A 72,089-nucleotide genomic window follows, 5' to 3' on the forward strand; every position below is an offset into this window, starting at 1 on the left:
AACCAAACCCAACTCACCACTCTCCACAACTATAGCCACAATATGCTTCAATTTTTCAAACATTTTTCTTAACTAAATGAGTGGGAAAAAAAAAAGAAAGAAAAAAAAAAGGGAATAAGTCAACTTCTTTTTTGCTCGAAATATATGTTAGAATTTTATGTGGACTAATATAATCTCAAACGTTATTTCATAATCACAACAGTTAATTGTAGTGCCTAATACTGTCAATAATCATAATGACATGGTTAACACTTGTTAATTACATTAGAAGTATATGGTGGCACACTAATAACTATAAGTTGACTTATTAAGCTTTAGTTTAGAGATATTAATGGTAGATATGTAGAACATAATATAGGGTGAGTGGTATTAGGAAAATAGAGAAGGGGGTTGCTCTCCATTGGCTTTCTATAGAAACTATTGCACTTAATCTTGTGTGTGTTTTTGTGTGATTTTTGCAGATTGTGAAGGTGTGGAAATGGCTCATGAAGGGATGAACAATATGAGAGGTATGTACTTATTGTTATTTAATTAATGCCCTAAATAAAGTGTGTTCTTAGATTGATTGTGAGCATCTATTGATTGTGTATAATCTGTTTTGTGCATTGATGATGCTTATATTGTGTTTACAAACTAACAATTGGTATCAAGATCTAGGTCTTTTGATTTTAGGGCTTAATTTTGACATAAACCCTTTTATCTTTCAAATCTAATTTTTGCACTATAATTTCGAAAATTATTGTTGGTTTATGTAGAAAAACAGTGTATTAATTGTTAATGGGATTAGACCATTTTTTGACAAAATTTTGGGGAAGTTTTTCATGTTATTTGGTTGGGTATACCGAAAGTTTTTCAAAGTTTTCATGGCAAAAAAAAATGGATATGAGTTTTTCGGCTTTTAGTGTTTATTGACCCAAATGGAGGCCGGAAGTTGATAGAGGAGGAGACGTGGATGAAAACCCCTCAAAACGGTGGCGGAAATGGTGGTCGGAGGCCGTTGGGTCACCAACCGAGTCGTGTAGACTCGAAATCGCGACCCGTGTAGCCCAGATGAAGCTCAGGGACGACAGGAGAAACGACGCGTCGTTTTTGGCTTCTGTCAGGCAAAAACGACATGTTGTTTAAGAGGGAAGGATGCTGTCATTTTTGGCAAACGACATGTCGTTTTTCAAAAATGACATGTCATACGGGCACAGATAAAAAATTAAAATAATTCAGACCTATTTTTAGGCGCGTGGGAGGTCCATTTTGGACCAATTTTTCACTATCTCGCTTCTTTTTTAATACCCTACCATTTGTATATGTTTATGCACAAGATTAATTCATGATTTCATCTCATATTTGTGTTTGTATTTAATCTTTTTGTGACATAAACATGATTATTTGTTGACAATAGTGAATGCTTATTTTCTTGCCCGTAAGATTAAGCATGCTAAACTATTTGGTGATGATGAACATTTAAATATTTATTTATTTATATTTTGTATTTTTCCTCCAATAGTATATTAAGATCCATATGAGTAATTAATTATCCTACCGATAGTAATTGCTTGGTAAGGATGCTTAATGTGGTAAAGAAAATCTAATGAATTTTATTAACCATAATTTTTTCTATCCTTGATTAGTGCTCAAAAATGCAAATTCATTAGTTTAAAAGTGTAAAATAAATTAAGTTTTAATTAATATTTTCATGAATTTATTGTAATATTTGTTTTAATTGAAAATATTAATTTTTAATTTAATTTATGTTTAATTTTCAGGATATAATTTGCATTTGGACAATAACAAAAAGATAGAAGAAAGAAATAGTTAAAATTGACAAAAAGAGAAGAGAAAATGGTATTCTTGAGATTAAAGCCCAACTGAAGGAGAAGCCCAAGTCCAATTTCCTCCCCAGCCCACTGAAGCCGAGCCGAGCCTGCGAGCCGCCTGACGCTGCCAGCCAACCTCCTCGCGCCACGCGTCCAACAACTTCTGCCTCTTCCAGCCGTCCCCCACGCCCACTCTGATGCCTCCTTTCAGCAAGCCCAACAGGCCCAAGCATCTCCAAAGCCAGCGTAGCCTCTTTCTGCTCCTTCACTCCACGCTTCATCTGAAGCCCAACAGCTTCACTCCAAGGTCCAATTGGCCCAGCAGCTTCACTCCATGCCATTCCCAGCAGCAAACGCAGCAAGCCCAGAGGACCCAACTCTCCCAGCCAGCCGCCTACGTGGCACTTCCCCATTGGCTGTGAATGGGTCAAAACCCCCTTGTGTCACCAGCCACTTTCAACCCATGTTTTGTGGGTATTGGGCTTTGCGAAAATTGTCATTTTGAGCTTTAAAGCTCATGTTTTTGTGGTATTTTAGAAAAGGGAAAAATGACCATACACCAAAATAGCTCGGTTAATATTAATAATAAGATTTGATTTTTTAAAATCATATTTTATTATTAATATTTCAGATTTATTTTGTAAACCCCATTTTATTGTTTTATTTATTTTTAGTCATTTTCTCCCATATAAATAGGGACTCATCCTTCACACTTAGCAAGAAATTTTTAGAGTAAAGAAACTATAGCAAAATTTCTACTCACTTTCTTCTTAGAATTTTGTGAGAATCATGAGCATAATGGCCTAATCTTCCTAGGAAGGTTAGGGATGATTCCATATGCTAGTGATGTTATTTTGCTACTTTGATTTACTATGTTCTTAATGTAATATATTTGAGTTATTTATGTTCTTTCATCTCCATCTCTATTTCGTTATCTTTATTTACTTATGCTAATAGTATATAGGATTAGTCATGCTCTTTCTATGTGCTTCTAATTAGTAAAAGTAATATTGATACATAATCTTATGTCTAATCTTCTATTGCATTATTGCCCTTGGGTATTTTGTCATTTTTAGATTTTTCATAAAATTAACATTGTGATTTTAAAGTAAAAGAACTTTATAACTCAAATGGACTTTTGTTAGAAAAGAATATGAACTTTGATTTTCCAAGTAAATGTTGGGATGTAAACTATTTACATGTGTATTTTTTGTAAATCAAGTAACCAAGTAACTAAACAAGCATATGGATGATTCTTGAAACATTTCCATTTCTCAAACTCTTGATTACATCTTACCTTTATTTCACTTATCTCATTTCATCATTTCATCAAAAAGACAACACCAAAATCTCAAATCTCTTTTCATTTCCATCTTTTTATGTATTTCTTGTTACTAATTTTTGTGTTATTTTCTACTAATCTTTTGAGTTTAGGTTACCTCCTTGTGGATCGACCACCCAATTATACTACAACCACCGCTTAGTGGTTGTCACGATTTGGGTGTTAAACAATCCTCTAGATAGTAAATTCATGTATCTGTTTATAATGTTTAATAGATTGTTCTTACATGTGATTGAATTCTATCTTTTTTTTATTTAAGAACTCTAGCATACATAATGATCATTTGTTATTTTACGATCATTTGTCTATGAGAAAAAAGCACAAATGACATGATTTGTGTAAGGTGATATTGAGAGTTCTAGACCTAGTATTGGTTTAGGATTATGTTCAAGTGGAATTCTGTAGCTTTGGTTTTAGGAAAAATGCAGAAGGAACCCAAGGATTTCTGGGTTCACGAGGGCATGTCGCGACCCAGTTCATGGGCGGCGGCCCGCGTGACCCAAAAGGCCCTGAGGGGCTTGCTGTTTTGTGGGTGCACCACAGCCCGCTTACCCCTGGAGCTTGAGGCTAGCACCTCTACCTTGGGGGCGCGCCGTGTCACAGGCCGGCTATTTGGGTACTCCAAGTAGATGGAATGTGCGACACTTGCAGACACTTCAAGCTAGCAAGTCAGCCTACAACACACACCTGCAGGCAAACAAACTCAGGGGTTAGCCACATACGCATCTCGGACATGCAACAGGCAATAACGAAGTATGAGCAAGCACAAAGCAAGTCATTCCTTGGAACGTCCACACAACACAAAGCACACAACAAGGCAAGTGGCACGCAATGACCCAACGAAGATAACAAACAAATAACACATAGGCAATAAGGGAGCATACAATGGCAAGTATGGCTAAACATCGTTTTATTAATATATAGCCTTGATAGGGCAATGGAGTACACAACTTTGGCCCCTATCTGCTGGTGACCATGGTGCTTCTCTAAGTCACCAGGTCACCCCACCCCTAAGGAGCCTTCTAGGGATACAAGGTCTTCCCAGGAACATATATGATTTTTGTCTGGGAGACATATGCATAATTACAAAATTGCCACTACCCTACCCCATGAGGTTGCTTGGTGCAAGACATGACTAATGATCAAGCACCAAGGCATGCTCTTACAAAATGGCCCCATGTGGGTGTGCCAAAGGGGCAGCACGCCACACGCCGTGACCCTTAGGGCCAGGTCGCAGCCTACCTAGGCAACCTTAACCAAAATAGGTCTTCGGGCTCAAGGACTTAAACCTAAGCGCTCGGGACGAATTCTACTACCTGATTTAGTAGAATTCGAGGTCCCAGAGGCTAGTATTTTATTCCCAAAGCATTTAATTGAATTAGATTTTAATAGTTATCCGTTGTCGCTTGTGACTAGGGTTACCGTTAAGGCTCGGGATTGAGGATCGTGCTTAGGACCGCTCCACATTCTCCGCTCAGGACTCGAGGTAAGAAAATTTCACCTGAGTTATGATTGGGGCTAAGATCCCCTATAAATGAATATATATGAGATCATAAATGTGCTGTGATTGGAAATATCTGGATAAGCAAATTAGTACGTGCCACTTTCGATTGTGTACTTCGCAACTTATATGTATCCTATGTTTGATGTGAAAGTCCGGCCTAAGGAAGTCGAAGCTGATGTTATGCGTACTGAACGAAGCTTGGCCTAAGCGAGTCGGGGTCAACTAAATAACTAAAGGGCTCGGCCTAAGGGCACCGAAATCTAACCAATTGTATTCATATTGAATTGTATGTTCGGATGAATTTGTTTATTGTTGCCTAATTTATTGCTTGTATTTTGCTATTAATTGAACTGGTTGATCAAAAGTTTGCTATGTACACTCTATTGTTATCTATGCTTGTTGAATTTGGTTTTCTTGCTGAGTCTTGGCTCATGGGTGCTACGTGGTGCAGGTGATGGACCCAAAACGGGTATGTTTTAAAATTTAAACTCGCAAGCGCACGAATCGTATTTATAGAATAGTTTTCGTGTAAGCACGAGGTCGAACCCAAAGGAGTTGACTTAAATCAAAAGAGAAAACTATTTTTACCAAAGTGAAATAAATTTCTAACCTAGTTCCAAAGATTAATGTGTTTTGTTTTAAAATAAAGAAAGAAAATACTAAAAATAAATAAACTAAAAAGATTTGTTTTTAATAGTTATTTATAAAATTATTAAGATTTTAGAATCCACAAAATATAAATAATAATATTTATTAATATGTTGACTTCCCAATTTTTAGTGATAATTGAAATTAATCTAATTACCTTTTCCAAAACATTATTTTTACATTTTCCTTCATTTCAATAGTATAACTTCAAATCATTAGTTGTGAATCAATTTAATGAAACTACAAAAAAATCAAATAATGTTATTTCTAAAGCAAAATATAGTATTTTTGTTATAAGCATTGGATGTGAACAATTTAATGACACATCTTAATCAAAGAATACTATGTTTTTGCACAATTAAGAACCAAGTAAAATATGTTCTAACAATCTAAAATACATGATATTATAGATGAAAGAAATATTTAGAAGAAGAAAAATCATAAACTTTATTGCTCATTTTGGGAGGTCAACATAAAATAAACACTATATAGTTATATCTTGGTTCATCCTCCACCTTAATAATTTTAAGTGGATTAGAAACCCATAACTATCAAAAACAAAATAAAAATTACAACATAAATAGGAAAATTTGGAGGAGGAACCTCCAAATTATTCCTCTAAAAATACATAAAAACTAATCTAAGAAAAGAAAAAGATGGAGAGAATAGAGAGATGGAAGAAGTGGTGTAAGAGAAGGTGTGCTTGAAATAGTGAAATGAGACTCCTATTTATAGATAAATTCTTTGGTAAATGATAACACTCCTATTGGTCTAAAAAAAAAGCACATGGATTCATGCTCAAAATTGTCATCTTTTCCTATAGTTACAAATCCAATGGTGGAGAAAGAAGCACATGGATTGATGACATGGCATTGTCAAGAATTGGATTGGGCCTTTCATTTTGGGCTTGCTTTCTTCATTTCTTTATACCAACATTTTATCAACATTTCATTTGCCCCAACAAATACACCTACATAAAGAAATTAAACACACATAAATTAGTAACAACATAATTAAACAAAATAAATACAAAAAATACATAAAATCAAAATAAAACTAATAAATTCAAAATTACTTAAAAAATTGATAAATTAATTTAAAACTCAAGAACTAAGCAACAATTGGCTTATAAAATGTGGTAAAATAACTCTATTTTGTAGAGTTATCACACCCCCAAACTTAATGTTTTGCTAGTCCTCAAGCAAAAGAAAAATTAAAAACACCTTTTTTTTTTTTTTAATTGGAGACATCAAATGTTTTCCTCAAAAATTGCATAATGAAAGTAGCTCAATGAAAATTATGAAGAGACATTAAGCTCATGTAATTAATCCAATAGTCAATCTTGCTTTCAACAACTAATTTTCAATATGGAAACACAAAACTATTTACCAAGTAATCATGTGGAATTTTGGAAAAATTTATGCAAAGATAAAATAATTAAATCTCAAGGAATGATGAATTAATTTTTTTTTTTCGTACCAAAGTCCCATAGGTTCGTTTTTCTTATCTCTCTCCACTAATGTAAAACAACACAAAATCAAGGATCAATAGGACTTTATAGGCTTGTAATGTGCGGGTAAAGAAGAAGGTGAGAAAAATGATATTGAATTTTAGCTTAGATCACTTTTTCCTAACACATGAGTATTTCCGAACTTTTTACTAGACATCACAATATTTCAAGTATACGCCATAACATTTCCATAGTAATTCTTTCCACCCATTTGGAATCTTCAATTTTTTTTTTTTTTTTTTTTAGCTTGCCACAATATTTTTGTTTTTTTTTTGTTTTTTGTTTTTTTAAGATGTGGCTTTCCGAATTTCTTTCCTATTTTCACTTTGGTAACAAATCAAGATGCATAGCTTTATGATATTTTCTCATGTGTAAAGAATGAAATTCATGAAGAAGTTTTAGATTTCACATATGGGTAAAACAATATAACAAGACTCGTGTTTGGCTCAAATGGGGTAAACTAGGGAATAATGTGTGTAACGGTGATTAAGTCAAAAGGCTCAAACGTTCCAAAGATAGCCTAAATCATTTCCCTAATGATGTGCTTTTCTAGGATTTCGCCTCAAGAGATAATTAATCGAATTCTAGGACTTGTGAGATTTACAAAATTTTATGCTTATATAAATTAATCTAAATTACACAAAAATTATTAGAAAGATAGAAAGTGTTCTTTTATGAAAAATCTATATTTAAGCAAGACTAACCCAAAGATTAAAAATAGAGCTTAAGAAATATTCACATTTTTCTAAGAACTAAATTCAAATTCAATTTATCATCTAAAAATGAAAAATCACCAAATTTTTTTTTTTGAACATTTTATAAAAAAATAAAAAAAACACACAACACTACCCCCAAACTTAAACAAAACATTGTCCTCAATGAGCAATAAATTTGAAAAAGTTAAGAAAACTCCCTTGAATGTATGCTTCCATGATTTGGCTCCTTCGTTTTTGGGCTAGAAGTTTCCTTCAAACTTATTTGAACTTGAAAAACATGAAACAAACACACAACAAACGTGAAATACAAAAGGAAATACAAAATGGAACTTGAAACTTATGGGTTGCCTCCCACAAAGCGCTTTAGTTTATAGTCTTTAGCCCGACTATTTATTTATTTATTTTTTTTTTTATCCTACACCCAATCGATGGTGTAGAATTTCATTTGTAGGGTGAACTATAATGTTGATGCAAATGCCATAAATGAGAATTGAAAGCATCACACCTACAAAGTAATTAGAGACATGCAATTTTGGTGGCATTTCAATGAAGTAAGAAAATTGCACATCTTTTTTATCCTCCTTTTCAAATTGAGTATGTATGAAAATTTGCTCAATTATTGGCTCTTGAGGTACAATTGTATTTTTTTCATTTTCCTCGTGAGCCCCATCAATCAATTCATCAAACTCATTTGTTTCAATTAGCAATTGGATGCTTATTACAGGTTCTTTGAAAACTTCGTTCATTTTTTCACTCTCGGTTTGCACTAATGGATCGGGAATGGGTTGACTAGGAAGAACTTGTATTTCCGTCTCTATCAAAACAGTTGCAAGATGACCTATTTGTTTCTCGATGTTGGAAATGGATCGAGACTGATTTTGTAAAATTTGTTGGGTTGACTGCATGAACTGTTGTAGGGTATCCTCTAGAGATGGATTGATTTCTTGTTGAGGAGGATATGACAGATCGGGTTGGGAATAACCTAGATTAGGCATGTTGAATTGATGCACATGGTTCATTGGAGACAAGTTTTGACTCCATGTAAAATTTGGATTATAGGTGGGATCAAATGAGATTTCTGAGGAATTCCCATAAGCATGCACATCATTGGTTTCATTATAATCAAAGTGCGATGATGCATAATAGTTGTACTCAGGCTTCCAACTAAAATCAATGGGATTTTCCAAGGGATGACTACAATTCTCATGGTGATGAGAGTGAAATGCATTATTTATCTCCCTATGGTCATCTTGAGTTTGCCTAGCTTGTAAGACATCTAGTGTTCTAGACAAATTTTCTATTTGAGCGTTGATGTCTTCTCTTTCCCTAGGATGATATGCATTGTTAAAATTCCTAGTACTATTCCAAGGGCATCCATTTTGGCTCATGTAACCTATGCTACCAATAGGAAACATGGCAATAACTCAATGACAATTTTTTTGTGAAAATCTCAAGAAACCTTTTCTGATATGGAAGGTCAATTGAAATTGCAACCATAGAGCATAATTAGAATTTCAAGAGATTTAATTTTTTTTTTTTTTTGCAAATTAAAATTACAAGAAATAAACACAATTAAATAACAAAACAAAATTAGCAAACATAAATGAAAAATAAAATTAAATGACAAAGACAAGAAACATTTTCTGATGTGGAAGATCAGTCGAAACCGCAACCACAGAGCATACTTAGATTTTTTTTTTTTGACAATAAAAAATAAAATAACTAGTAGAAGAATTTTACTCACCTTGACACAAATTGTTTCTCTTCTTTGCAACTCCCCGGCAACGGCGCCAAAAACTTGATGGACCCAAAACGGGTATGTTTTAAAATTTAAACTCGCAAGCGCACGAATCGTATTTATAGAATAGTTTTCGTGTAAGCACGAGGTCGAACCCAAAGGAGTTGACTTAAATCAAAAGAGAAAACTATTTTTACCAAAGTGAAATAAATTTCTAACCTAGTTCCAAAGATTAATGTGTTTTGTTTTAAAATAAAGAAAGAAAATACTAAAAATAAATAAACTAAAAAGATTTGTTTTTAATAGTTATTTATAAAATTATTAAGATTTTAGAATCCACAAAATATAAATAATAATATTTATTAATATGTTGACTTCCCAATTTTTAGTGATAATTGAAATTAATCTAATTACCTTTTCCAAAACATTATTTTTACATTTTCCTTCATTTCAATAGTATAACTTCAAATCATTAGTTGTGAATCAATTTAATGAAACTACAAAAAAATCAAATAATGTTATTTCTAAAGCAAAATATAGTATTTTTGTTATAAGCATTGGATGTGAACAATTTAATGACACATCTTAATCAAAGAATACTATGTTTTTGCACAATTAAGAACCAAGTAAAATATGTTCTAACAATCTAAAATACATGATATTATAGATGAAAGAAATATTTAGAAGAAGAAAAATCATAAACTTTATTGCTCATTTTGGGAGGTCAACATAAAATAAACACTATATAGTTATATCTTGGTTCATCCTCCACCTTAATAATTTTAAGTGGATTAGAAACCCATAACTATCAAAAACAAAATAAAAATTACAACATAAATAGGAAAATTTGGAGGAGGAACCTCCAAATTATTCCTCTAAAAATACATAAAAACTAATCTAAGAAAAGAAAAAGATGGAGAGAATAGAGAGATGGAAGAAGTGGTGTAAGAGAAGGTGTGCTTGAAATAGTGAAATGAGACTCCTATTTATAGATAAATTCTTTGGTAAATGATAACACTCCTATTGGTCTAAAAAAAAAGCACATGGATTCATGCTCAAAATTGTCATCTTTTCCTATAGTTACAAATCCAATGGTGGAGAAAGAAGCACATGGATTGATGACATGGCATTGTCAAGAATTGGATTGGGCCTTTCATTTTGGGCTTGCTTTCTTCATTTCTTTATACCAACATTTTATCAACATTTCATTTGCCCCAACAAATACACCTACATAAAGAAATTAAACACACATAAATTAGTAACAACATAATTAAACAAAATAAATACAAAAAATACATAAAATCAAAATAAAACTAATAAATTCAAAATTACTTAAAAAATTGATAAATTAATTTAAAACTCAAGAACTAAGCAACAATTGGCTTATAAAATGTGGTAAAATAACTCTATTTTGTAGAGTTATCAGCAGGTTAATGCAAGGGAAAGCTGGACCAGCCATGAGTTGGAGAGCTTTGGGGGCGGTGTGTACATCGGAGCTACTCGACTGCCACGGCCGAGGGATTTACAGGGACTAGAGCCAAAAATTATATTTTTCCATTTAGGTTGCCTGCAGTTGTACTAAATTTTGAGGGTGGTAACCGCCATGTAAACATTATTTTTGGGATGTATCAAAGTCTTATTTTCATGAAAGTTAACCATTTTACGGTCAAAATCTTTTAACCCTAACCTATTAGTTGACTTTAAAAACACGTTTATGTTTAAACAACTTGAATAGCAGGTCTTGCACTATTTTAAACACACAGTGTAACGGTCTTGGTTACCCATGACGTTACATTCAATATGCATGCTTGTTCCCCTGGGAAGGCACCAATAGTGAAGGGTGACAAGTTCTCAAAGGCTCAATGTCGACAAAATGATAAAGAGAGAGATGAAATGAAATTCATTCCTTATGTGTCACTGGTTGGTAGCTTGATGTATGCTCAAGTATGCACACACCCTGATATTGCTTTTGTTGTTAGCGTGTTTGGTAGATACTTGAGTGATCCTAGACTTAGCCGTTAGAAAGCGGCTAAGAAAGTCATGAGGTATCTTCAGGGCACTAAGAATCATATGTTGACTTACCAGCGAGTTGACACTCTTAAAATAGTTGGGTTCAGTGACGCCGATTATGCAGGATGCGTGGATGATAAAAAGTCCACTTCAGGCTACATTTATATGATGGCTGGAGGAGCTATTTCATGGAAAAGTGTCAAGCAGACACTCACAGTTTCCTCTACGATGGAGGCAGAGTATATGACATGTTATGAGGCTACTTGTCAAGCAATATGGCTGCAGAATTTCATTTCAGCATTGAGTGTGGTAGACTTTATTTCGAGCTAATGAAATTGTATTGTGACAGCTCCGCATCATTAGCTTTCTCTAAGAACACTAGGAGTACTTCTCGCTCAAAACATATTAATATAAAGTACTATTTTGTTAAAGAGAAAGTCACTGAGTCCCTCATTCTATTGAGTACACGCCTACCACTAGCATGTTAGCAGATCCACTAACGAAAGGCTTACCTATATGTGTGTTTTTAGAGCACGTTGCCCAAATGAGATTGTCAGGAGCCTAGCTTGTTGAGCTCAATGAGAGTTTTGTTATTTATGTATTGAACATGCTAGTATTTTGTATGGATTGCTTATAGCTTGTGTTTTGTTCTGAACATGCATTATGATATTTGAAGTTACTTCTCATTGTTGTTATTATATATATATGTGTTTATATGTATATATCATTGTTTATCGAAGTGACAGGTACAAAAGGAGACGAATGTGCATAGTCTCAATTTGTTGTACCTCATGCATGTTTGTGTTTGATAATTAATGGTTGTTATTATATTTAAATGTTATCAAGGCCAAGTCATATGTAATATATGTATCCCATCAATATGACGTTATGTATGATTTATTTGACTGTTTTATGAGATACACAACATTATGGTGATTTGATTATATTGTCCAAGTGGGAGAATGTTATAATTTTATGTGGACTAATATAATCTCAAACGTTATTCCATAATAACAACCGTTAATTTTAGTGCCTAATATTGTCGATAACCATAATGGGATGGTTAACACTTGTTAATTATATTAGAGGCATATGGTGGCACCCCAATAACTATAAGCTGGCCCATTAAGCTTTAGTTCACCACTACTATGTTCACTAGGCTCGTTAGGCCTAAGAGCCTAATAATATCCCTTAGGATATTAATGGTGGATATGTAGAATATAATATAGGGTCAGTGATATTTAGAAAATAGAGAAGGGGGTTGCTCTCCATTGGCTTTCTATAGAAACTATTACACTTGATCTTGTGTGTGTTTTTGTAACGCCCTGGATAACCAAGACTGTTACAGTGTGTGTTTATAAGTGTGCAAGACTTGCTAATCAAGTCGTTTAGTTAAAAAATGTGACCCTAGAACCATAATCAAGTTAGGGTTAAAAGATTTTGGTCATAAATAGATAAATTTTCATTTAAATAAACATTCGGTACATCGGATCCCAAAAACAGGGTTTAAATGACAATTTACAAAATTTCAAATGTCACGTACAATCACAAGCCAATCTAATGGTAAAATATGCATTTTTAGGTTTTCTTATCCCTGTACTATCCCTCGGCCGTGGCGGATGAGCAACTGACTATGTACATCCCGCCCCCAGAGCTCTCCAACTCAGGATTGGTCCACCTTACCCTTGCCTTTACCTACACCACGTAGCACCCGTGAGCCAAGGCCCAGCAAGAAAACCATAAAGCATAGCATAAACAATACAGACAATAAAATGATCCATAAACATAGTTAACCAATTATTCAGCATGTCATAACGGTCATCTAATCAGAGAGGACAATCAATTTATTTAGAAGTCATTCATCCAGTATTTAACAAGCTATAAGCAACAGATTAGCAATCGTAAACATATCAAAACTCATCATACAATACTCAGGGTCGACGCCCTTAGACCGCACCCTCTATTTAACCCACTGACTCCGGCTCGCTTAGGCCGAGCTTAGTGATTCTTTAGCTAACCTCAGCTCTAAGTGGCCGAGCTGCGTCCTGTGCGCAAATATCAGTTACGACACTCTTAGGCCGTTTATTTCATGCTCACATGGTATATCATAATCATACAACATTTGTAGTCAAATATAGGGAACCTTAGTCCCAACATAGCCACACAAACAGGTGCAATTTTCTTACCTCAGATCCGGGTGCTTTGCTTAATAAGAATGACCCTCGAGCATGATCCCGTTCCGAGCCCTAGCGTACACCTAGTCACAATCCATAAATGGTACTTCCATGAGTTTAAATTCCAAAGAACAATCCCGGGACCAATCTCGCGCTCTCGGGACCTCTAATTCCACCAAACGAGGTGGTGAAATCGTCCCCCGAGCCCCTGAGCAAAAACCCAAAAAAGTACCCAAAAATAAAGTTTTGAAAGCTGAGTAGCGCTACAGTGCTACCTATTGGGCGCTATAGCGCTAGAGTCAGAGACTCTAGCCCCCAAAATCACAGCCTAGCGCTCCCAACCTAGCGCTACAATGCTGATACTAGAGTTTCGAAATTCTAGGTTTTCTCTTCGAATTTCCCCGAGCCAAAGCTCCAAAAATCCATCCCTTAAAACCTCTAAACCCAAAATTAACCACAGAAATACACTCTACTCATTAAAGGCAACAAAACCTAACCAAGTTTTTCCCAAAAACTCCATCAAATCCCCAAAACCCATACTCAAGCTCTCAAAATTCAACCTAAACTACTCAGCAAAACACAGAGCTTAAAGCAAGGTTCTTACCTCAAATTGCGGCCCAACTTCCCAGCAGAAACCTCACACCAACTCAGCTACAAATCACCACTTGAATACTCATAACTCTACTTAACAAACCCAATAAAATTTCAAAGTTGAAAACCACAATCCTTACCTCAATTATGACTGAGTTCCTCCCTGTTTTCCAGCTCCAACTCTAGCTTGATTCTTCTCCAATTCCTTCAAAGATCACCAGCCCCGGAGACTAGCCTAGGCCCCTTTTGATTCTTAGCTTCAAATTCCCTCAAGGGAGAGTGAGATAGAGAGGAGAACGTGAGAGATGAGAGGGGGTGAGCTAAGAGAGTTTTGTTTTTCTTTCTTTCCTTGAATAATTCTACTATTTTCTGTTATATTCTAAAAAAAGTCTAATTATATCCTCTAATAGCCAAAAGACCCATTTGCCCCTCCAAATACTAATTAAACCTTTAATTACTCTAAGGGTAAAGTGGTCATCCTCCCCAATTCCCGCTAATTTCTCAAATGTTCCCATTATTTATCAGATAATCCTGTCATCCAATTAATTTTCAATTACTTAACCAATGTCTAATAATCCTCGATTTATTTTCTAAATTCCCAAAAAAATACCCCTAGGCTCCCCTAAGCCGGGTATAAATCCCCACAGTGACTAATTCGCCAATCCACTCACTAGGACCGTCTCGAGTCAAATAATCCAAACATATCCACATAATAATGGTCTCACACTTATATCACATATATTCACATATATATTCAAATATACTCATAACAGGTCAAAATTACAAAAATGCCATTCTAATAAGAAACGGGTCCACATGCATATTTAATACTCATTACACATGCATTTCACGTATCCATATAATCATATAATCATACATGCCACATAATCATGCATTTAATAATTAAATCACACATAAACCAATTATGTCCTCCCGACACGCTAATCAAGACCCTTAAGCCTTATTAGTGATTTTGGATCGTTACAGTTTTTGTGTGATTTTTGCAGATTGTGAAGGTGGGAAATGGCTCATGAAGGGATGAACAATGTAACGCCCTACTACCTTAGAGCCATTACTAAGTGAGTTTAAAATGTGCAATTAACTCACTAAACGAGGTTCTAGAACAAAAGTGTGACTAAACTAAAACCAAAGTCATAATCTTTAAAAATAATCTCATTTCATTGAAAATTATAAAATTTTAACGTTTGGGATCCCAAAATACCGTTTAGAAATATTTACAACTCAAAATACAATCACAGTCGACTAAACTACAAAATCCAGTTTTATACATTCATCTCCCAAAAATGCCCCTGACCGTGGCAGTCAGGCTGACCAAACATGTACACGCCACTTAATGCTCGCCATAATAATGATTGGGTGACTCTCTCCTTGCCCTTACCTGCACCACAGAGCACCCGTGAGCCGAAGCCTAGCAAGAAAACTCATAAACAGATAACATATGCAAGTCAAGTACTTAATAATCAAACAGACCATCAATAGGCTAAACACATACGGCCATGTCGTCCCAGATGCTTTACCATGCTCTGGATATGTGGTCTTTACCGTGAGGATATCTCGGGTATCCAAAAGGGTCTCACCCTGGCAACTCGCACTCCGCGTGCTAAACGCTGCTCTCGGCCCTGGCCCCTTGCCGCACTCGGCCTTACACTCCACGTGCCTATCGCCGTTCCCGACCCTTTGCTGTTCCCGGCCCCTTGGCCGCTCAATCAATTTAACTCATATAGCATAACGCGATAAACACTCAAACATATAACATTGCAATCAAGGGCTACGCCCGACATATAATCAACTAGGGCCGTGCCCTGCAACAAACACTATGGGGCCTTGCCCTGCTCTATAGGTGCAACAATTTTCTTACTTGTATCCCGACCTTTCTATGCACCGAAATCACGAGCACGGTCCTCTATCCCGAGCTTCTCCGGAAACCTAGTCACAACACATATAAAACACTCTTTAATACTAACCAACCCAAAACCATTTCCCGGGACCAATCCCGTACTCTTAGGACCTTCAATTTCCCAAAACAAAGTAGCGAAAACATCCCCCGAGCCCCCTGGGCAAAAACCCTAAAATAGAAATTTCCCCCTGCCCAAAATGGCCTAGTGCCGCGGCGCCCAGAATGAACCGCCCCCTGCTGCAGCCTAGCGCTGCAGCGCAAAAGAACAGGGTCGCGGCGCCCCTTCGCGAACCCAGAAATCTGGGTTTTCCCCGAGCCAAAACACTCCCAATTCAACCCCAATGCATACCTAAACCCCAAAATCAATCCAAAACCTCAAATAAACCATCTAACAACCTATAAACACCAACAACAAGCATAAACACATAATCACTCCCATAATTCACACTTTGGTTTCAAATTTCAGAAGTTTAAACCAGTAAGCCAGAAACTTAAACCAAAGCTATTAAAACTTAAACCATGCTTCAAATTTCTTAAACCACAACAGAAACAAACCTCAAAATTGCATAGAATCCTTACCTCAAGTGGAGAATTTAACCTTAAGCTTCCTTAATTCCAGCTTCGAGCTAAACCCTCTGGTTTCTCAAACTGAATTCTCAAACAAACCAGCCACAAACCATCTTTCAATTTCCAACCTAAATTCTATAAGAACTTGCAAAAACACAGAAATTTCAGAGATGAAACTTACCTCTGACCAATCCTGATTTCTGTATGGCTTCAATTGCCTTAAACCACCTTGATTCTTCTCCTAAATCTCAAAATTCCCAACTCCCTTCCTTTCTTCCTTTATGCCCTTAGTTCTCCTTTACTTTCAGCAAAAACTGAATTGCCTAAGTGAAAAAAACGTGAATGATCTTTCCCTCAGCTGAAGTTATCTAAATCCCTGCCAAAAGACCATTTTGCCCTTCCATCTAATTCCCCTTCTAACTAAACCTCAATGACATCCTAGACATTTCACATTCCTTACAAATCTACCATTTTCTTCACCTAAAATAGTTATACCTAATGGTTACAAATGGTCACTCAAGTTACTAAAATACCATTAACCATTAATTCTCAAACTCAATTGATAAGATTCCCAAAATACCCCTAGGCTCCTCCTGAGCCGAGTATTTAATCTCGTTGTGACTTTCTAGCTAAACGGTTTCCTCGGACCGTCTCGGAACGTGCATCACAAATATATTAACATTATATCACATAAACCACATATATTACATTTCTGCCCTCAACGAGCTAAAATTACAAATTCGCCCCCAACAATCAAACGGGACCCACATGCATATTTATTCCACCTAAACATGCATTCTAACCACATATTCATTAAATTCACATAGATTAACACAGTATAACAATTATTGCCCTACAGACACACTAATCAAGGCTCCAAGCCTTATTAGCAAATTTGGGTCGCTACAAACAATATGGGAGGTATGTACTTATTATTTTCTAATTAATGCCCTAAATAAAATGTGTTATTGGATTGATTGTGAGCATCTATTGATTGTGTATAATCAACTTTGTGCATTGATGATGCTCATATTGTGTTTACAAACTAACATTATGGCTTTGTCTTCTTACTTCTTTACTAAAAAAAATATATATATTGGGCATGTTTGAACTAATGATGGAAATTAATAATTTTATGGACAAAATAGTGTTCTCCGAACTATGATCTTAATAGAGTTTTGTTGCCAAAACTATAAAAGCCATTAAAAATGTGCCCTTATTGTATTACAATTATTTTTAAAAATAGTTTGTTGATATAGTACTGATGTGACACTAATGTTGTTCGATTTGAGAGCTTAGGCAGAAAGTACATTCATAAATAAATAGTGATATAATGATAAATTATGAGAATATATATGTATGTATTCTTAGAGCTAATATTTGTATGTTTAACATTAATAAATTCAATTTCAGCTAGTTTCAGTTAATTAAATAAATCCTCATATTACAACTATGCACGCAGTCTATGATCGCATTAGCAAACTCTTCAAAAAAAATGAACAAAATGCAATAGCAGGGACCACATTTTCAATAGTCTCAATACTTTGGGGGAGATTTTTATCATGGAAAAAAGTTTGGGGGCAAAACCCAATAAATGCTATGGTTTGGGAAAAAAATGCTATTTGTCTTAATTTTATTATGTCCTTTTGTCATGTATATCGCTAGCATACTAGAAAGATAATCCAACTATTAAATTAGTTCACTGAGCATATATTTTTTTCTATTATTTTCAACGCTATTATATATATATATATTTTAAAAAAATAAAATAAAATTTGACCTTCGAACATATGAAATTTGTTAAAAATATGTTGGCCAGGCATATTTGTGTCAACATTAATACCTTGAATTATGATGTTGCTTGATCAAGATTCACATATAAAATGGTATTTGATGTCATGCTTGATATAAGTCCATTAAAAGGATAATGTTTCTCTTTCATTAATTGCTTTTGTTTATTCCCTCTTGATGATAACAATAGAGAAAAACCAATCTTGGTTTACTCACTCGGACCTGGTGACAAATCAGTGAACTAGTCAAATCTCTCATACTCAAAAAACGACAATTTATTTTCTCCATAACGTCAATTCCATAAAAACTATTATTGCATTGCACAATACCAAACCCTTAAAAAAAACAAGAGATAGATTGTTTATTGAAGCAGCCTGCTTGCTGACACAATCAGATTGGCCAAACTAAATATAATTTCTAATTAGGAAAACCCCACATATAATATTGTTACCAACTATGAGTCTCAATTTTCCTTTTTATCAGTTTCATCAAGCAATGTATTTTGGCATGTATCATATTGTCTTCATAGAAACATTTTATACTCTACTCTACTCTATGCTTAACATAATTATTACAAATGGCATAAAACCCTTCAAAACTTGAGATTTTGAGGTTCAAAGGAGATCTCATCAAAAACTTGGTCAAGCTAAAGCTAATGCATACCTTGAAAGCATTGCATAACGTACGTACACTAACACTATCTTCAGTGCATTATTAATTATGTCAACACTGTTTAATGTAGCTAGTTTTATTTATTATCTTGAAACCGAAACCCACTTCATCAAAAGTCAACTTTGGCATTGAGAAAAAAATAAAATAAAATAAAATATTGTTTCTTTGTGAAATTTTCTACGTGATATTAATTCAGTTTAGCCTTAAGCCTAAGCAGTAAGCATATGGCCACTCTTATTAATAGCCTTTTCAACTCATTAGCAAAACTGCATAGGATAGAGCCCTGTTTAGTAGTGAGTTATTCCTCTGCTTAAGCCCTCTTTTTCTTTTTTCTTTTCTTCCGAGTTCATCAATCTTGGGGTTATATTAGATCATGATAGTTCAAAAAATCATGATGTTACTCCTTGTTTTTTCTATTTTATTACAGGGATTTTCTTGTGATTGTCGAAGTTTATTATTAAGTACTGAAGATTATGAAAGAGAAGAAAAGACTGGAAATAATAAGGAGCAACACTCTTTTATGGTGTCAGCAATTGTTGGGAGCAGAAAGACTAAGATGAACCCTCTTCATGTTCATGCTGTCTCACACCGAGAAGTGCCTACTGGGTCAAACCCTCTTCACAATTAGTTTGTTTTATATATTATTTTAGGAATTATTATAATAAACTTCTCGATTATTCTGTATCTTCTTTTTTGCTTTATGGAAAATATACTTAAATATGTATATATATAGATATTTTCTTTTCAAGTGTGTACCGAACGAAGAATTAAAGAGGTTTCTGATACATATGTAGTTTACAGTTTTCAGACACAGCAAAGTCAATTTTAGTATTTAGTAGCTGTACTTTTGAATGTTTTTCAAGAAAGAAAGAAACATGATTCGTGATCATCAATCTGTACAAGTTTTAGTAAGTCAACATTATTAATGTACTAAGATAGATTTGAATTAAGTATAATCCATTTTTATACATATACATGTATATTTTTTGGAGGCTGCATAGAGCAAATTAACGATTACTTTAGTCAAGTTAGTAGTATGGCTTTAATTTTGGGAAAAAAAAGCAAAACTAACGTTAACATTTCTTATTTTATTGAATTTAGATTACAGATAATCTAAATCTGTGTTGTTTGAAAAAACAGAATTAAAAAAAGTAAAGTAGTAATCTTTTACAATATATTATATTATATTTATAAAAAAAATACTAAGGTTGGTGACAGGTGCTTCACTTGAGGAAGACATGTGCCTCACAACTCGATAGTAATCTTTTAAAAGGTATAGAAGAGAGATGGTGCTCACTGCTCACTGCCCATATCTATACTTAAAGTGAAAGGTATTTAGAATTTTAAAATTAAAGATTAATACTAATTAAATGAATGTTAGCATGTATTTTGCATGCTAATTTATATGATAAATTCAATAATTCATTTTGTAAATCCATGATAGATTTAAAAATCAAACGTGTCATAACTCTTTACATTTTTTTTAATTGCCAAATTTTAATGAGTTCAAAAGCAGACCAAACATTATCCTTCCGAATGTCAGTGGTTTTAAAATTAATTTAATAGTAAATTTGGAGGGTTTTATCAAAAAAAAAAAAAATTAGAGGGAGAAGCCACGTGAGTAATAGATGTGAAAGTAAGAGGGTACTTTGGGAATAAATTTTCTAGTGCAGACAACAGTACGAGCGTATCCAAAGATAATACCAACCAGCCAGAGTCCAGACCAGTAGTTCTGTCACGCCATACTCCGGTTTCGTCACGTCACACCCTTTTTGCCACGTGGTGGCTGGCATTGGCTGTATGGTATTACCTTGTGGTGCACCCGCTGCTACCACAGTGGAATCAACGTCACGACTCACGAGAAAGATAATTTTCCTCTTAAATAATAGAAAACCGAATCTTCACTCAATTTGCTCTGCATTAATCCTCAAATTTATAATTAAATCATTTATGCTACCAAAATTTAATTTGTCTGTGTAAAAAATTAAAGCTGCAAAAACTTTTCCAATTTATTTTATGAACAATTAAATAATATAATAATAAATAGTTTTTTTTTAGGAAACAAGTGGCATCTGAGTTTGAAATAAAATGCACAAAGAAAGGAGTTTTGACACGATACGAACAACACACGCAGCGAGTGGGACAACACGTGGGTCTCAGGAGACTTTTTTGTCCTAACACTAACACATAATCCCTTTTGACTCACAAGAAGAAGAAGAACCAAAGACATTTCTGCAATTTTGGCCGGAAAACTCAGCTATGGCGGAGTCAAAATCTGACTGCCTCCCGCCGGGTTGGACAGTTAAGGTAAAAGTCAGAGATAATGGAAGAAAAGACAAGGTAAACATGTCCAGTCTTTTACCCTTTTTTTTGTTTTTGTTTTTTTAACTACGCTGAATTTTTACTTTTACTGTTTCCTTTTCAAAAATGTCTTTGGGATCTTTAGCTTATAAGTTTAGTTATGGAAGTTAGAACTTCTTGTTTTTGATTCTGAGCTCTCTTTCTCTCTGTTTTTAAATATTTTTTTTTTTATTGTAATTGCAAAAAAGATATGGGGGTGCTTTGGGTTTGAAGTAGTTAGTTTGTATTGACTGAATGGTTTAATTTTTGTAGTTCCTCTTAGGTATTTAAGTGCATGCATTTGCATGGAGGTTAATATTAACATTAATGAAGTTTTGAGTTGTGTTAGATTAAGTAGGGTTGAGTTGAGTCTGCATGCAACTTAAATATTTGATTTCCATTCCATTGATACTAATCTATTATAACTAATAAAAAGATCTATTAGGACTGTGAGGGATCCAAAAGGAAGAAGTAAAAAACTACTTAGTTCGTATATTTATGAACAAGCATATGCTTATTGCAGTATTACTTTGCTCCCTCAAATGGACCTACAATTAATTCTAGGGTAGAGGTATTACGCTATCTGGGCACTCCACTAAACAACCATCACCAACCAAAAAAGAAGAATAAAGCAACTTCCCAGCAAGCTGAAAAAGTTGTATGTTGACTTAAACTTTTCTCTGTTTTTTTTTTTCTTTCTGTTTTGTTTAGATGATAGTTGAATCCGAGTTCGAGTGGTTGGATGTGGGAGTGTGTGACGTGTGAGTAATGTGAGATTCCTATTATGGTGTTCTTGTATAGTTTTCCCCTCCCATAAAGAGGAACGATGATTAAATTTTGTATTTTTTTCAGTACTGGAGTTAGATTACAATTCATAGTGTTCGTAAAGTTTAGGTTGTAGTAGCAAAGGGATTACCACCTGGGTGGATCAAAGAGATCCGGGTCATATAAAGTGTTAATTATACAATTAGAAATGACCTGCTATCTATCCTTTGGTGTTTAATTTTATTTCAATGCCTGAGTGCACCTATCATTTTTTCACGGATTTTCTTGGTTAAGACTGTTATTTCTGCTCATTTTGTTTTTAATTGCTTATTAATTTGAGTATTTGCGTGCTCTTAAAATGTCATTTGATTTTTTTCAGCACTACACTGATCCTGTTAGCAAAAATGTTTTCCGCTCCATGAAGGCTGTAATTCGGCATGTTGAAACTGAGGAACTAGAAATGGTTGCACATAACACAAAAGGCAGTACAGAAAAAGAGTTGGAAGACAATAAAACCTTTGTAAGTGTTCATTCTTGGCTTGCCTGCTTATAAGGTTTAAGTCATTAATAATTTTCCAGTTCACAATTTGAAAATTTGAAGCTAAAAAGTTTAGGCTGCTTTTGATTGAAATTAGGAATTTACTTATAAAATATAATAGCTGAACAATCATAAGTAGGTTACAACTTACAAGTACAAAACCTGCCCTTTAGCAGCACCAGAATATCCGGTCACTTTGATTACCCTGCCTATGGATATTTTTATCAAGATTTCTCTTTAGTGAATTTGGCTAAGTGAGCATGTATCAGAAATTTGCTCAAAATAATACAAGAAGGTAGTTCAAACTAAAGTTATGAACTTATGCTCGCGTTTGCACTAGATATGACAAATTGTTTCCTTGATCTGTTCCACCTCCTTTACAATTATTTGGTCACTTCTGCTTGGTTCCATTGTTAAGAAACATGAGTATGTGATTTTGATCAGCTGCTGTGATCTTCACCAAGGTTTCTTCTGGACTCTCTCAAACTGGTGTTAATTAGGTCAGAAGTGATTACTCACTATGATATGAACCCAGGTGATATTTCTCACCATCTGTTGGAGAAAATAAAATGAACAAAATGGATCGTAGCCATAAGACTCATATGTAGTCTAAATTAATAACCATTTAGAACTGCTACAAAGTGTTCATTATATATGTTCTTTGAATCTTTGCGATTATGTTGTATCTATTGTCCCTTCTGTCCATAGGCTTGACAGGATCAGACAGATTATATAGATTCTGAATTATGTAAAACTCTGAAGTCTCTGTAACTCCGTTGTTACTGTATAACAAAGTTGACTTAAATTTAAAGTAAAAGCGAAATTTCATTCTAAATTCTGACTGTTTCAAATTTATCAACCTCTCATCTGCTTTTGCACAAAAGTAGACAAGTAAAATTAAAACTGAAACATAAACTTACACATGTTTTCCATACTAAAACATAATTTTGTAATAGATCACATGGTTCCTCCTGTAATTTATATAAATTGCTCCCGAGTAGTAGTTATAAGTTTTACAGTTTGATTATGATTGTTTTCCTTTGTACCATGCATGCAGTCTCAGGTGAAATATTTTTAATGTCTTCTTTTATTTCTTTAAGTCAACCAGTGTGATCAAGAAACAGCAATCAGCAGTCAGCAGAGCAAGGAGACATATTAATTTTAGTCAGAGCTTGGACATGAATGATATAGAGCAGGAAGAACAACAACACTTTTCAACTCAACTCTTGGCCCCCTCTGAGCATGCTTCTGAGAAATGTACGGTTCTTACTTATCTCTCAAAAGCATCGCTCATCGTAGCCCTTGCCTCTTGTTTTTCAGTTCTCATTTTTGTTTTCTCAAATTATCTTGGAAATGAGATTTTTTCCTCTTTCTTTTTTACTTTCACTTTGTATCTGCAGTACGATGTTCCTGTAAATGAGTTTATGAGAACATTTTCTAGCCAAAAACCATAGTAATGGGATCCCCTGAAAATAAGCAGAGACACCTTTCCTTTATTGTCAGGGAATCAGAAGATGCAGTTTCCAAATTACAATAATGTTCAATCTGACAGTTCATTATTCTTTTCCCTGCCCGCATACATATTGGTTTAGGTCTCATGTTCTATATGAAATAAAAAATTGCTGCAGGTCAGACGGGCATAGCATTGAGCAACTCAGATCCGCAAGAAGCCCAAGTGTCAGAGCCAAAAGGAGGAGAAGGTGATTCTCCTAAAAGCACATTTGTTTTACTTCCTGCAGATAATGCAGTCATGCCAGCTAAGAAATTTCTTGAAGTTCAGTTGGTAAGCCCTGAAAGTGCAAAGGCCGAACCTGGTCTATGCAAATCCAAGAAAAAGAAAGTACCTGAGTTGCCACGACGTGCTTCAAAAAGACTAGCTGGACTTGAAGTTGACCCAGTGCCAGAACTGAAGCCAAGAACTCGAGCACGTCGAGTTGTCGTTGAACAGTCATGTGATGAAGTAGCTGGTACAGATAAAGGTTCTTCCCATGGTAATGGGGTTACTGATGCTTCCAAAACTGCAGAATCGGAAGAGCCGGTTGGAAATGTGAAAGCAATTACTAACTGCGAGAAGAATCGAGGGTTTCATGTTCTTTCCTTGGTGAGTCAAAATCCTCCATGTGAGCAGCAGAGAAATGTTGAAACTAGTGATACAAAACTAGGAGTCTCTCTCGAGTTGCCTTTTAATGAATTATTGACAGATCCATGCATTGCATTTGCAATAAAAACTCTTACCGGAATAAACTTTGGCTGTTCCGAGAGCTCAGAAGTTCTGCCTGGGTCCATAAGTAGTAGTGAGCATTCTTCGGCCAACTTGGCCTCAGAAATCTTTAAAGTAGAAATAGATAATAAGGTTGGCAGAAAAGAAGAATGCTCTCAGGATTTCCCTTCTGGAAACATGTCCAGTCTTGAAGAACTTTCAGAACCTGAAACTAGGGCTGATGAGAAGTTAGTATCTCCTATTGATCTGCCTTGTGAGTCTTGGCAAGATCCATGCATTGAATTTGCGATAAAAACTCTGACTAATGACATTCCAGTGGACTATGATCCGAATATCCAACAGTACTTTCAGCAGCAACTAAGTTCAGCAAGACCAGGAGGAAGTGATCACGACACCAGCTTGACTAGTGTTTCAATAGATACATTTCGCCAAACTGAATATTCTTGTCAGCAATTTCACAATGTTGTCGAGAAACCTGGGCTCGCACTCATGCACAACAGACAAAGTTCCTGCCGATCTGCTCGAAACCAGAGCGGAAAGGAAAGACAATGATATGTGACATAAACATAAGGCAATTCTCCTGAACTGACTTGAAAAATTTGTAAAAAAGATAGAACTACAAGTAGTACTACTGAGTTTGTTAGTTTTAACTTTCCCAGTTTTTGTCAGTTTTTTCTGTTGTAACCATGTAGATCTCTGATCTGAACTGGTTACGTCTTGACACGCTTCTAGGCAGTGTATAAGTTTAACTGTAGGCTTTAGTATCCTTGGTGTAAACTGTAAACTAAGCTTAGTTTATTTTGCAAGTATGTTTTGATGATTTTTGTTTGTTTTTTTTTCTTCTGCACATACAAAGACATAAACGTATACGTCGTTTGATGGAAGTTATGAAATGACATATATATCGTTTAAAACTCCTAGACACAAAGTGACCCTAGTAGGGTAAAATGGTAAATGAACACATAAAAAGGGCGGGAAAATACGAGTCCATAACTATAGTCATTATAAATAAGGGTAAGGGTTTCACATTTTGTAGAGAAAAATGGAGATAAAGATAAAGTGCAGTTGCGGAGGAGAGAAGTGTGAAGAGTGGGCAATCGTAGAAGTGCAAGGCCATGTTGAAGTTCAACCTCATTTCCAACTTCCCATCCATAACCTCCCAATCGGCCAACTGTGCCGCCCTTGTTCTCAGGTCAGTATTATTATTATTATTATTATTAGCTATTTCTTGAATTAAACTATCGATTTGTATATATATATATTTAGGAAGTGTATACATTTACTGTTGGGTACCATGAATTGACGGGAACTAAAGTGGCGTTGAAGAAGCCATTGTTGGTGCTCAAGAAAGTGAAGCAATCGTCGGGTAATGTAGCTTTGGAGGTGATTGGACTCATTCGCCAACGGATTTTGTTCAAGACCAGACCTAAAGCCCTCATTTCCAGTAAGTTCCGTTTTGCCTTCATTATTTCACCAAATTCAAATTTAGGCCCATTCCCTTTATGGCTACTAAACAATTATTTTATCTCAGAACCACAACCAACTATGAAGGAAAGAGCCAGGGCTGCAGAGGCTAAGCTGCCAAACTAAATAGCTTCAAGGAAAATACATCAAAGTAGAATCATTTCTAGAACTGGTGTTGGTCTCAAGAACAACAATAGAACTACAGACCCAAAAGAGTCTTGTCCTATTTTAAAAGCTTTGTTGCTTTTTTTTCTTCTTTCTAATCTTCTTTTTCTGGGTCACTATAAAAACATGATCTTTTGTGAGTGGTGTGATGATATGAACATGAACATCCCATCTGATTATGAATATCTTTCTGATTTTGTGTATTGTTGCTATATTTTAAGCAAAAAGGGTTTCGGGCTCAGATACCATGTGTAATAAGAAGTAACTATGAATTTCACCATAGAGTAAAACGTAGTTCCATGATGAGAATGTAAACAAAAATTGACCGTGCTTTAATCAGAAACAAATCAAATTAAGACCATGATTTATTTACACTCAAGTTACAGAGCTGCATATGGGTATACTGTTGTTTTAGGCAGAAGCAGGGCCTGTTGCACCTGTACGAGCTCTCAACATTTCGGTTCTCTTGCTCCTTGCCATGGCCTCCACCAACCATTCTACACCTTCTTTAATCCCCAGCCTGCAATCAATGTTTATAATGTGAGTAGATTTCATCTTGTACAATTCAAATGTTAAGAACACGAGAAACTAGATCCGAGTCTCGGTGAGACTTGGATAAAGATGATCTTCATTCAAAAATCATTAGTATATGTCACATTGAGAAAGATTAAGTGTTGATGAATTTTTGATTACCCGTCGTATGATGAAACAGCCTCAAACATGTAAACCCTTTCATCCAACTTCTTTAGGTCTAAATACCGAGCAAGTTCCTCAGAGGATACAGATTCAGCAAGATCCTGCATTTTGAATGATTTGCCATAAAGTAACTGTTTTAACATGAAACAAAACATTTCATACACATCTAAATGATTAAAATAACAAGTACAAAAACGGTAGCAAATTCTCTGTTCCTTAAATATTTTACATGTTACATCCTCAAAATGCTAAAAATTATGATGCAGTTGCAGTTGAAGCTCAAAATGCCAAAACTTATGATAAATTTGCAGTTAAAGCTTCAAATGTCAAAAGGTGGCATCAATTGGACTCACCTGCTTGTTTGCCAAAATTAACAAAGGAGCTCCTTGCAAATCCTCATGCCGCAACACTTTTTCTGTTTTAACAATTTAAATGGTATTTATCAGTATCTTATTCTAATATGTAAAACTTTTATCCGTGCACTTCTATAGAAAGAAAGCAGAGACAGTAAACCAACTCCATAATTGATAAAACCTAGCAATTGATAAAACCTACCCAGAGCAGATTTTGAATCTTCAAAGCGTGACGGACATGCAGCATCAATTACAAAGATAACAGCATGTGCCTCTTCATAATACTTCTCCCAGATTGAGCGAAGACCAGGCTGTTTTTAGAAACCAAATCAAACAAAATTGAATTAATAATAATGAACTACCATGCAAATACGGGTAAAAATCATTTTTTGATTCAGTTCATCTATTCCATAACCGGAACAGATTTCTTCTTCCAAATAATTTTACGAATCAATTTTTTTTATATGTGAAGTAAATAGGTCAAACATGACTTTCTAGGCGGGGCTTAGGGGTTCAACCACAAACAAGATCATATGCAACTTGACTTCATCAATAATTTGTAAGGATTATTGCTGTCTTTTATAAGTTTTAGCTCAAATTTCTTATACACTTCCATACAACTAAAGCACCTAACTTAATGTTCTAGTAGCCAGCTTTTTTCATTTTTCCTATTCTTGGTAGATCGTTTTAAAAAAAGAAAAAGCAGTTAGCTACTGTGGATAGACAGATAATCTCCCATTGTTTAGACATGGGGTTTAAGGTTAGCAGTTAAAATTAGACATTACGAAAAATTTCCTAGTCATAAGGAACTCCAAAAATTCCACTAAGTAGCAACATCTTAAACGTTCAAAATGTTGTCAGCTAGCAGCAAAACATCCAAAAAATTGCTGTAATTTCCATTGACAAGTTTTACATACCTGGCCTCCCAGATCCCAGAAAACAAGTTTTGTGCTTGAGACTTCTATACGTCCAATGTTGAGTCCCACAGTTGGAACAATTCGATCTGGAGGTAGGCCTTCCAGATTCGAGTGCACTGACTTCAACTTCTCTAGTAAAGTCTATCAAATAAGCAACAGAAGATAGAATTGGTGTTTGTCAAAGGAAAGATGGACTATAATCAATAATAGGCAAGACTGATGTATGTGAAAGGTCAATGAAGAAGAAGAGAAAATCATTTATATAGCAAATTTCAATAAGGAGTGGAAGATGCATTACAGTCTTCCCAGCCTTGTCGATTCCAAGAATAAGGACATGAAACTCTGTCTTACTGAACATATACTTCCACAGTCCATAAAACAATGAAAACATCTCTTGTCTATTTTAATCTTCCTTAGTATTTGTTCCTTTCCAACCTTCAAGTCGAAAAGGAGGACTTCACAACATCTCACTCAATCTCTGTCAAGCTCAAAATTTCAAAATCTGAGAAGGCAGAATGCAATGCTCATCATTATTGGCTTGGAAGAGTATGAGTTAAAAAAGATTTTAAGAAATATCTACATGAAAATACAATTTCACATAACTCTATCTCCATTTTCAATTCAATATAATTCTCAACGTCAGAATAAAGCAGTGAAAAATTGTCAAATCGAAACACCACTCAAGTCTCAACTCGATACTTCTATCAATAGTCACCAAAACAATGAAAACTTCTTTCTAAAGATTGAACCAAAGCCTCAGTATCTCAAACCTGTGAACACTCAATTCAAATTAGACCAAAAATAAGATCCCACACAACCTGAGACCAAATAATTCATTAGCCAACGATATCATTGGATCAAACAACATAATTAAAACGGAGATAATTGGGATATCTCCAAGTAATAGCATGGATATAAGTTGACCCAGAAAACAACATAATATAAAAAAGAAAAATGAGAGACACCCAATATTTTTCAGCACTTTAAATCATACCCCATATGGGGAAATGACCCAGATCAAGGAAAAAAGAAATTACATGGTTCATATCCATAAATATTTTCAATCAGACTAATGTTGAGTCGTTGCAAAGATGAGAACACAAAATAAGTAAGTAGATTAAAATTAAGATTCGTACTTAAGAGGAGGAAGAGGTGGTGCTAATGGGGCCGGCCGGCACACTGGAGCTTCTTAAGCATCGAAACTCTCTCTCTCTCTCTCTCTCAGATCGTTATTCTTCTCCACTCTAAGATCGTTCCTCAAATTTCTGTCACGACAATTCCCATATTACCCTTGGTGCAATTTTCAGATCCACGATAGGGTTGTCCTACACTATTAATGTCGTTTATAACTAAAACGACATGTCGCTTTGTAAGTCTATTACGTATGCGGGGGTTAATTGCACTATCGACACTTACTGTGTGTGCATTGATCATTATGTCATTAATATTTTTAAGTTTAGTAGCTATTGTTTTTTTTTCTTCATAACTATGCATTTTTTAATAAGGTTTTACATATGGATTTTTTTCTAAAATGAATTAAAACATGGAAATAGGAAACTAAGATTTTAAATCAGGAAATGAATTCAAGAGAAAGGATTCATTGGACCAAAACTTGCCAAGAACAAGGATGGACATCTCATCAAGAGGGTGATGAAGTTTTACCGCGCCGATGAAGTCCATTAGCAGCAACTAAATCAATCTCTGCTGGCACAAGTTCGTAATCGGAGTTTGAGTAGTGGTTGGATTTGAGGGAGGCGGCAGAGAGAATCGAAGAGTTGAGGGAGGGATAATCCAAATTTATGTGGTATGGAAAATACTAGAAAGTAATGGACGTTCCAAAGTAATCCAATTATGATACAAAAGAAGATTACTGTCGTTTAGCTAATATAATTGTTTTTATTTGGGAAATTTCAGTTTCTATCCATCACAGGGCTTCAAATTAAAAAAAAATCCCTTAGAGTATTCATATTTTGTTTTAGTGCTATTCTTTCCCTTATTTCAATAAATACTTATCTCATTATTTTTGCACCCAAACTCTTCATATTCTCTCTTCTGAACTTCTCCCTATCTCTCTCTGTCTCTATTGATTTTCTATGAAAATGACAGCCACAACACCACCATCACCACGCACCCACATCCCTCTCTCTTTCTCTGAAAATGGTAGCCATATACTTCCTCTCTCTCTACTCTTCTGAATCTCATCTCTCTTTCTCTTAACTTCTCCATGGAAGCTACACAAAAAGAAACCCATAATAGTTTTGAATGATTTAGAGCTTAAACTCAAGACAAGTATCACTCAACACACTAAGAATTGCATTTTCGAACAATTTTGGGCATGATTTTGGATTTTTTTTTTCAAGTCTGAAACTCTGAAATCTGTAGAAAATCGACTTTGTTTGATAGTGCTCGATACCAGCTCGACGGGGCCTTCAAAATCAATATTTTCATGAAAAAATTGACTTTTTTCGATGGTGGCTTGATGGTTGCTCGATGGTAGCTCAATACTGCTCGATGGTTACCTGATCCGATTCTTGTAAGATGCGTAATTTTTCACTCGGGTGTCCGTTTTGGATAATTTTTTTTTGAATTTGGGTATTTTTTTTAGAGATCTACACGTTTAAAATGTTTATATACACATTTGGAAAGTTTAAAGCTTAAAAAAAAATACAAAAATGAAAACACACCTATTATTTAAGACATGTTTTGGTATGTTTTCAAGTTTTAAACTTCACAAATGTACATATGCGCATCTCAACACATGTAGATCTTGAAAAAAATACTCAAATTCAAAAAAAAAAAATCACTCCAAATAGACACCCGAGTGAAACATTACGTCTCTTGCAAAAATCGCATCGAGCACCATCGAACAGTATCGAGCCACTATCGAGCCAACATCGAGCAATGTTGATTTTTTGCAGATTTCAGAGTTTCAAATTTGAAAAAAAAATCCAAAAATCATGTCCAGGTCAATATTGCTCGATGGTGCTCGATTGGGCCTTCAAAATCAAGATTTTAATGAAAAAATTGACTTTGCTCGATGGTGTCTTGATGCTGCTCGATGCGATTCTTGCCAGAGACGTAATTTTTCACTCAGGTATTCGTTTGGAGTGATTTTTTTTTTTTGAGTATTTTTTTACGATCTACATGTTTGAGATGTGCATATGTACATTTGTGAAGTTTAAAACTTGAAAGCATACCAAAACATGTCTTAAACATGAGGTGTGTTTGCATTTTTGTATTTTTTTCAAGCTTTAAACTTTCCACATGTGTATATAAACATTTTAAACGTGTATATCTCGAAAAAAATACCCAAATTCAAAAAAACAAATCATCCCAAATGGACACCTGAGTGAAAAATTACGCCTCCTGAAAGAATTGCATCGAGCCACCATCGAGAAAAGTCTATTTTTTCATGAAAATATTTATTTTGAAGGCCTCATTGAACTAACATCGAGCAATCATCAAACAAATTCAATTTTCTATAGATTTCAGAGTTTTAGATCTGAAAAAAAATCACAAAAGAAACCCAAAATCATGCCTAGAATTGTTCGAAATGCAATTCTTAGTGTGTTAAATGACACTTGTCATGAGTTTAAGTTCTAAATCATTCAAAACTATTATGGTTCTTTTTTGTGTAGCTTCCATGGAGAAATTAAGAGAAAGATAGATGAGATTCGTAGGGGTAGAGAGAGAGAGAGAGAGAGAGGTGGTGTGTAGCTGCCATTTTTAGAGAAAAAGAGAGATACGTGGGTGCGTGGTGATGGTGGTGTTGCGGCGTTGTGGCTCTCATTTTCATAGAAAACCAAGAGAGAAAGAAGAGAGAAGAAGAAATGGAAGGGGTAGTTTGGGGAAATTAGAAAAATTTAGGGTCATTTTTTAATTTTCATAGTATGTCTAACATCATTTTTAATTAGCAACATAAGTATAGTATGTCTAACATCAATAGAGAAGGTTTTTCTGATATTCAACAGTTGGAATTCAAGACAGGAATTGTATTGAGGGAGACTCAGGAGCAGTTACAAAAAGAGCCATTAAATGACAGATTGATCTCTCAGGAGCGAATATATAGAGAACAGTATATGGCTTACCATAAAGCGTACATGAGCTTTTTAGCACAGAAAGCTAAAGCCTCTTGGATGATTAATGGTGATGAAAACACTCATATCTTTCATGCTTCTCTTAAGGCAAGGAGACTTCAGAACAAAATTTTATCCATCAAGAATGAGGCAGGAGACTGGGTAGATTCTCCTACAGCTATAACAAATGCTTTTTTGGAGTATTATAAAGGTTTGTTAGGGACAGTAATGGTATGCAGGAAGAAGGTGTCATGGTCAATCATGAAGCTGGGACCAGTTTTAAACGCAGGGCACATTCAGGAGCTTACAATGGAGTTCTCAGCTCAGGAAGTTAAGAACACGATATTTGCCATCCCAGGGTTGAAAGATCCAGGCCCCGATGGATTTGGTAGTTTTTTTTACCAGGATAATTGGGGATTGGTGGGTTCGGAGGTCACTACTACTGTGTTATCCTTTCTTACTTCAGGTAAAATTCTTAGAGAAATAAATAACACAGCTATCACACTTATTCCTAAACATATATGCCCAGATTCGGTGTGTGATTTCAGACCTATATCCTGCTGTAATGTCATTTACAAAGCTGCATCTAAGTTGATTTGTTCAAGGATAAGGAAGGTGCTATCTGAATTAATTGCAGACAATCAAGGGGGTTTTGTTCATGGTAGGTATATAGCATACAACATTATGATATGTCAAGACCTAGTTCGGCACTATGGGAGGAAAAACAGTAAACCAAGTTGCTTGATTAAGTTGGACTTGAGGAAAGCATAGAGGATTGAGGCAAGGAGATCCAATATCCCCCTTACTATTTGTACTTGGTATGGAATACTTATCTAGGATCATGCTTAAGGTTGGTACTCACCCTAGTTATAAGTATCATGATCGGTGTGCTCCTTCGAGGTTGAACCATCTATGTTTTGCTGATGACATTTTGATGTTCAGCCATGGTGATTTTAATTCTATACTTTTGATGCTCAGAGGTCTCAAGTTGTTTTCAAAGACTTCTGGACTCTTTCCAAATAAGGCAAAGTCTGCAATATATTGCAGCGGCATGAAGGAAGCTGAGATTGAGAGAGTACTAGCTGCCTCAGGATTTTCCAGATCTACATTACCCTTTCGATACTTGGGCATTCCTATTTGTTCTAAAAGGATTTCTAAGGTTGAGTGTGGGATCATCTTAGACAAAATGGTGGGCAGAATTAGACAATGGAGTTCCAGGAATTTGTCATATAGTGCCAGAGCAATCTTGATAAATTCGGTCTTAATATCCATTCACTCTTACTGGGCTCAAATCATGGTCTTGCCAAAGAAATTACTGAAGGACATAGATGCAATTTGCAGGGCATTCTTATGGAAGGGAGTTGCAGAATCTCACGGCCCAGGTACAGTTGCTTGGGCTACTATCTGCTCTCCAAAGTCTGCAGGAGGGTTAGGCTTCAGGAAAGTTATCGAATGGAATTTAGCTACCTTGGGGAAATATGTCTGGGCAATTACAACTAAAAAGGACAACTTATGGGTGAAGTGGATACATAGCATTTATTTGAAGGATAAGGACTGGTGGACATATTCAGTTCAGCAAGGTTGCAGCTGGTACTGGAAAAAAATAGTGGAAATTAAAGAACTTTTTCGAGCAAGAATGGCTGAAGCAGTGAAGTATGGAATACACTCGGGGCATACATTGCTGTATGATCAACAAGCTAAGGTGCAATGGAGTAAATTTGTTTGGGAGAGATGCAATTTACCTAAACACAGGTTCATCCTATGGTTGACGATACATCAGAAGTTGAAAACCAGAACTTTTCTTAGTAGTCATGGTCAGATAGTGGATAAATTATGCGTACTGTGTGGAATGCATAATGAAGAGATCTCACATTTATTTTTCCAATGTGATTACAGCAAAATCTGTCTAGTGAAACTAAAAGAATGGATCGGTTGCAGAGCTCAAACAGGGGATTATTTTGCATTACTGAGTTGGATATCCAAAGCCAAACACATCACCAAATTCAAGAGAGGTTGCTATATAGCGGCTGTATCAGCTTTAGTGTATCATATTTGGAGAGTCAGGAATCAGGTTCTATGGTCCTCAAAGTTGTGGCATGTTAATCATACAATGGAAGTCATTAGGAGAGAATTAAAACTGAGATTTTCTGTAATGTATAAAGAGAAACCAAATAGGGATAAGGAATGGTACCAAAATTTGTAAAGTTAGTTGTGGATTGTAAGTACTATAGAAGTAGGGAAGATCTATATTGTACATGACTTGTACATGACTTGTTTTTGAGCAATACAATGATTCTTATTCACCAAAAAAAAAAAAGTATAGAAAGTAAAAATTCCCTTTTATTATAATAGTTTCTTTGCTTACTTTTAGCAATGAGTACTCCATGTGTTACAACTTTGTATGCTTCCAAGATATTTGACATTACCATTAAAAAACTTTCAAAGTAAAGAAACTTTTTCTTAATGGTTTATACAGTAATGTAATTTTCGTTGCTATGATGGTCCAAAATGAATTGAATTTAGATATGCACATATGAGATTTCTTTGTTTGAGTGTTCTGGTTGTTTTCTTTTCAAGTGTGAATTAGTTTCTTTTATGAAACTTTTCTCTTTTTGTCTTTCTCATTAGTATTACTTCAAAATTTTCACTTATTAATGTTATAAGAGTATAATATTATAAGTATAATTTATTTAGTTTTAGTTTGACCCATCTTACTTTTTTTTCTTTGTAATGTATTTAAGTCTAAATACCTCTTAGTTATTGTTCTTTTTCTTTGTTGTTAGTTTTCATATTGATTTCAAGGTACTAAATTCTTTCTTTATTGTTGGTTTTGTTATGGCTCTTAACACACATGTTACTTTTATGTTATCTTAAAAAACCCGACACTGCTTGTAGAGGCTGACATCTACAATCACAGAGATCGATTGTCGCAGGCATTGACAACCTGTAGAACAAAGACAAATGAGTAACCGGGAAATCTTGGGACACCGGGGTGGTGCCAAGCGAAGGCACTCTGACGGATAAGTCAGTAAACTTGTAAATAAAAATAGCAGAAAGAAAGAAATAACAAGTTAATGCAGAGTGTAGAAAGAAAGTATGGAGTTTGAGAGATCAATAGGGGTCTGGGAATTAGAGTGTGGCTCTGAGTATTGAATGTAGGAGCCATGTACTAGGAAGAGTCTGTTCAAATTATTGTATAGTCACAGTCTATCCAAAATATTGATCCTCTTAGCCTTTGAGGAGTCCTTTTATAAGCCCCTCCTGAGAGTCATTGCTCTCCTCATCGTGGGTCCCTAAAGAAGCGGTCTTCCCTCTATTTCAGAGGAAGACTACTACTCAGTTGTAGAGTGCACTTATTCCACTTTGTTACATGATGTTAAACAGTTAATCATTATTTTCTCTCTGCCACGTAGTGTAAGTTAGAGCTCATCCTAGTCGTGGATGAGTGCTAGCCTTTGTTGAAAAAACAATTAGAGTGCACAGTGAAATGACATGGTAGGCCAAGTTTGTAAACATAATTTTTTTTCATCTCTCATATAAACAATTTATATGTTCAAGAAAACATTCATACATGAAACATTAATATGAAATATCATTAATCATGCAACATATATATAATTATACACATACTTATATATATCATATGCACATGTATACAAATATTCAAGAACAAGAACATTACCTCTTGAAGCCTATCAAGTGTCATTGAGTCTTTTCGTATATATATCGATCTTCTTATCCAACACTTTGAGTACTCAAACCACGATCTTACAGAGTGTTCTCTACACCTCAAGATGTGTGTGGGCACATAGAGAACAAGAGTTTGTAATTTAGAAATCACAAGTTTATCTCAACACATGAGAACTTGGATTATGACTTGAGAAATGTTAGAATAAAAGAAGAAGAATATGACAATTTTTTGTCTGACAAATTCTGAAACTTTTTCTGAATTCTCACTCTCTTGTTTCATATATCACATAATATATATATTAGAGATTATATATTACCTTATTATTCATAATAATAATAGTAATATAATAATATAATCATAACGATGATAGGAATTGATTTATGTAATATCTAACTTAGCAAATTTAAAAAAATCTATTATCAAATTGTTAATTAATTAAATAAATAAAATAATAACAATACTGGACTTTGTCATGCGTGTAGCATTATTCTCTCTTAGGGATATTGCATTTTTATTTTATTTATTTATTTAATTAAAACCAATAATTCCCACAAAATATGGTATTATCTTTTTAAGGAAAAGTTCACAACCATATTTCAAAATTTAAATTTTAAATTCAAAAATTCAATATTCAAATTAATGATCATCATCTTTTAAAATTTAACATAGACCAAACCAAACTTATGCCCTAGCATGTGTCTATTAGCATTCTTGTTACATAAACCATTGATTTAAAATAACCATGAAAACATAACCATAAGATCTCATACTTCATGCAAGCCCAAAAATTTCTATTCATGCCTGCCTAAATACACCACACGCCCAAGCGTACTCAAGCACATAAAATCATAAAGCCCACACACCTAGGCCATATAAACTTCATAGCAAATCACTCAAAGAACTACTCATACCTAATCAATATGCATATTCTTCATAGCCACAACAATAGAATAATGCCATAAACAACAATTTCAAGATAAAACCTCATTCCAACATTCAAAATCAATATCCTCATGAAAACAAAACAACAAGAACCAAAGTGACAAGAACAACCACCATAAGGCAAAGTTTCCATTACCTCTCTTGCTAGCACTCAAGGACCCAAACAATGGCCACCACCTTGATCAAATTCCCCTAGGGATTTCGAATACACCACACAAAAGAGAAGAGAAAAAAATGATCTTAGATTCAAGAAGAGGTAGAAACTAACAACATCACTGTGAACCCAAATACTTACCCTAGGGATTTTGAACCCTAGCCTCCAATCCTCTTGCAACAAAAACCAAACCTATGATCACCATCATTTTGCCTTTCTTAGAATCAAGATGTAGAGAAAAAAAAAGTGTAATGCTATGAACCTTAACCCATACTTTAGGATCCCTAGCCTTGGCCTCTTCTTTCTCTTCTCCTTCTTTTCTTCTTTTTCTCCTCTCCCATGAGCTCATGCCCTTTTTCTCTCTATAGTCGGAAACCAAGAGACCCAAATGAGCCTACAAGCTCTTTCTTATTTTCTATTTAAACACCTTAATCACCAAAACCTAGCTTAGGAAAAGATAATTATCATTTTCCTTTATTTTTCCTAAATAAAAAATAAAATCAATTAATAATTATACTCAGCCAATCAAATCCCTTTGACAATTGATAGTCCACTAACTTCTCTCTTTCCTCCCTTGGCTGTCCATGGCTAATAAATGAATTTATGTTATTCTCGTAACTCTAGGGTCCTGCGACTTGGGGTTGAGTTTTGACCCGTTTTCGTTGCGTTTTAGTAAAAATGCTATTTCACAAAAATTGTAGATAATTTAATTATCTTTCTAATGGTACCAATTATGTCTAAATCGGATATCCATATCCCATGCTTGTTTTACTGAGGCTGGGTCTAGGGTTACGAGAATTCAAAAATGACAACTCTATCCATTCTTACCATTTGTTTCCCACTTCTTTCTTGTGTGAATACAAGTCTTCTAGAGCCTTCTCTCTTTATTTCCTTTATTTTATTTTATTTTTAATTCTTTTAATTAAATAAAATAAACAAAATAAAAGAAAATAACGTGTAGGAAATCTATTGCATGCTCACCACGCAACCATGCACATGCGCACATCCAAGTGCTAAGGTGCATCATTACCTATCATGCACCTTGGTGCATTCAACCAAAACTCATTTTCTTATTAATTAAATTAATAAATAAATAAAACAACTAACAATTACATTCACACAATTCCTACCAAACAATTAAAATAAATTTCTAACACTTAACAATTATTAATAAAACAAATCACAAAATTAATAAATATATATAAAAAAATTGGTGCGCTATACAGTTTTACCCGCGTATCAACTCTTACCTTGATATAGTGTTGATAAAGCCACCCTGGGGACCTATGAACCTATAATATCAAGCTCCAATAAGCATTAGATTATTAATAAAAGCTCTTTGATTAAATAATCATATTTATTCATCTCATGATTACTCCACTATAAATATGAGATTGAACTCTTGATAATTATAGACATATATTTACAGAGTACTTTATTAAAGAATAAAGTGTTCATTGATATAATCATTACATACAATGTTAATCCTTTATTAATGGTTCGTAATTAAAAGGGAATAAAATTACCATTTTACCCTTTTAACTATATCTTGTTCCTAGTGTACCATTGACTTTATTAGTGAAGGTTGTGTCACAACAAGTTTGCGATGTGAGCGCTCATAACCTTTTCAGTTCCAAAAGTCAACCCAATAGGGAACCATTATTCAATCTATAAGAAGGTATAAATTCGATATCTGTTAAACTATGTCCCCATCCATATATATCATTGAATCCCCAAAATAGTTATTCTTAGCCTGATCATTCTGACAAACCTTAATTCATGAATCAAATGATCAGATGACATATGTAGGAGTTTATAGTAACCTCAAGATTAAGATCATCATGTATATGATCATCGTTTGCTATTTTGATTAATACTACGAAACAATGTTTAAACAAGTATTAACAAATCACATCTGCTACAGTTCTATATATCACTATATATAAAGTACTTTCACTAAAGTGTCCTACTACACTAGTGACCCGGATCTAGGTCACATGTATTCATAATACTAGCGAACCGTACTAGCAGTAATTAATCTAAAGATTCCATAACTTTATTTTACTGCGAACTGTTTCAAGTTTATTATCTTAATCCCGATCCTTTCATACCAATATGAGATTAATACAACATAGATAAACTTTAGAATTTTATGATATTTACTTAATATTATCAACATAATATCGGACATAGTCTATATATATAATAATTCAATTCAATTATTTATTTCATTTAAAACATTTGTCATCTACAATTGCTTTAAGGGCACTATTCCCAACAGCCTTATGGGCTCCAAATTGTAGACTTGAACTGGGTAGGTGCTAACTGCTCTGAACTTGGGTTGCGAGTTGGTTCTCACTATGATCCCATGTTGTCATGTTGAGCCCAATGTCAAAATTTTGCCACTACAGTTTATCCCTTGCTTTTTAAGTTGAGTTTTGCTCAATTGAAAAGGCATTTTGTGCCTAAACTGTGTGTAAGCATTATTTTTAAGCGTTGGAGAGCAAGTTTTGACATCGGGTGTGATAGCAATTTAAATCGGCCAATCTTTTTAGCTGAGTATATCATGTTTAGAGTTTCCTCGTCCAGGATTGATTGATGACATTAATACCTAGTGTTGGACAGATGTCCCTAGTTTGAAGCATTCTAGAACAATATAAGTGAGTGATATGAGTATTGTGGGTACTTGCCTTGCATTGGAATGTTGTCTTGTCCCTTCTGTTTCTATCTACTTCAAATTGAGGGTCATTTTGACATTTTATGAGAGCTATTTTTAAGAAATAGAACTACTTTTATCACTCAACACTCGAAATTGGATTTTGCCGAAGCACTTGAACTTAATTACCGAGTGTAGTTTTCAAGTTATGAAAATTTGATTTCCCTTCACTCTATTTATGAGTTGAGTCTTATCATTGTGGCTTGGTGTTCTTGAAGAGCTTGTGGTTATGAGCACTCGTATAACAACTGAGTGAAGATCTTGTCATGAGCACCTGGGCGCATAAGTTAGACATTTAATGCTTGGATGCGTGGGGTAATGAGTGTTGGGATTAGGCTTCACAAATCATTGTCTGTATTACAACTCAATGACAAAATCATACAAGTAAATAAATCTCATAGAATAGTTTAACACAAATTACATAAACACAATGGATAAAAGTTTAGAGTAGACCTTCCTTGAAGAACAAACCCTAGGGACATAAAATCACAAGTTATGATTTTATGCGAGACACAAAAATGACAAGGCTTGAAACAAATGAAGATTTGTTGTCCAAAAATCTCTATTCCTAGCCTTCCTTTGAAGATGCTTGAAGCTACAACCAGTGGAATGAGATTGTGATTCACAAGCCTTGGATTTCCATGTAATTTAAGCTTTCTTGACGAAGATCTTGGAGAAAACTAGTAATCTTGGAGCTAGAGAGAGAGGAAGTTCTTCTTTAGTGAGAGAAAAAGGTGAGGGATTGAGTAACCAATTAACTCATTTGAACACCTTAAATAGTATAAGATCCTCATTAGACTCAACCAATGAGATTAGACCATTTAAATTTAAGTTTTGGGGATAAAACACGTAACCATACGAACATTCCGTAATGAACCATGCGATGCGTCGCCTGGTACTAGACGATGCATCGCCTGCCAGGTGATACATTGCCCTATACCAGGTGACACGTCGCCTGGTACTTCTCTCTCTAGGGTTTTGAGAGCCCATGCGACGCGACACCTCTTAGGAGGCGACATATCGCCGATGCCTTTGTAATACGACTCCATGAGGTGTCTCAAAACACCTCTAAATGCTCCCAAGCTTTTTGGGTACTCTTATATATCCCAAATAAACATTTTGGACCCAAAATTTTGATTTGAAAAATGCCTATACTAGAAGTCAACTTTTTGATAAGGTCATTTTTATATTAGTATTTGATAAGTTTTTCCATGCTTTGATTGTGTTATGATAGCATTTTTAGTAGTTTTAACTTAATTTCAATTCTTTACATTGCATTTCATGATGATAAACCTAACATTTTGATGACAAGTGTAGTTTATGTATCATAGGTTGAAAAAGACTCGCTGAGATAAGGTTAAAATGAAGCTTTTGAAGCATTCTAAGCTTTCAGGATTGAAATGTTGAAGTGGCGGTAGTGTACAAGCCTTCTAAGGTCGAGAAATGAAGAAATTGAAGAAAGGCCGCGACCTTTTAATTGGAATTGATGTTTAAGATTTTCTGTTCCAGACAGGCCACTGCCTACTGTGAAGAAAAGTGAGTTGGGTCGCTGCCCAGTTTTTTCAAGCCGTTGCCTGCGTGACCAATTTCTGCACATATTTTGTTTTGGGCCGCGGCATGCATTTTCGAAGCCGCGGCCTGCGACGTTGTTTTCAGATTTTTAATTATATTTTAATTAGAATTTAAAAGAGACTAGAAAAGATTTATTAGGGCGAATTTGGGAGAAGTTTTTATTACGGTTTAGGAGAGAAAAATATTCAGAAAGGGCTGGAGAGAAGACTACAACATTATTGTCCATCAATCTAGTTTATTTTCTTCCCTTAATCTCATTAATCTTAATTATAATTATGTTTGTGATTATGATTACTATTATGGAGTAGGTTATTTTTAGGTTAAGAGTTAATTCAAAACCCAAGACATGAATTCTTGACTGTTGATAATGAATATTATTCTTTAATTTCTCTCAATATTAAATTGTTTCTATTTTTCCAATTGAATGTTATGAATTTTGTGATCTCTTGTTAGGTTGCCAACTAATTAAAGTGTTACATTGTTCAATTGTCATCTTAGAATTACTACTCACCTAATAGTTTAGGATAATAAGTGTATGTGATAAATTGCAATTGATAGTGATGTCAAAAGAATTGTTGATTGTAATGAAAAATAGAACCTAGGTTAAATGAATTACATGCTTCATTAATTTATTGCCTAGATTAACTTGTCTACATAGGACTTAATGCTTTATCTAAGTTAAATAGATTGTATGCTTCATAGATTTATTGCTTAGCTAAAAGAGTTAATTATTGAGCGCTTCACCTTGATTACTTATAATAGGGAGACTGAGATAATTGTTTGCTTCAGCGTTATCTGCGTGGTTAATAATTTAATTAAGAAATTGGAATATTATTTATTATTAGTGATTAGGAATGATTGTTAAGGGTGGAGATTAACCTTTAATTGTTTCTTAATATCATAATATCAATTTTTATTTGCTTTTTAGTTTATGTTATTTAATTTTGACTTCAAAATCTAAATCCCCTTTTAAGTTTTAGTGTTATTATTGAATAATAAAGTGAACGACAATCCTCGTGGGTTTGACCTGCGCTTGCTATTATACTAAAATAATTGGAAGTATTGAAAGAAAAATCATTGTTAAATTTTTTGTGGTATACGACACGCATCAAATTTTTGGCGCCGTTGCCGAGGACTATTGTTATTCATATTTATTTTTCTAATACTAAATAGTTTCACTCAGGAAATTTCAGGTGCATATGTCCGGTGAAGACAATAACCAAGAAAGGTTATTTAGGCTTAAACAATATCTTGGGTCATCGTCAGCTTCTTGTTCTTCAAGGACTATCACCGATAATCAACTATTTCAACGTCTTGCTCAACAAGTTAATCCTGTTAAAGTGCCATTATCGTCTGACAACAAATCTGATTCTGACGATTCAGTTCGATCCTATAGAACAATGGCCCAGCAAAGGACGTTGAAAGAGTTGGTAGCACCAGATCTTGACCAACAACCGCTTTGCATCCAGTATCCACCTTTGGATGTAAACTTTGAGCTGAAGTCAGGCCTCATCCACTTATTGCCTTCTTTCCATGGGCTGCCCGATGAGGATTCGAATAAACATTTGAAGGAGTTTCATATTGTCTGTTCTAGTATGAAACCTGCTGCAGTGAATGAAGAACAAATTAAGCTGTGAGCTTTTCCTTTCTCCCTGAAGGATGCAGCTGAAGAGTGGTTGTACTATCTTCCACCTGGTACTATTGAAACCTGGAATGGTATGAAGACTATGTTATTGGAGCGATATTTTCCATCATCTAAAGTTGGAAGCATACGGAAAGAAATCTGCGGTATAAGACAATATACATGGGAGTCTTTGTATGAATATTGGGAGAGATTTAAGTGGTTGTGTGCTAGTTTCCCTCATCATCAGATAAGTGAACAACTCCTCATCCAATAATTTTATGAAGGATTACAATCACTGGATAGGAGTATGATTGTTGCAGCCAGTGGGGGTGTGCTGCAGCCAGGAGCTTGATTTCTACTATGGTTGCTAATTCACAACAGTTTGGCATTCACCAAGATCCTATTCCACCACCCAAATCAGCTAATGAAGTGAGCACCTCTAATACTAATAAGCTTGGTCAACAATTGGCTCAATTAACTGCTGTGGTACAACAACTTGCTTTAGGCCAACATGTGCGGTCATGTGGAATCTGTCAGGTTGTGGGGCATGCTACTGATGCTTGCCCTGCTTTATTTGAGGGAGAGACTGAGGGTGTTAATGCTGTAGGAAATTTCCCTGGTCAATTACTTCAGATGTACTATGAACCCTTTCCACAAACTTATAATCTTGGCTGGCGTGGTCATCCAAATCTTCGTTATGGGAATCAACAACAAGTTGTTCCACAGTCTACACCTGCGAGACCACCTGGTTTCACTTTTCAATAGCGGTCTCAACAGAATTTTGTACCTAGACCATCACAAGCCCCACAAGCTGCTCCACCACCAAGTGCCAAATCCTATACTGAAGATTTAATCAATGCAATTGCTACAAATATGCTTCAGTTTTAGCAAACTACCCAAGTGTCCATAAAAAGTTTGGAGAATCAGGTGGGACAACTAGCAGCATCATATAACAGGTTGGAAGCTCATCTTTCTAATAAATTTCCTTTGCAACCTAAGAGGAAACCCAAGGAGAATGTAAGTGCACTAACTTTGCAAAGTGTTATACAATATGAGCCACCCACACAACCTTTATCGCCAGCTACAGTGCAAAAGCAAGTAGCAGACAACTCCATCCATGATGAACCATCAATGCAGAAAAAGTCACATAAACCAACTATGCCAACCTATGTCCCTCGTCCGCCTTTTCCAAGCAGATTGAAAAAGTTTAAGAAAGAAGAAGCTGACAAGGAATGTAATGCCTTGAATTCTCCGATGTGGTTTGATGGCGGGATTAGTAAGCCGGGAGGGCCCTACTTGCTTAATTATGCCATTAGTTGATAAATGCATGTATATGTGAATTATATTATAATATGATGTTAAATGCATGCATGTGGGTCCACATCTAAATTACAGGGGTGTGATGGTAATTTGGCCCGTTGAGGGCATAATTGTATATTTGTATGCATGTTGATGATAAAGTTGAGACCACATTATAATGTGGGTTTGTTCGAGCTATTCGGCATGAGACGATCTTGGAATATTAATTAGCGGTCTAGTCATAACAAGTTTAAGTTCGGGGCTTGGGATGAGTCTCGGGGTGATTCTAATGATTAGAACGTTACCGGGAATTAAAGGGTAACGAGATGTGAATTATTGGTGTTTGAGATTATCGAGAATAGCGGGAATTGGAGAGTGTTAATTATGATTAACGAGATAGGTGGGGAATACCAATTTTTCCCTTGGGAGCCTTCAGAAACTTTAAATTGACCTAGGGGTATTTTGGTCTTTTTACCCCTAGGATAGATATAAACCATTTTTGGGCTGTGAAAGAGGTAGAAAAACAGAGTATACTTGAAGCTTCTCCCGTACCTATCTTTTCTTCATTTTCCTTTGAGATTTTTGAACCATTCTTGAGGATTCAAGCTTAAGAAGTAAGCCTTGGGAGTTTGGGAGTGTGTTCCACCCTTGAAGAGCATCATAAGTTGAGCTTTGGGTAAGTTTCTAACCATTGAATTCCCTGGTTTGCCCTGTTTTGGTTCTAGTTTGCAGCTGTGGTTTCTAGGTTGAATACTTGGTTTTGTTGGGAGTTTTGGCTAGGGTTCTTATGGTTGTGATGTTTGGGGTATGTTAGGATGGTTTTTGGGTTCATTTGGCACCAAAAATGGGATTTGGAAGCTTTGGAATCAAGTTAGAATCGAAGGAGTTGAAGAAGGAGGTTTCAGGGGGTATCTGGTCTGGAGGTAGCGCTATAGCGCCCACCCTAGGGCGCTACAGCGCTACACAGGAGGCATTTGGGCATTTTGGGGGTTATGAGAATAGCGCTGGGGTGCTAGGGAGAAGCGCTGTAGCACTACTCTGTTCCTTCAAAGTCCCGTTTTGAGTATTTTTAAGGGTTTTTGGCTTGGGGTTTCAATCCTTAAGGCCTGGGATCGAATCTACTCACTGTATGGGCATGTTTTGAGGTCCCGAGAGTGGTGCTTAGGTTAAGACCCTTTCCATGTTAATTTTCATTAATGTAGGTTATAATTGGTGTGATTAGGTAACCGCGAAGGAACCAAAAGGTTGATCGTTCTCAGGAGTCGTTCTTATAATATTTCTCGCTCGAACCTGAGGTAAGAAAACTGCACCCTGTGTATGTGACATGCATAATTGTTGTTGAGGCATGTTGGTTGATAAATGTGGACATTGATTGCATATTAAATGCTAGCGAATATTGTTTACTTGTATATGGCACTGACTAGTCAGGGACACTGACCTAAGAGTCAGAAAAGGCATAAGCGTCCTGAACGCAGGGCCAAATGAAGATTAGATCTAATCGATATCAGCATTGAATGGCTCTAAGGCATTAATGCTGGACCGACCCTAAGGTCGATGAATCTTATAAGCGCTTGACTAGTCTAAGACTAGTTACTCAGAGCCAGGGCCTAAGGCCTAGGTGGCTGCTTGTCACATGGCTAGGGAACGATGTTCCAGGGTTATGACTCTATGGTCATGAGGAAGGTTATGTTGGTGACTAGTCACCATGCACCTATCCTGTTTAAGCTAGTGAAAGGTTCACTTATCTGTTAAGCCTCGGTGACCCTATCGTCACAAGGCTAAAGGGAGCTGTACCCACATTAGTGACTTTTGCGACTGTCACCTACTTATTTTGGACTGAAAGTCCTGAATGATTATTATGATCATTGTTGATATTATATCATGCTATATTGTGTTTTCTTGCTGGACCTTGGCTCATGGGTGCTATGTGGTGCAGGTAAAGGGAAAGAAAAGCTCACCCAGCCTTGAGTGGAGAGCTTAGGTGGTGATGTGTACATATGCAGCCGCTTGACCACCACAACCAAGGAGTTCTCAGAGGAACTAGGGGGTTTACCCTATTTTTGCCGCTTAGGTCGGCGAGTTTGTAAATTTGGAACAGTAATGACCATTTTGAGTTGTAAATAACTTGTAAAAGATTTTATGGGCCCATGAACAATTTTATGTATTTAATAAAAAATATCCTTTCCTTTTTATTGGTTTTTCCACCTTAGCCTGTTAATAACACTTAGAAGCATGTTTTTAACCAAAGGACTCGGGTAGTGGGTCAAATTTTCGGTTCACTGTAATTGTTCTGGGGTAACCAGGGCGTTACAAGGAAATTCTTGAGACTTTTCGTAAAGTTGAGGTAAAAATTCCATTACTTGATGCTATTAAAAAAGTGCCACGTTATGCTAAATTTTTTGAAGGAGTTGTGCACGAATAAGAAGAAATTGAAGGGTGATGAAAAGATAAGTGGGGGGAGAACGTCTCTGCTGTTCTCCAAAAGAAGCTGCCACCAAAATGCAAGGATATTGGAACTTTTACAATTCCTTGTATGATTGGGAATAAAAGGATTGAGAGGTGTATGATAGATTTAGGAGCATCGATTAATGTCATGTCATATTCATCACATGCTTCTTTAAATCTTAGGCCACTAAAGGAGACATGAGTTATTGTTCAGCTGGCAGATCGCACTAATGTTTATCCTTTAGAAGGTAGTTGAAGATGTGTTGGTAAAGGTTGATGGACTTGTCTTTCTAGCAGATTTCTATATACTTGAAATGGGGGATGCATCAATACCCAATTCGACACTGATTTTGTTTGGGAGGCCATTCTTGATGACAACAAATACAAAGTTGGATGTTAGAGCAGGAATGCTGCCAATGGAATTTGATGGTGAAGTTATCAAATTCAATGTGTTTGATTCTCCTGGTAAGATCAAAGGGTAGGAGACTTCATTGAAATACCCAACATAAAGATCTTGAGAGCGGCATTCAGTCGAGCTAACGACGTTAAACAAAGCGTACTTGAGGGAGTTTCTTTTCCTTATCTTTCGTTTCATTTTTATTGAGGACAATGTACTGTTTAAGTGTGGGGGAAGGGAACAATTTCATTTTATCTGTTGTTGGTTTTTTTTTTTTTTTTCTTTCTTTCTGTTTTTGTATTTTTTTAGTTTTTTTTATTTGTTTGTATGTTTTCTTGTGATGGTCTTGTTGAAAGCATTGGTCGATGATGAAACTTTGAATTGTGCTTAAAGTGATGTTAGACAATGAGGAGTTTTGTATGATTTATGTGCTTGAATCCTATGTGAATTGCTATTTTGATTTATGTTATTTTTCACTCTATGAACGATTGAATTCACCACTTAAATGTATTGGAAAATATTTATGCTTGTTGAAAAAAAAAAATATTTGAAGTCCCAACTACTCTAGAAATCATTGATCAATTGTTTGAGACGAAATCATAAGTACACATGATTAGGAAGATGATTAAGGCAGTTCTTTGAATCGTTTGAGCCGTTCAAGCCAACCTATTATATGATAATCCCTAGTTTCCCACGTTTGAGCCATGATGACTGTTACTTTTCTTCTATGAACCGAAATTTTTGACCCTATACCTCATTAAAAAAAATATTTCTTTTTTGTAACCAATTGCACCATGGTTATATATATGATTTTTGATTTCGTGGGATTGTTTGTAAAAAAAGGAAATACTTATGGATTATTTGTTTGGTTGTAATTTGTGTATGATCTCTATTTCTATCCTTGAAATATTATTAAAAAAAAAGAAAAAAAACAAAAGAGAAAAAAATGATGATTTGCAATGAAAAAAATACATTTGTGCAAATTTTGCAAAAGTATAAGTGCGGGGGAAATAATGAGATCATTATGGAAAGAAGAGTAAGAAAAATAGGTATTTTTTGAATTGTTTAAGAAAATTTGGGGCAAGTTCAAAGAATGGAATTGATGTATGCTATGGTGTGATTTGAGCTTAAATGTATCTTTCTCAACTACCCTTAACCTTAGCCTTACATTACAAGCCTATAAAGACCTTTTGATTTTTGATCATTGTGTGTTTATATTAGTGGAGAATGATTGGTTAATGTCTATGGAGTGGATGCTTTTCATTGAAAAACATTTTGGTATATAGGGACTGATTTAAAAGAGAATGATTTGGCAAGTATGGATTAAATTTGATGCATTTGAGTTGGTGTTGTGATTAAGTGCTTAGTAAATTATTTTTGAAAATCAAATGGTGAATTACATATGGAGTTGAAATTCTAAAGAGTATGAAAATCTGATTTGTTTTGGCATTACTTATTAGTGTGATTCTTAGAGACATTCAAGCTTTTGACAAGACCTTTGTTTAGTGAGTCTAGATTAGTTTGTATTATTTTCATTTTTAGTTTTGTTATTTTAGTGTTTTGCTAAGGGACTAGCAAAATTCAAGTGTGGGGGAATTTGATAAGGTCATTTTTATATTAATATTTGATAAGTTTTTCCATGCTTTGATTGTGTTATGATAGCATTTTTAGTAGTTTTAACTTAATTTCACGTCTCTACAACATATTCTCTACATTGCATTTTATGATGATAAACCTGACATTTTGATGACAAGTGTAGTTTATGAATCATAGGTTGAAAAAGACTCACTGAGATAAGGTTAAAATGAAGCTTTTGAAGCATTCTAGGCTTTCGGGATTGAAATGATGAAGTGGCGTAGTGTACAAGCCTTCTAAGGTTGAGAAATGAAGAAATTGAAGATAGATCGCGACCTATAAAATTCAGGCCGTGACTTTTTAATTGGAATTGACGTTTCAGATTTTCTGTTCCAGACAAGCCACTGCCTAGTTTTTTCAGGCCGCTGCCAACTGTGAAGAAAAGTGAGTTGGGTCACTGCCCAGTTTTTTTTAGGCTGCTGCCTGCGTGACCAATTTCTGCACATATTTTGTTTTGGGCCGCGACACGCATTTTCGAAGCTGCGGCCTGCGACGTTGTTTTCAGATTTTTAATTATATTTTAATTAGAATTTAAAGGAGACTATAAAAAATTTATTAGGGTTAATTTGGGAGAAGTTTTTATTACGGTTTAGGAGAGAAAAAGACTCAGAAAGGGCTGGAGAGAAGACTACAACATTATTGTTCATCAATCTAGTTTATTTTCTTCCCTTAATCTCTTTAATCTTAATTATAATTATGTTTGTGATTATGATTACTATTATGGAGTAGGTTATTTTTAGGTTAAGAGTTAAATCAAAACCCAAGACATGAATTCTTGATTGTTGATAATGAATATTATTCTTTAATTTCTCTCAATATTAAATTGTTTCTATTTTTCCAATTGAATGTTATGAATTTTGTGATCTCTTGTTAGGTGGCCAACTAATTAAGGTTTTACATTATTCAATTGTCATCTTAGAATTACTACTCACATAATAGTTTAGGATTCTAAGTGTATGCGATAAATTACAATTGATAGTGATGTCAAAAGAATTGTTGATTGTGATGAAAAATAGAACCTAGGTTAAATGAATTACATGCTTCATTAATTTATTGCCTAGATTAACTTGTCTCCATAGGACTTAATGCTTTATCTAAGCTAAATAGATTGTATGCTTCATAGATTTATTGCTTAGCTAAAAGATTTAATTATTGAGCGCTTCGCCTTGATTACTTATAATAGGGAGACTGAGATAATTGTCTGCTTCAGCGTTATCTGCGAGGTTAATAGTTTAATTGAGAAATTGGAATAGTATTTATTATTAGTGATTAGGAATGCTTGTTAAGGGTGGATATTAACTTTTAACTGTTTCTTAATATCGTAATATCAATTGTTATTTGCTTTTTAGTTTATGTTATTTAATTTTGAGTTCAAAATCTAAATCCCCTTTTAAGTTTTAGTGTTAATTATTGAATAATAAAGTGAACGATAGTCCTTGTGAGTTCGACCTACGCTTGCTATTATACTAAAATATTTGGAAGTATTGAAAGAAAAATCATTGCTAAATTTGTTGTGGTATATGACACACATCACTTTCACATGTTGACTTTTGTGAAATTGTTATTGTTTTAGCACCTTTTCGTACCTAAACAACTCCACCATGTATTTAACCAATCTCAACACTCCCCCACTTGGTTAAATACATCCTCTCTTTTCTATCCAACGATATTAGCTCATAAAGTAAAGTACCTTTTGGGTTTGAACTTTACCTTAGTGAAAACACTACAAAGCTTAAATCAAAATGCTAAGGTATTCTTAAAAGACTGAACCCAACATTCCTAATGATAAAAATCGGTAATGTCCCACACTCCTCTATCTAATTACTTATGTATTTCCCACTGTTCATTCCCAACACTATTAATGGCCTTGTGCTTGATCCATTCAATAACCACCCGAAGAGAAAACTCCTATTCTCTTGAGAGGCGACCCAGCTCTAGGTTCACATAGGTAAAATTCTTACAACATCTTTGCTACCTTTAGAGATGCTTGTTACTCTTAACTGAGTTTCATTAAAAGCCTTGGGCTTGGCCCTCACTTTGGTGGCAACCAACATTAACTCACCCTTGATGAGACGTTAAATTGTTAATGTTGAAACTATTCCATTATCGAATGACTTGTTCTTACCTATTGAACTTTACACTTGATGTAAACAAGTTTTGAGTTTGGTTGCCATCATTGTGGAATCTATATATCAAGGAGTTTTAGTCCCATTCCTTTATTTGTGGAACTAACCAAATCTCTCCTGAGAGGTTTGGTAAATGGATCTGCTAAGTTCTCACATGATTTCACATATGAAATTGATATGATACTCTTATCAATCAATTCCCTCACATAGTCATGTCTTAGACTTATATGTCTAGACTTCCCATTGTAAATCGTGTTGTAAGCTCTAATGAAAGTAGTTTGATTATTACAATGTATCAAAATCGTCGACACATCAATCGCAGTTCTTGGTATCTCCAATATGATATCTTTTAACCACTCGGCCTCTTTGCCGGTTGTCGCTAGAGCTACAAACTCGGATTCCATGGTTGAGTGATACATGTTTGTTTCTTAGAACCCCAAGAAACCACACCCCCACCAAGGGTGAACACCTAACCATTTGTGGAGAGGTTATCTTCTACAATGAATATCCAACTTGTGTCGGTATATCCCTCAAGTACTTTAGGAAACTTAGAATATTGGAGGCATAACCTTCTGGTCCTTTTAAGATATCCAAACACTCTTTCAACTGCCTTCCAATGTAAGATACTTGGATTGCTAGTAAACCTACTAAGTTTACTAACCGCAAATGCAATGTCCTCTCTAGTTCAATGAGCAACATACATCAAACTCCCAATTGCACTTGCATACTCCTGTTTAGTTATCACTCTCCCTTCATTCTTTTCAAGCTTTAAACTTGAATGGAAGGGTGTGTTTGCCTCTCTGATATTGAGATAACCAAACTTTTCAAGAATTTTCTCAATATAGTGAGCTTGACCTAAGGCATATCCATCAACATTCCTTCTAACTTTAATACCTAAAATGGTATCAACCTCTGCAAGGTCCTTCATCTTGAAGTTAGAAGATAGAAGCCTCTTTGTTTCTATTATGCCTTTCATGTCATTAATCAATATCAACATATAGACACACTAAGATGACATAGTCATCACAAGTCTTAGAATATAAGCACTTGTCTGCACTATTGTGTCTAAACCCGTCCAAAACAATGACCTCATCGAACTTCTCATGCCATTTTTTTGGGGCTTGCTTCAAACCATATAATGATTTAACAAGCCTACACACCTTATGTTCATTCCCCTTTAGAATAAACCCTTCCGCTTGTTCCATGTACACCTCCTCATCGAGGTTACCATTTAGGAATGTAGTTTTGACATCCATTTGATGAACATATAGGTTGTGTATTTATGATAAGGAAAACAACAATCTTATAGATGTTGTCCTTGCTACCGGTGCATAGGCATCAAAGTAATCTATACCTTCCTTTTGTCTAAACCCTTTGGCCACCAATCTTTCCTTATAGGCTTGAATGGTCCCATTAGTATTGTACTTCTTTCGAAATACCCACTTATACCCTATTGACTTTGATCCTTGTGGTGGATAAACAATCTCCCAAGTGTGGTTTGACATAATTGAATCCATCTCATCATTTATTGCCTCTTTCCACAATTTAGAGTCTCTTGAAGTACCATAGGATACTTCTTTGTTTCTCCCTTACAGTTTCCCTCTATTAGATAAAGAGTCTCCACTTGAGAGGTTTCACTTTGTGATCCTATTTCTTTGAGCCTTTGGCTCCTTCTAGGCAATATAGATTGCTTTTCAACCCTTGAAGGCAACTCCTCTTGAGTTCATTCCAATGAGATTGGTTCTTGAGACTTATTGTCAATATACAAAAAACTCTCAAAGAACTCCACTTCTCTTGATTCAATTATCACATTAGACTCCAAGTCTAATAGCCTATATACCTTGCTATTTGAGACATAGCTTACAAACACACATTTGATGACCATTGGACCTAACTTGGTCATTTCAAGCTTCGTGCTCTTGCAATAAGCAAGGCACCCCCACACTTTGAGATATCCTAGGTTGGTCCTCTTTCCCTTCCATATCTCATAAGGTAAAATTTGATTCTTCTTTAGAGGAATCTAGTTTAGAATATGACAAGCGGTAAGCAAGGCTTCTCCCCATAAAGCAAAACTCAAATTCGCATGTAATAACATAGCATTAATCATTTCAACATGGGTTCTATTTTTTCTTTCCACTATACCATTTATTTGGGGAGTATAAGGGGCTATACATTCATGCATTATACCATGCATCTCAAAAAACATATTAAGCTCATTGGAAAAGTATTCACCGCCCCTATCACTTCTAATCACTTTAATTTTTATTTCCAACTGATTTTCAACTTCAGATTTATACTTTCGCAAGCAGACCCTAGTGCTCATTGTTCCAGCTTTTCCTTGCCCTTACCTACAACATAAAAAACTAGGTAAGCAATAACACTTAGTAAATCAATCTGACATAACAGAGCAAAATAAAATAACAGGAACTAATGACAAAGTCATTGTCCACACAACATATATCTTACATAGTTAGGGATCTGGATAAATTTGAGCCCTAATCAAATAATTAAAGAACGCCTAAGTGTCTTGATGGTATCTCAATAACTTGAGTATAATCAGCGAAACATAAACCCTACATGCAAACCAATCCAAAGCAGAAGCATAACAATAAGAAATAATATAATTTGACCCTAGAAGCCAATTTGGGAGTTGCTGAAAGTATTCTCTAATATTGCAGCTCAAACCGCAGTGGAGACTTAGGTCTCTGCACTGTTACCTAAATCATGAATCCCTCTCGAGGGTAACCATTGGTTACCTAGGCCATTTATACTAACTTAAACAGGGTTGATGCATCCACACTGGCTTATCGAGACTCCGGCTACTTAGCCTACTTACCTTCTGGCTAATTGTCACGGTAGCAAACTGGACCAATATATCATATTTCACAATGAGAAATAAGAATTCTCCAGGACATACTTATCTCGAAGGTCTTGAGTGCGAACAGAACCACAATTCATAACATCTTACAACGGAGCAGAAGCATTACCAGGACATACTTATCTTGAAGGTCTCGAGTGCGACTCGAACCACAATACATAACATCTCACAATAGAGCATAAGCATTCCCCAGGACAAACTTATCTCACATGAAGCGTAAGTGCTGCCTAGAAATTTTTTCTAAATGAGCCCTCTCTGTAACTAGCGTATAAGCCTTACTTCCAACAAGCAATACACTAGTTCATTCATGTTTTAGACAAGCAAATCACAGACTGAAGTACCCACTATCCTTTCCTGCACATAGGCAATCTTGCCACAGAAAATCCCGTCTTGTTAGCCAATACTGTGAATAGCATACAATGTACTCAAATTAATTATGGCATTACAATAGATTAATCTACTTTGTGCATTAATGTCACAATCGAATACCCACCAAGGGTATTTTTTTCCTCACATGTTTGAAGCCATAACGACATTTAAGGTTTTCAGAAAAATTCCCTCAACTGGTCTAGTTATTTTAAAGTAGGCTTTTATGAAATTTCCTGCTCTGTTTTCACCATCGCACCTATCTAGAAAAATATAGTTTCAAAAGCATTCAAGCTTTTTTGATTTCACCCTTTATTTGATAAGTTACCAAAAATATAATACTTTTTGGTAAAATCACTTAAATTATAAACTTTGAGAAATTAAGTTAATTTAATTGATTAAGAAATAGTTATAAAGATACTAACTAAATTTAGATTTTTATTTAAGAAAAAAATAAGAGAAAGTTGATTTTATTTTGAAAAGACAGTTTAATTTATTTCTTTGAAAAATTAGGGTTTTGGACCTTTTTAAATTTTTCTTAAAAAAATTCATTAATTAATAAAAATATTAATTTTATAATATCTAAATTAACCTTAATAATTATTTAGTGTGCTAAACTCAAACCTAAAATTATCAAGATTAAATTACATTTCCTAGCCAAACAAAATTTCCCTTTTTTTTTCAAAGTATAAAACATTGTTATTTTATGTTCTAAGTTTAGAAAATTATATTTTGAAAACCATTACACTAAAACATTCTCAAACTTTGTAGAATCAATCTTGGCTATTCTAGGAAGTCTCTTGCCAAATTTGATAAAAAATATCCATTTTTACTTGGCGAAAACTATTTTGAAAAGTTCCCCTTCAAAATTGCCCAGGGAAAACTTAATCTTTTTCTTAAATCTTGAATTTTTATAAAATCCTTTTGATTCATTATTTAGGTCTGAAATTTCTTAGGCCTATACATAGGTTATGTAAACACTGTCCATATGAAAAATTAGGTCATTTGGATAATTTTTACTCAGTGAAAAGTGTTTCCAAACATGACTGTCTAGAAGCTATTTTGAGCTTCAAGAATTTTTTGCCTAACTTTGAAAATCATATCTCTTAGTATTAGTATTTTTCTTTGAACATTTACCAATTGCTTTACCAATACCAAAATAGTGTTCATTCCAATCCAAAAATACATTTATTTTCCCATAGAACTTACTGTACAAAGTCAGCTGTTTGAACAGTTTTTGAAAGTCATTTTTCAGAATGCACACCAATTTCGCAAAAAATGTAACTTGGTCGTTTCAAAACATTTTTTAATATTTATACACACCATGAACATCTAATCTTTCTAAAATACACTGTGGAACATGAAAATCCAGAAACAGATTCATATAATTTTTGCTAGACCCATTGGAAGTCAAGACTTAAATATTTTCTTACTAAAAAACCATCCAAACATCCATGCATATATGACCAGCCAACATATAAAAAATATTAAAGTTTCCATAATAAAATTAAAAACATAAAAATACTCAAACATGACATATAATTCAAAGACCAAACATAAATTTGATGGAGGTGACCATATACCTATTGTAGACAACTTGGTTAGTTTGGATGGCTTCTAGCATCCTTTGCTCAAACCTTTAGTCTACATATTTTCACTCCCCACAAGCCAAAAAATCAGTTCACACAAGCCAATAAGTACAAATAAAAGAGAAAAATCAACAAAACTCACAACTTAGACAAAGAAAGGTCTAGACTTTTATCTTTGGATATTCTAGCTTGTATAGTTTACCTTAGCTTCAAACAAGGACCAATTTTCTTAGAACTATGTGTATAGAATGAAGGAGATGAGAGAATAAGAGTTTAAGTGAGGATTGATGTGAAATTTTTTTGAACCCAAGTGAAGGGGTCAACCAAGCTTGGAGAGAAAGTTGAGAGAAAACTTGGCCACAAAGTTTTGTGAAATGAACAAATGAAGACTTCTTTGAATTTTTGAATTTATATGTTGTAAAAATAGAACTTGAAATGAACTTTCTACCCTCCTAGCTGCTGCCTCTCCTATTGGTTTTTAGGCATAAACTTTGTTATAATTAATCTCAATTTAGTTAATTAAACCTATGCTTAATTGTGTGTTTTCTAAAAACAGTTACCAAGTAATTTTTTTCTTACCTCACCAAATTGAAATCTTAACCTAGGGTAATTAAATTAAATAGACATTTTCATTTAATATATATGACCACTCCTATATTTATAACTCATGTAGTTTAATTAGCCAAAATTCTATTTTCGGCTAAATGTGCATTTTTCACAAAAATGCATTTTAAAAGATTTTTCATACAAAAATCAAAATTTTTGACCTTAATATAAATTAATACAATAATTTAATGCCCAATAATATTTTTCCATAATAATACTTCTTAAATAATAATTTATCTGGTTAGGGTTTCCATTTTAGTCCGCGACCGAAATGCTCGGTTTGTCACCAAACCGCACATTTCACACTTTTCTTATCAAGCATATATTATTACTCATAATAATTTTCATACAAAACTCACCACCTCGTTCTCAGATACTAGTAGGTGTCCGAAAACACGTGACATTACAATACCTACAGTTTATAAAAGTTTCATCCTAAAACTTAAAATAAATGGGGATACAAATTTTTCATTTTGGTTTCTGTATCCCACATGTCTTCCTTAATGCCGCAATTACACCACTGAAATTTAACCAATGACACTGACTCGTTCCTCAACCCTTCATCCTTTCGGCCCAGAATTGCCACTGAATTTTCTTCGTAGTGAAGTTGAGGGTCAATGCTTATCTGCTCATAACTAAGCCCATGTGTGGGGTCATTCATGTATTTTCTTAGCATAGATACGTAAAATACATCATGAACCTGAGACAATGCAGGTGAAAGGGCTAATCTATAAGCCACCTCCCTAATTCTTTCCAATATTTTGAATGGTCCGATAAACCTCGGACTCAGCTTTCCTTTATTTCCAAATTAAATAACTCCTTTAAGTAGAGCTATCTTTAATAGCAACATGTCTCCAAATTCAAACACCAGGGGTCTCCTTTGTTGGATATCATATTTACGTTGTCGATCTATCAAGGTCTGTAATTGTTGGGAATTTGTTGAATATCCTCAGTAGCTTGATCGACCTCATTTGACTCAAGAAAATTTCTTTCACCGGCCTCATGCCAATGAATTGGTGAATGAAATTTTCTCTAGTATAGAGCTTCATATGGAGCCATCTTGATAGAATCATGATAACTGTTGTTATATGTAAATTCTAGTAATGGCAGCTTCTCATTCCATGACCCTTGAAAATCAAGCACACAAGCTCTCATCATATCCTTCAGGGTCCATTTTTTCGTTCACTCTGACCATCTATTTGGGGATGAAAGGTGGTGCTAAAGTTCAATGTGGTTCCTAGTATGGTCTAAATTCTTTCCTGAATGGAAAAATGAGATGCTCGTCACGATCGAATACAATGGAGATGGGTACTTTATGTAGTCTTACCACCTCCACTATATAGATATCCGCCAACTTATGCGCTGCATAAGTTATCTTGACAGGCAAGAAATGTGCGGACTTAGTCAGTCTATCTACTATAGCCCATCTAGTATCCTGTCCTTTAGGGGTAGTTGGTAGACCTGAAACAAAGTCCATGGTAATCATTTCCCAATTCCCTTCTATGATATCCAAAGGTTGCAATAACTCAGCTGGTTGTTGATGTTCTGCCTACGTTTGTTGGAAACTTAAGCAGTGAGCCACGTACTCCACCATATCATTTTTCGTTCCCAGCCACTAGAAGTACTTCTTCAAGTCATGGTACTCTAACGTCCCAAATATGCTATAAAGCATAGTGCCATGATTACTATGCCAGGAGGGCATAATTGGATGTTTATGTGTTAATATGAAAAAATTGTGATTATATATGTGAAATATATTATGATATGTTTGCTTATGCATGTTTAAGTGTATTAAATGTGCTTATATGCCTGTTTCTGTTAAAATGGCATTTTCGTATTTTTGACCTGCTGAGGGTATATTTGTAATTATATATGCTTATGAGTGTGACCACATTATCATGTGGATATATTTTAGATATTTGGCATGAGGCGGTCCTAGTGAGAAATTTGGTGGAAAAGTCATAGTAGGGATTAATACCTAGCTCGGGGTGAGTCTAGGGGTACTTTGATAATTTGGTGAATTATTGGGGAATGAGTTATAACAGGGAAAAAAATACTTGTATTTGGAGGATTAGTGGAATTAATTGGGATTCTAAGTGAAATTTTGAGGTTTAGTGGGGATTGGTGTCAAATGACTAAAATGCCCATGGGGGCAAGTTTTGAGGATTTTTAAGGTAGGGGCAAATGGGTCTTTTACCCTCAAGAATCTAAGACTTAGCCAAGTCTTAAGATCTCCACATTCACTTACCTTTTCAGCTTTGCAAATACTCTCCCTCTCGTCTAGTTCTCTGAAGCTTGAGCTTGCCCAAAGTTGAAGAAGTGAAGGTTTAAAGGGGAATTGAGCAACAAGGAGAAGGATTAGAGAGCAGCTAAGGCTAGAAAATCAGTTGGGAATTCGAATTCTAAAAGGTAAGTCCCAATTATTGAAGTTTTTTTTCTTTTTTTTTTTTTATGTTTTTTAAGATGTTTTGACAATTTCTGGATTTTTGGGTTTTGTTAGGTTTTGGAGTATTTTAATGTTGTTTTTAAGGTGATGATGGGTTGTATTACTGATCTGTGGTTAGGTTTAGGCTTGTAAGTGGTTGAAATTGTGTTTGGGATGAGTTTCAGTCAGTTTGCGATTTCTAGAATTGCAAAATTTATGGGTTCGCGGGGTTGCGCCACTATTATTGGGATGCCGTAGCCCACATGAACTCAGTGAGGTAGGAGGTACCTCGAACCGACTTATCACCGCCATGCATGTGAAGGTATTTTTGGGCATGGGGCTCTTTGCCTCATTAGTGTCGCAACCCTTTGATGGGGCGCCACAGCTCAAAATGCAAATTTTTTCATAGGGCTCTTCTCAGTCCATTGTGGGGTCGCGATGCTAAAGCGACTCTTAGGGTAAATTGGTTTTTGTCTTTGGGAATCCAGAGCAGAGGGCTCAGGAGCGGTTCCACAACCCAATTTAGTAGATCTGAAGTCTTGAGAGCTAGGGTTTAGTCTTGGAACCTTTTTATCAGTTTAGTTCTTGATGGATATTCCTTAATATGTTGTGACTAGGGGTACCACAAGGCTCAGGAGGAAAGGATCATGCTCGTTGTCGCTTTACCTTATCACTCATTACTTGAGGTAAGAAAACTAACACTTGGACCGAGTGTAGGGTATGTGCCCCAATTATAGGGCACAGGGATGATTGTGCCATGAATTTTGTTAAGGTTAATGTATGCTTTTTATAAATTTATGTAATTATAACTGTTTGTAATATTGATTGTGATCATGATCGCTCGGTTGTGAGACCGTTATCGACATTACATGCATAATGTATGTAGTAGTTGCAGAGCCATTATAGGGGTGCAATATCCATCTACTTGGTGTGAGTCGTATACTGATTGGAAAATCTATGTGAACCTGTTGTGGTTATAAAGTATGTACATGTTAATGTCTATTTGGATATTTCTTATATTTGTTTGGATTTTCATGCAAAGCCTTGGCTCATGGGTGCTTCATGGTGTAGTTAAGGGCAAGGAAAGCTAGACTAGCCATGAGTTGGAGAGCTTCGGGGGTGACGTGTACATATGCGACCTGCTTGATCGCCACAGTTGAGACTTCTTTTGGGGATCTAGGGTTTTGGTTGATTTTGCCACCTAGGTCGGCCATTATGTACCTTGTTTACGGCTGTAACCACTTATAAACTCTTTTATAAAATCCTATGTACATATTGAAACTTTTTAGTGAACAATATTACTCTTTTGTCCAAAATTTTTAATACCTAATCCTTAAATTAGCTTTAATTTCATGTTTAAGTCCAAATGACTCGCTTAGCAAGTTAAGAACTATTTTTAAACACACAGTGTAATGGTCCTTGATTAGTAGGGCATTACAACTTGGTATCAGAACTGTCAATGTTTATTAGTTCCTGAAGATTGGCTGGGTATGTACACTCGTCGCTAAAGATAAGCTCGACTCAGGGTTTGGTAACTAATGATGTGATTATGTGCTTAATTGTTTAAATGAAGTATATATGCCTTATCTACATTCTTGCTTAGGGAGCATGAGCTATATTGATAGGGCATGGCCCTTGGCTGCTAGGTGAATATGAGAATATATGCTTGTTAATGTTGTTGATGCATGTGAAATGTCAATTAGCATGATGGTTATGAGTGTTTCTTATTGGTTTGGTTGTGAACTATGGGAAAGTTTCTCAAATCTATTATCATTGTCTAATGAACCGAGTTGTTGATTGCTAATATACTTGGAAAATTATGTCTCAAAGCCGATTAAACAGACTAGTTGGCGCTAAAATCTAGGCTAGAGATGATAACCAGGGTCAGAAGCCTCAGCCGATTCCTAAGAATTGGCAGGAGATGTTTGCTGAAATGCAAGCCAGACTACATAGACAAAAGGATGAGATCATACTTCTGAGACAACAGGTTCCATTAGGGAACGCTGCACTGGTTTTGCCACCTGTGGTGGTAGAAGTTTTGGGACAGCCAGGAGTTCAGAATAGATGGGAGCTGAGCAGCAAAAGTAGGAGTTCAGAATGAAACACCCTCCTACTTTTGAGGGAGGGCTAGACCCACTATGAGCTGAGCAATGGATGAATATGACCACCTCTATCCTGGACTTTATGAGGGTGGTAGGAAATAAGAGAGTGGCCTGTGCCATGTACATGTTTCGGTAGGATGCTCGTATTTGGTGGGAGGTTGTTTCTCAGACTCGAAACATCGTTGTATTGAGTTGGGATGAGTTTTAGGATTTGTTCAACAAGAAATATTACAATGACGTAGTTTGAACTGCGAAGGAATATGAGTTCACCAGATTGGTTCAGGGCATCATGACTGTGACTGAGTATGCCTTGACGTTTGAGAGGTTGGCCAAGTTTGCTTCTGACTTGGTGCCAACCGATGCTGCCAGGAGAGATAGATTTGTTCGAGGATTAAACCCCATGATAACATAGGATGTTAGGATCACCTCAGTGCGTGGAGTTACTACATATGCTCAGGTAGTTGATAAGGCTCTGACTACTGAGGGCGCAGAGGATAGGATTTGGCACGAGAGCGCTGTGGTACCTCCATTTACTGGATCTGGTATGGGCGGTTGCCCTAGTGACAAGAAGAGGGAGACTTCTGACACTTCTACTACACCTGGTCTTGACAAGAGGGGTCAGGGTACTTAGGGTGGCTGCCAGGGTGGAAATGAGGCTTGGAGAAGTAATCCAGTATGCGCCAGGTGCAGAAGATGCCATTTGGGGGAATGTCATGCTAAGGAATGCTTCCTTTGTGGGGTAGTTGGACATTTTTAGAGATATTGCTTGCAACTGAAGAAAGAGGAACAGAAGAAAGGCGATAGTTTGACATTAGCCTGAGTGTTCATGCTGACCCAGTCAGAGGCTAAGGCTAGTCCCTCGGTAGTGAAAAGTCAGATTTCTAGCGCTGGCTCTACTTACACTGTATTGATTGATTCTGGTGCTACACATTCATTTGTTTCTAGTAGAGTAATTGATAGAATCTGTAGGCCTTGTGATTTCTATGCTGTGGGGTTTGGGACATTATTTCCTATTGGGGAATTAGAAGTTTCTAGGAGATGGATTAAATCCTTGCCAGTAGAAGTGGATAGCAGAGAGTTGTCAGTAGACCTGATTAAGCTAGCTATGAAAGATTTTGATATGATTGTGGGCATGTATTGGTTAGCCAAGTATGGGGCAACCATCAATTGTAAAAGGAGGATGGTGACCATTGAGCCTGAGAGAGAGGACCCGTTTATGTTTGTGGGTGCTATGAACGGGCCTCACATTCCTATGATCTTAGCACTAAATACTAGAGACCAATTGTAAGGAGGTTGCATAGAATTCATAGCGAGCATAGTGGATACCGCAAGGGATGTGCCAGTTGGCCTGGCAGAGACCAGATTGGTTTGTGAGTTTTTAGATGTGTTTCTAGAGGACCTACCGGGGTTATCGCTGCAACGAGAGATTGAGTTTGTCATAGAGTTGGCACCGGGGACAGAACCAGTATCTAGAGCACCATACAGAATCACTTTTGCAGAGTTGAAAGATTTGAAGGTACAATTACAAGAGTTACTAGATTTGGGATTTATTAGACCTAGCTTCTCACCGTGGGGTGTGCCAATGTTGTTTGTTAAGAAGAAAGATGGGACGTTGAGAATGCGACTACATGGAGTTGAACAAGCTGACTATCAAGAACAAGTACCCATTGCCAAGGATTGATGACCTATTTAACCAGTTGGAGGGTGGAACAATATTCTCAAAGATTGATCTCCGATCTAGTTATCACGAACTGAGGATCAAAGATGAGGATATTTCAAAGATGACTTTCCACACGAGATATGGACATTATGAGTTTTTGGTCGTGCCATTTGGACTGACCAATGCCCTGACAACATTCATGGATCTGATGAGCAGGGTGTTCAAAGTCTACTTGGACAAGTTTGTGATTTTCTTCATCGACGACATCCTGGTCTACTCTCAGACAGAGGCAAAACATGAGCAACATCTCCGGTTGGTACTTCAGAGGTCGAGGGAGCACTTGTTGTATGCCAAGCTCATGAAGTGTGAGTTCTAGTTACCTCAGGTGACCTTCCTTGGTCACATTGTTAGCAAAGATGGAATTAAGGTTGTTCTAGTCAATATTGAGGCGGTGGGAGGTTGGCCAAGGCCCAGGAGAGCCCCAGAGATCAGAAGTTTCCTTGAATTGGTGGGATATTACCAGCACTTTGTAGAAGGGTTCTCAAGGATTGCTACACCACTGGCAGAGTTGAAACACAGGAATCAGAAGTTTGTATGGTCAGAAAAATCTGAGAACATCTTCTAGGATTTGAAGCGACGATTGATCACTGCATCAGTATTGAGTCTCCCATCAGATCAGGAGAAGTTTGTGGTTTACTATGATGCTTCAAGGCATGGGTTAGGTTGTGTTCGTATGCAGGCAGGGAAGGTGATTGCTTATGCATCATGACAGTTGAAAGAATATGAATAGTGGTACCCTACGCATGATCTGGAGTTAGTAGCAGTGGTCTTTGCATTGAAGGTATGGCAGCACTACCTTTATGGAGATAAGTGTGAGATATACACTGACCACAAGAGCTTAAAGTATTTCTTTACCCAAAAGGATTTGAACATGAGATAGAGGCGTTGGATGGAGTTGGTAAAATACTATGATTGTGAGATTATTTACCCCCCAGGGAAAGCCAATGTGGTGGCAGATGCCTTGAGTCGGAGAGGTACGGGAAAATTATTTAGTTTGAAGCAAACATCGAAAGAGTTGGCAGATGATATGACCAGAGCAGTGATAGAGTTGGGCTGGGCCTGTTAGCTAACATCACCATACAGTCTAATCTCTCATAGAGGATTAGGGAGGGGCATATGAATGACCCTCAGTTGATGAGGCACAGAGGGGGCATCGTAGTTGGAGGGGCTAAAGACTATACTATTTCAGAGATGGGTTTGCTGAGGTATAAGGAGCGTATTTGTGTTCCGATGGACTCAGCTATCGAACCAGAGATTCAAGATGAATCTCACACTACACTGTATTCATTGTATCCAAGTACCACGAAGATGTACCTTGATATGAAAACTCTATATTGGTGGCATGAGATAAAGAAAGATGTGACTGAATATGTGGCTAAGTGCTTGACATGTCAGCAAGTCAAGCTTGAATACCATAGATTAACAGGGGTACTGCAGCCTTTAGGGATCCCTAAATGGAAATGTGAGGATGTAATTATGGACTTCGTAGTTGGGTTACCCAGGACAGTGGGTTAGCATGATTCAGTGTGGGTGATTGTGGTTCGGTATACCAAATCAGCCCATTTCTTGCCAGTAAGGACAAACTTTACAGTGGATCAATACTCTGATCTTTATGTGAAAGAGATAGTATGTCTCCATGGGGCTCTTAGGTCTATCGTGTCAGATTGGGACCCCATCTTCACTTTCCAAGTTTTGTGGAAGTCCGCAGAAAGTTATGGGTACATAGTTGAAATTTAGTACAACTTACCATCCTCAGACAGATGGTTAGTCTGAGAGGACGATTCAAACACTGGAAGACATGCTTTGGGCATGTGTTTTAGACTTTGTACGGTCCTAGAGTAAATATTTGCCTCTGATAGAGTTTTCCTACAACAACAGCTATCAGGCGACCATTGGGGTGGCTCCATATGATATATTGTATGGTAGGAAGTGCATATCACCCATTAATTGGGATGAAATGGGTGAGAGGAAATACTTAGGTCTTGAAGCAGTCCAGAGGACCAATGAGGCCATTGAAAAGATTAGAGCTTGGATGCTTGCGTCACAAAGTAGACAGAAAAGTTATTTAGATCCAAAGTGCAGAGACGTGGAGTTCCAAGTGGGAGACTATGTCTTCCTTAGATTTTCACCCCTGAAATAGGTGAAAAGGTTTGGGAGGAAGGGCAAGCTAAGCCCTAGATTTGTAGGACTTTTTGAGATATTGGAGAGGATTGGTCAGGTAGCCTACATGTTGGCTTTAACTTCGACATTGTTATCGATGCTCCAGAAGTAGGTATCAGATGCAACTCATATATTGAGTTATGAGGATCTAGAGCTATAGAAAGACTTTTCCTATGAGGAGCGTTCAATACAGATCCTAGATAGAAAGGATAAAGTCTTGAGGAACAAGACTATACCCTTGGTTAAAGTGTTATGGAGGAACAAAGGTCGAGGAGGCAACCTTGGAATTAGAATCAGACATGCGGGATCCATATCCCGAGCTGTTCAGGTAAATTTGGAGGATGAAATTTCTATAAGGAGGGGATAGTTTTAACGTCCCAAATTTTCTATAAGGCTTAGTGCCGTGATTACTATGCCAGGAGGGCATAATTGGATGTTTATGTATTAATATGCTTTAATTATGATTATATATGTGAACTATATGAGTTATATTATGATATGACTGCTTATGAATGTTTAAGTGTATTTAATGTGCTTATAGGCTCGTTTCTATTAAAAATGACATTTTCATAATTTTGACCTGCTGATGGTATATTCATAAATATATATGCTTTATGAGTGGAACACATTATCATGTGGATATATTTGAGATATTTTGCAGGAGGCGATCCTAGTGAGCAATTTGGCAGAAAAGTCACAACAGAGATTAATACCTATCTCGAGGTGAGTCTATGGGTATTTTGGTAATTTGGTGAATTATCGGGGATTATAGGGGTATGAGTTATAACGGGGGAAAAATACTTGTATTTGAAGGATTAGTGGATTTAATTTGGATTCTAAGTGAAATTTTGAGGTTTAGTGGGGATTGGTGTCAAATGACTAAAATGCCCTTGGGGGCAAGTTTTGAGAATTTTTAAGGTAAGGGAAAATGGGTCTTTTACACTTATGCAGCTAAGACATAGGCAAGTCTTAAGTTCTCCACACACACTTATGTTTTCAGCTTTGCAAATACTCCCCCTCTCCTCTAGTTCCCTCAAGCTTGAGCTTGCCCAAAGTTGAAGAAGTGAGGATTTAAAGGGAAATTGAGCAGCAAGGAGAAGGATTAGGGAGTAGCTAAGGCTATAAACTCAGTTGGGGATTCTAATTCTAATTTTAAAAGGTAAGTCCCAATTCTTGAAGCTTTTAGGCGTTCTTAAGGTGTTTTGACAATTTATGGCTTTTGGCGTTTTGTTAAGTTTGTAAGCATTTTAATGTTGTTTTTAAGGTGATGATGGGTTGTATTACTGATCTGTGGTCAGATTTAGGCTCGTAAGTGGTTGAAATTGTGTTTGTGATGAGTTTGGGTCAGTTTGTGATTTCTAGAATTACAGAATTTCTGGTTCACGGAGTCGCTCCGTTGCGCTGTTCTTGGGGTGTTGCAGCCCGTAAGAACTTAGTGAGGTAGGAGGTGCCTTGAATTGAATTGGTGGGTTGCATTGCGGCGCGTGTGCAAGGGTTTTTGGGCATTTGGCTCTATGCATTGTTGGCGTTGTAGCTTAAAATGAAATTTTTTTCCTAAGGCTCTTCTCGGTCCATTGTAGGGTCGCGGCGTTGCCAGGGGGCCCCGTGGCCCTAAAACAACTTCTAAGGTATATTGGTTTTGGGCTTTGGGAATCTAGAGCAGAGGGCTCGGGAGCGGTTCCACTATTTGAATTCCTAAGGGTTAGGGTTTGGTCTTGGAACTCTTTTATCAGTTTAGTTCTTGATGGATATTCCTTAATATGTTGTGACTAGGGATACCGCATGGCTCGGGAGGAAAGGATCGTGCTCGCTGTCACTTTACCTTATCGCTTAGGACTTGAGGTAAGAAAATCAACACTTGGACAAGGTGTAAGGCATGTGCCCCAATTATAGGGCACGGGGATGACTGTGCCATGAATCTGGTTAAGGTTAATGTATGCTTTTTATAAATTTATGTGGTTATAACTGTTTGTAATATTGATTGTGATCATGATCGCTCGGTCGTGAGACTGTTATTGGCACTACATGCATAATGTATGCCATAGTGGTGGGGCCATTACAGGGATGCGATATCCACCGTAGCAGCGGGGCCATTGTGAGGTGCGATATCCATCTACTCGACTTGAGACATATACTAATTGGAAAATCTATGTGAACCTGTTGTGGTTATAAAGTTTGTAATACATGTTAATGTCTATCTGGATATTTGTTTGGATTTTCTTGCTGAGCCTTGGCTCACGAGTACTTCGTGGTGTAGTTAAGGGCAAAAGAAAGCTGGACTAGCCATGAGTTAGAGAGCTTCGGGGGCGACATATACATATGCGACCTGCTCGATTGCCATAGTCGAGACTTCTTTTGGGGATCTCGGGTATTTGTTAATTTTGTCGCTTGGGTTGGCCATTATGTACCTTGTTGACGGTTGTAACCACTTATAAACTCTTTCTGGGATCCCATGTATATACTGAAACTATTTAATGAACAATATACTCTTTTGGCCGAAATTTTTAATACCTAATCCTTAAATTAACTTTAATTACACGTTTAAGTCCAAATGACTCACTTAGCGAGTTAAGCACTATTTTTAAACACATTGCAACAGTCCTGGATTAGTAGGGTGTTACATGTACATTTTGGTAGTACCTGGGTGCATTGCATAAAGGGACATTATGAGCCTCGTATAAAATCTGCTTCTTGATATCTTCATCATCGGGAATGCATAGTCTACCCTTAAATCCCAGCATCCCATCATATGAGATATGGAATCCCGACCTCATATCCTTCTTCACCTCATGAACCATTCTATGCAGCCATGGGTCAACAAGTTGTCCTCCCTGAATAACTTCCATAATGGTTGGCTGTACTGAGAGATTTTCTAATTGTCCAATTACTATCTCTAAATCCAAGGTAGAGATGTCAGACTTTAACTACTACGGTATTTCTCACACCGTCAACAAATTCACCATTGACTATCGACTCAAAGCACCCGCCACCTTATTTGCCTTCCCTGGGTGGTATGGGATGTCGCAATCGTAGTTGTTGAACAATTCCAGCCATTGGCGCTATCTCATATTTAATTTCTCATGAGTGATGAAATATTTAAGGCTCTTGTGATCAACGTAGATATCACAATGGACTCCATACAAATAATGCCTCCATATCATGAGTGAAAATTCCATCGCTGCTAATTCTAGATCATGCGTAGGGTAATTCTTCTTGTAATTCTTCAATTCTCGAGAGACATATGCCATGTGTAATGCCCTGTTTAGCGAAGACCGTTACACTGTGTGTTTAAAATCATGTCTAACTCGCTAAACAAGTCATTTGGACTTAAATGTGTAATTAAAGACTAAGTCAAGGTTGGGTATAAAAAATTTTGGTCAATGAAGTAATTATTTTTCATTAAGATATTAAGTTTATACATGGGACCCAAAAGTTTTTTACAGACTGATAAAAGATAGATAAAATAAAAATTAGCCGTCCTAAGTGGCAAAACAGGGTTCAACCCTAGTTCCTCCCAAGCTATCCTGGCCGCGGCAGTCGAGTGGCTGCAATGTACACACCGCCTCTGAAACACTCCAACTCATGGCTGGTCCAGCTCTCCCTTTCCCTTACTTGCACCACATAGCACCCATGAGCCAAGGTTCAACAAGAAAACTTAAAGCGACAGATACAAATGAGCAACAATATATAAACATTAACCTTAGATCAGTAAATTCATTTAGCAACAGGATATAGAAATACGCTTAGCGGTATCAATCTGCTTAATCAAACACATATTCTAGTCTCAACAATGAATATAGTTAGTTAAGTGCAATCAACACTTCTATTATTTGTATAATGTTTAGGCCTGATGCCCTTAGGCCGAGTCCTCGGGTCTTATAGTCGACCCCGGCACGCTTAGGATGGGCTACGTTCTGCAGCTTGTTATCGGCCCCCGACGCCCTTAGGCCGGCCTTTAAAATAGATATAATCAAAATATACATTGCACAACAAGCAATCGGAGGCAACATATACAAGCATGGGTACCTAGACATTTTCAGATATATATATTCCCTATCATAACATAGTCGTTAACAGGGGTGTAAGCCCCATTCACAACCTGGGTGCTGTTTTCTTACCTCGAGTCCTGAGCACGATCCTCAATCCCGAGCCTTAACGGTAACCCTAGTCACAAAGCGACAATGGATAACCATTAAAATCTAAATCAATTAAAAGTTTCGGAATAATACACTAGCCTCCAGGACCTCGAATTATACTAAACCGGGTAGTAGAATTCCTCCTGAGCCCTTAGGTTTGAGTTCTTGAGCTAAAAAAACAGTTTTGGCTAAATCTGCCTATGCGGCTCGCGACTTGGCCCTGAGGGTCGCGACCGCCTCCAAGTTAGAGGCTTCCAGCCCCTAAATTCTCAGGGACACACATCGCGACTTGGTCCTTAGGGTCGCGACGCGCCTACAAAAATAGAGAGCTCCCCAGGGCTTCTAAGTTCACGCGGGCCGCGACGCCCAAGAACAGGGTCGTGGCACCACCCCGTGAACCAAGAATTTCTAGCTCCTACCTGCATTTTCCCCCAAACCAAAGTCACCAAAATTCAACCTAAACATGTACTAAAGCAAGAATTGAGTTTAGAACTCTCAATAACTCAACATAGATATCATAATTACCCTAGAAACTCATCCATGTTCTCACCAAAACTTAAATTCAGAACTAAAATTTAAACCTCAGAAAACACTTAAACTTTAATGAAAATTCTCTCAAAACCAAAGCATAAATCTTACCTTAGCTAGAAAAATTTGAACTGCCAGCTGCACTCCTTTACATCCCAGATTTATGAACACTTCCAAGCCCTTATCCGCAAGATTTCCTCCTCTAAAGCTAAAAAAAAAAATCCAATTGCCTTAAGGGAGAGGGAGAGAGAGAGAGAGAGAGAGAGAGAGAGAGAGAGAGAGAGAGAGAGAGAGAGAGAGAGAGAGAGAGTTTGATGAGCTAAGTGTTATGTCTTCTTCTGGTTTCTAAAGGCTTCTAAGGTATTAAGTCTATCCCACGCCTTACAACTCTCCCATGAAAGCTCCTCAAGGGCAAAACGGTCTTTGTGTCCCATTTCCTACTAATCCTCAGATAACACTATAAATTCCCAAGTAATCTTGACATACCCAAGTAATCACCAAATAAATATTTGTTACCCGATATATCTCGAGGACTCACTATGTTTCCCCAAAATACCCTTAGGCTCACCCCATGTCTAGTCCTTTATCTTGCTATCTCTTAGTAACACCCTCACTAGAGTATTGACCTTATTCCATAAGAGTTTATCTCATCTATCCAGAATTCCACTGGCTTTTCCTTGCACAATAAACCCATTGAAATTCCAAGGTCTCTTCACCCAATAAGGGGTAGTAGTCAACACCCCTTTCCTTGACATTGGCACCAGTAACACCTTATGAGCCTCTACCCATGGTGGGGTAAGGCTAATCTGTATGCCCCTGGCCTAATCCTTATTAGGATCTTACAAGTATATCAACTTTAGAGTCAAAACAACTCTTTTTTTTTTTTCCAAACTAACTTATCCTTTTTAGTCCACCATACTCGGAGAAGTACAAAGTCTCCAATCCCTGGAACTCCACGTTCCCATGTTTAAGTTTTTGAACTCTTATGTCCTTTCAAATAAGTAAACACTTCTGCCCTTACAATCCAAATAACTTCATTGGTCCTCATCTCATTTCCTGAAACGAGTACTTCTCATTCCCTATCTCACTATATCTTATTCAGAGTCATTCTAGCCATTGACCGCCATTCATCACCGTGGCACTCCAATCAAGGGAACATACTTACCTCAACACCTCGAAAACTTATACATTTGAGGTAAAATTCTTAAAGTCAGAGTTATTCCTTCATATTGTCAGTCCGTTTGAAGGTAGCCAGTAACTTCAAATTCCAATATTATATTCATCGCCCTTTATGACCCCTTTTTCTGGAACTTGGGAAATGAAGGATCTCAATTCGACACTATGGAATTTTGTGTCCCACGGAGACGTACGGTATCCTTTCGCTTATACTTAATCCTATGATAATTCACTAACATAAACTGGAGTGTGCTAATTTAATATGTCACTTCTTGCATCCGCTTGTCTTACCTGCAATCTAAGGTGATCCACCTGTTACGGTCCATAACTATATCCCTCCATGCCAACTCCATGATACCCTAGAGTCATAATAGCCTTTCTAGCTTCTGATTATCATCTTTCACTTACTAAGCAGTATACAAATTTTAGGTCTTAACACCCATTCAAATTTTCTGGATATAACAATCATAAGGGGGGTAGTATAAGATTCTTCCAGAATCTCTACCTTAATGTCAGCATCCATCAGATCACTCATTCGATTCTCATATCTTAACCTATCCCTGCTAAAATAGTAGGATTCTTAACCATTCATACAAAGTCTTCTCTCTATCTTTCATTGTCTCTAGAGGTATAACTGCCAACTATCAATTAGAGATTTTATTCAAATCCCGGTCGTCATCTCATCTGACTTTACTGTAGTCCATGGCGAATCATACAACTGGCATAGACTTTTCCCACTCAAGGTGTTAGCCTCCAAATTACTTTTCACTAAGTAATAAGAATTCCAATGTGGGTTCTTCATTAGTTCCCTCTAGAGCCTTTGCCTCATGGTCAACCTTTAGTTGACAAAATGCTTTAACTTTCATGCTAGTGTACGCACTTCTTTTCCATAAGTGTTGTCACCTCACCGTAAGTGTGGCTATCTGACAGTACTGTTAACTCAATGCCCCCATGTAGAATGTCTATGTTCTTATCCCTTCATCTACCATGAAGCACGAACAATCACCCTTCTAGTTTACACACGGGCACACCCTAGCCTTGACGCACCGTACTGCCATTTCATGTTATAAGCAAGGACAATGTCCATCATGCTGTCCTCCTGTATCAGTGCATCACATGCATATTCTAATATCGTTGCGTGCTAACCAACCTTTATTTCAACTTTTGAAAACCTGGTACGCAACTATCCATTCTGACAAACTTTAGGTTCTTACGTTACTTTAGTCAAGATATGGTTGTCCTTAAAGATGCTTTAAGTAGTAGCCGATGTGTCTT

The 72,089-nt window shown here is 36.0% G+C and overlaps 3 protein-coding genes and 1 long non-coding RNA gene across 7 annotated transcripts; 2 read left to right on the forward strand and 2 right to left on the reverse strand.

Moving 5' to 3' along the window:
- Positions 1-5,734: 5,734 nt before the first annotated feature.
- On the reverse strand, positions 5,735-10,685 carry LOC133834750 (uncharacterized). The gene is made up of 2 exons (XR_009893429.1): positions 9,276-10,685; positions 5,735-6,275 (listed from the first exon to the last, which is right to left on the reverse strand). It is a non-coding gene; the product is annotated as an uncharacterized LOC133834750 (long non-coding RNA).
- A 10,381-nt stretch (positions 10,686-21,066) lies between these two features.
- Positions 21,067-25,676, forward strand: LOC133834751 (methyl-CpG-binding domain-containing protein 13). Of its 3 annotated transcripts, none has more exons than XM_062264464.1 (5): positions 21,067-21,332; positions 21,856-21,990; positions 22,477-22,617; positions 23,736-23,892; positions 24,264-25,676. In XM_062264464.1, exons 1-5 carry the CDS (start codon positions 21,252-21,254, stop codon positions 25,406-25,408), a joined length of 1,659 nt encoding a protein of 552 aa, XP_062120448.1. In that variant the 5' UTR covers positions 21,067-21,251; the 3' UTR covers positions 25,409-25,676. The 3 variants fall into 3 exon arrangements, with proteins under 3 accessions (XP_062120448.1, XP_062120449.1, XP_062120450.1); XM_062264465.1 differs by having other exon boundaries at positions 21,069-21,332; positions 21,897-21,990; XM_062264466.1 differs by lacking the exon at positions 21,856-21,990 and having other exon boundaries at positions 21,071-21,332.
- Positions 25,677-25,777: 101 nt separating this feature from the next.
- Positions 25,778-26,726, forward strand: LOC133834753 (uncharacterized). Its single transcript, XM_062264469.1, has 3 exons — positions 25,778-26,048; positions 26,123-26,300; positions 26,388-26,726. Exons 1-3 carry the CDS (start codon positions 25,899-25,901, stop codon positions 26,444-26,446), a joined length of 387 nt encoding a protein of 128 aa, XP_062120453.1. The 5' UTR covers positions 25,778-25,898; the 3' UTR covers positions 26,447-26,726.
- A 9-nt stretch (positions 26,727-26,735) lies between these two features.
- LOC133834752 (uncharacterized) lies at positions 26,736-30,131 on the reverse strand. Of its 2 annotated transcripts, XM_062264467.1 has the most exons (8): positions 30,114-30,131; positions 29,588-29,716; positions 28,750-28,953; positions 28,452-28,592; positions 27,737-27,845; positions 27,535-27,596; positions 27,179-27,282; positions 26,736-27,005 (listed from the first exon to the last, which is right to left on the reverse strand). In XM_062264467.1, the coding sequence occupies exons 3-8, from the start codon at positions 28,840-28,842 to the stop codon at positions 26,897-26,899; spliced, it is 618 nt and encodes a 205-aa protein (XP_062120451.1). In that variant the 5' UTR covers positions 28,843-28,953; positions 29,588-29,716; positions 30,114-30,131; the 3' UTR covers positions 26,736-26,896. The 2 variants fall into 2 exon arrangements, with proteins under 2 accessions (XP_062120451.1, XP_062120452.1); XM_062264468.1 differs by lacking the exon at positions 30,114-30,131 and having other exon boundaries at positions 28,750-28,929; positions 29,588-29,720.
- Between the last annotated feature and the right edge of the window lie 41,958 nt (positions 30,132-72,089).

Source organism: Humulus lupulus, chromosome 5, assembly GCF_963169125.1.
Source record: "Humulus lupulus chromosome 5, drHumLupu1.1, whole genome shotgun sequence".
NCBI lineage: Eukaryota > Viridiplantae > Streptophyta > Magnoliopsida > Rosales > Cannabaceae > Humulus > Humulus lupulus.

Bases quoted from the DNA above. Each gene is read 5' to 3' on its own strand.
- LOC133834751 (XM_062264464.1), top strand. From the start codon at position 21,252: ATGGCGGAGTCAAAATCTGACTGCCTCCCGCCGGGTTGGACAGTTAAG. The intron at 21,333-21,855 runs GTAAACATGTCC...TGCTTATTGCAG, and splicing joins ATAATGGAAGAAAAGACAAG to TATTACTTTGCTCCCTCAAA. The intron at 23,893-24,263 runs GTACGGTTCTTA...AAATTGCTGCAG, and splicing joins TGAGCATGCTTCTGAGAAAT to GTCAGACGGGCATAGCATTG.
- LOC133834753 (XM_062264469.1), top strand. From the start codon at position 25,899: ATGGAGATAAAGATAAAGTGCAGTTGCGGAGGAGAGAAGTGTGAAGAG. The intron at 26,049-26,122 runs GTCAGTATTATT...ATATATATTTAG, and splicing joins TGTGCCGCCCTTGTTCTCAG to GAAGTGTATACATTTACTGT. The intron at 26,301-26,387 runs GTAAGTTCCGTT...ATTTTATCTCAG, and splicing joins ACCTAAAGCCCTCATTTCCA to AACCACAACCAACTATGAAG.
- LOC133834752 (XM_062264467.1), bottom strand. From the start codon at position 28,842: ATGTTTTCATTGTTTTATGGACTGTGGAAGTATATGTTCAGTAAGACA. The intron at 28,593-28,749 runs GTAATGCATCTT...CTTATTTGATAG, and splicing joins TCGACAAGGCTGGGAAGACT to ACTTTACTAGAGAAGTTGAA. The intron at 27,597-27,736 runs GTAGGTTTTATC...TTGTTAAAACAG, and splicing joins AGATTCAAAATCTGCTCTGG to AAAAAGTGTTGCGGCATGAG.